The sequence below is a fragment of the Hydra vulgaris genome, chromosome 11, assembly GCF_038396675.1.
Source record: "Hydra vulgaris chromosome 11, alternate assembly HydraT2T_AEP".
In the NCBI taxonomy this organism is placed as follows: Eukaryota; Metazoa; Cnidaria; class Hydrozoa; order Anthoathecata; family Hydridae; genus Hydra; species Hydra vulgaris.
In genome coordinates, this window is record NC_088930.1 from 37,918,379 (window position 1) to 37,990,467 (window position 72,089).

Consider the following 72,089-nt stretch of genomic DNA (forward strand, 5'->3'; position numbering starts at 1 on the left):
TTGACAACAAACTTGTGTTTTTTGTAATATTGTCAACTTATTGAGAAAATCCATTTTAGCATGGCAATAATGTGCAGAAAATAAAGTGGTGCGATACGTTGCAACACTAAAATTTAGAATTACTATATCTTTAAAACCTTGCATAGGGATTTATTTATTTTAAACGTGTAGTATAAATTGATGAACAGAGTGCATGATCAAAGATATTTAAATTTGCATGCACATTAATTGAAATTTCCTATACTCTTATTATAAAAAAACTAATGTAGTTAAAGGTTTAACTTATTTTGCTAAATTCTTTGTCTTCCCCCTCTCGTTTCCTCAGTGCCAGTCCGACTCTGATCTGAGAGAGCAGGTAAGTTGATTTCCAAAATCAACTAATACCGAAAATAACTATTACAATTGAATTGGTGAATGTTAAAAGAACGGAAGTCGAACAATGTAAGCTTGCGGAAAATTAAAAAAACTGCATTTTCCTCCTTTTTTTTCCGGAAAGTTTACATGGTTTACATAGACTTCCACCCTTTTAACATTCATCAATTCAATTTCAAAAAGCGATTATTACCTAGGCAACATATCTTAAAATAGATGTAGCATTGTTAATTAGCTTATTTTATATAAAGTTTAATTAGGTTTGTTTTATATAAAGTATAAATTTTTTTGACTATGAGATTGGTTAACTTAAAAGGAACATTATTCGCTTCTCTAGGTTTATTGAAAAGAATAAAATTAAATTTCTTTAACTTTAATCAATGTCGGTTACTTAAAAAAAATCGTTTATCGTATCTAACACTTTGTTAAGTAGAAACAAAAAGTTAACATCTTTGTGAAAATAAAGTAGCTTCGAGTCATCTGCAAATAAAACTGTACTTTACAATTTAGTTGCAAGATATTATATAAAGTTATATAGGTGCTAAGGTTTTATATAAAGTTATACAAAGTTGAAATAAAAATAGTTTTTATATAGATCCTTGGGGTACCACACAAGTAACCAAAATTTTAATCAAATTTTGTGATTTTTCCACCCATGTATGTTTATTATTTTGGTTATTAACCATTGTTATTTATTGTTTTCTTCTGCTATTTATCTTTAAAAGAATGTTTTAAAAACTTTCAGTAAGGTAATAAAGCGTTATTATCTTAAAAATAACGAGGATTGCAAAAAACATTGTTTATTTTTTATCAATTTAATAACGTTCTATATGTAATCACTTCTTTTATAAACATTTTTAAAACCCAATTAAAGAATATTTATCGTACGTTTATCGTATTTATCGTCTTCGTTGTATGTTTATATTTCTCCAAACGTATTTAAGTTGATTAAAAAAATGATTAACAAATTTTTAACACTTTTAGGTACGTTTCGAAACACTGCCTTCATCCTCACTTTGTCTCGGCACCGCATTTTTTTGTTGCGAAGCGTCACTTAATTTTCTTGCGAAGCGTTTGCATTAAAAGAAGTAATCAGAATTAGTTTTCTGCTGAAATAAAATACTTAGAGTACGATTGAGAAAATTTATTATTTTTAAAAAAATATTATTAAAATATTTTATTATTTATACTTCTAAAAAGTCAATTTTTGAACTGAGAACGAACGCTTGAGCGTAATTCTTAAAGCACCATTGGGTTTACCAAATGAACTTAACCTCAAATCCCCATTTGCGTAAACAAACATAAGAATGCAAGACTATTTTTAGGGCGGATCCAGCATTTTGTTGTTGTTTGAGCTAACTTCTTGACACGGAGCCAACTCAATACATTTATATGATTATACTAATGTCAAATAATGATGCTTGACAAAAAAATTGCAATTATTTGAGCCTAGGAACGAAAAAAAAAACCCTATTTTAACCACAACTGCTCCCAACGTGAGAGCAACAAGTTGATAAAATATTTTTTTAACTTTTTGTAACCTAATTTATATTCATCAATAAATTTTAAATTTCATACAATACCTCAGTTATACAATTATAGGAGGGTACAAACTTTTTATAGTCATAATTTTGAAACGACATGATAATTAGTAATGATAATTACATGATAATAGTCTACGAAATTTAAAATTTATCAACGAATTTAAATTAAGATAAAAATCGTAAAACAAGTATTTAAAAATAAAAAAAAATAAAATAAAGAAATAAAAAAATAAAAAAAATACATACACAGACACAAATAGTATTATAACTAGAAAAAAAAAAAAAAATTTTATCACAATAGTATTTAAATATTTGTCTCAATATTTATGTGTATCTTCCGTATTACCCCAAGGTTATCGATGGTAAGACTTATTCAGTCTTCTACGAGTTCCCTATAACAATATAAACTATCTTAACAAGTCTCTCGTAGTATATTATATTAATGCTTCCTAAATTTAAAATTATTTTATACTATTTTTTTTAATTTTTCTTTTTTATTAATTGAGTGTTATTTTTACTGTTTTTTTTGTTGTTGTTGTTGTTAGATATATTTTAGCAGTATTTGGTTAAAAATAATCTTTTGAAAGTATATTTTGCTTATATTATGATGTGAAAAAAATTGTATGTATTAAAGCTAATATGTAGTTGTGAAAATATACACACACACACAAAAAAAAACTTGTCGCTTTCACGTTGAGGGCAGTTGTGGCCAAAATTTTAGGCCTTTTTTCTTCCCAGGCTCATATCATCGCAATTTTTTGCCAAGCATCTTTATCTCGAACAACAAAAATAGCCCCTCTGCCCCTGATTTTACACTTTGTTAACTATCTGCCACTGGTTTTACAAACACTTGTTAACTTGTATAAATGCAAACTAATTTTAAGTGTTAATTTTCTATTAAGTAATAAAAATTAAATACAGCCTTTAGCAATCAAAACCAAAAGTGCCTTTTTTTCTGTGTACGTTCCAAATTTTGGATTCAAATTAGGATTAAAGGTTCTATATATGTATGTAAATACTCTAATATCTGGCCTAGGTTTTCAAAGCTGGCAATATGCACTATATACTTACAGCATAAATAGTTGCACATTTTTATAAACTCAGAATGCCTAGGGTTTTACGAAAAAATACAACTCTTTACACAGTTGCTTTTTAAATTATAGTTTTTTTTCCTTATTCATGTTTTTTTATATTCAATAATGCAAATTTACCTATTTTAGTTTTAGACCTTATGAAAGAAGCAAAATATAGCGCAACATATTTTTTCTGGTTTAAAAAGCTCACTTTCTTCTGGGATTGCCTATAAATTTTTTTTTTTGTATTGTTTTGTTTTGTTGTTTTTTTTAAAAATAAAGCTTTTTTTTTCTAATTTTTTTTTTTTTAATTTTTTTTTTTTTTTTTGCATTTGCTTTTTTTTAAAAAAAAAAAGCACATGAAACTTTTTTTATGTAATTGCTCAACGCACTTAAGTATAAAATTTACAAGATTGCATTTTCGCATATATTTTTAAAATAACTTGGCGGACTTTGTGAATGCTATTTTGCGCTTTATGAGACATTCATTTTTCACATAGGCGGATTTTCGCAGTTAATTAATTAGCTTTAAAACTCTGTACCTGATCTTTAAAAAATGTCCATTTTTTTAACTTGGATTTCTTAAGAAATCTCTCACTATTCTATGCTGGACGTTTTTGTTTATTCAATTTGCATAAAAAATGAATGTGTCGTATAGAATAATAATAATAATACTTTTGACTTAAGGTTAAGAATTATCAATAAAACCAAAGGACTAAGCAACAATTAAAATTTTCACATCAACAACTTAAAAACAGATTATAATAACCTCGACAAGAATTCAAATCTTATTTTATCTCGAACGCCACAATTAAATAAAATGTTTAAAAGCCTCTTAAGATATTTTAATTTATTCGTATAAAATTAAAAGTTTATTATTTAAGTGAAATGACTTTAAATTATGCGCAAAATATGTAATTATGGTTAACAACTCTTGTCAAAAGAATATGTTAAATTAAGAACGTAGCTTTTAAATATAGAAAAATTTAATTTTTGGTTTAAAAGCGCCTTCGTCACATTAATTTTAAACCAATCGGATTACGTTTGTTTCGGAAATACCTTTGTTCCGCTAAAGTTTATTAGTTACTTAAGTATTGTACATTTAAAGTAAAATCACACAAGTTTATAGAATTTATGATGTTCTTGTAGAACAAACATTGTTGAGCAAATTTAAAATACAGTTTTTTAAAAAATGACCGAAAAAGATGAAGATGAGACAAAGAATGATACTGCATCAAGACTGAACAACATTAACAAAAGAAACATTGAGCAATTGCAAAGAAAACACATGGAGAAGTATTTTTTTTTAAGTTACTATAAATTTCTTTAGTATATTTTAAAGCTATTTTACAGATAAAATGCTTAGTATAACATAGAGTTTCAGCATTATTCACAAAGAGGTGGACCAGAACATTGTAAATTAAAAGTTGTAAAAAATTCAACTAATAAAAATAAAATGCTAAAACAAAGGGAATGCTAAGTAAAATCAATACAAACGCAAACACACATTTCAAACTTTAAAAAACAGAAGTTAAATTGTGATAAAAATATCATTTGTAACAAATCGGTGAAACGAAAAAGGTCGTATTTTGTATACATATTCTGTTGCAAATATTGCATGAGATGCTATCAGTAAAGAAAGAGTGCATGCAACTATTAACGAACAGTGCCATGAAAGGAAAGTTGAGATGCAGTTTATTAACGGGAGCAATAAATCAGAGGCATTTTCTAGAATTAAGTATATTTTCCTCTTTGATAATGTTATTTTATGAGTGCATAATGAAGCAATTACCCATTTAATGGTAACTAACTAGTGCTATCTATTGACACATGCATTACGCCTACGATAACGCAAGCGGGTCAGAAGTATTTTATCTGCACGATTCAAAACATAAACAATCATTTTTTTACAGTAATGAAGTATAGTTCTGGGTTGATCCCGTACTTAACACTGTTATGTAATGAACCACGTGCTCTATACGTTTGTAAGTCGGTTAATAATAAGTTGATTTGTTCGTTAATTTTAATCGCATAAATGTTTAAAGGTTGTCGTAAATTGGAGAGTTTTTTGAATCTTAATTTTTTTCTTAATGCTAATAATTATCTTGCATAAACGAATAATTTTTGGTCTAAATAATGCACTTATACTAGCATATATTTATATAGTCCCCGATCAAATTTAGCCCACTTAATAAATTTTCTAGAATTTAGATTATTTAATGGTTTAGGTGCCATTAAAGTTGGTTGCAATGTCTTTATTTAGTGATTTATGTTTTTTTTTTTTTATAACTTAACACTTTCAGGCTATTAGCAATATAAAATTATTTTTAGGGTACCAACATTTTCAGGGGGCCAAACAGCATCTCTTTAATTCATGACATCTATGTTTTATCATTCGTGCTGTTTTACTATGTGTTCTTTAAGTGCATTATTATTTTTTATTTTTATTTTTTTGTTAATTATTGTAATTCAATTACATTAAGTTTATATTACAATATACTTTAAACTATTTTTAAAGAATATTTACGCAATTTGTATATTTTGCTTCAATATTTTCTATACAAACCAATTTTTATTTGCTTTAAAATATTTTTTTTGTAAATAAGTTGTTTAAAAGTTCTGAATAAGAAAATGGGGAAGTAAAGGAGACATCAGTTCTAAAAAAAAGCAATTATTCAATATCTTCTGACAAATAAGCATTACATCATAAGTGAAATATCTAGAAAATGTGAGATATAAAGGCGCACTGTAAACAAAATCAAAGACAAATTTAAAAATGGTCTTACGTTAAATATTAAAAGGCAGGGTAAATGTGGCCGGAAAAAAAAAACACCAAGGAATGAGAAAGAGCTAGTGAAAATAGTAAAAGCAAATAAATTTGCTACATACTCAGCAACTACCAACTAGTTGAATGAGGTGGAACTAAATGTAGCAACAACCACCGTTCAACGAAGTTTACATGGATTGGGGAACAGAAGTAGAAGGTCAGTGCAAAAGCCAAAACTAACTAGTTCTCAGAGAAAAAAGCGCCTGGATTGGGCAAAGAAGCTCAGTAGTTTCACTGTTGATGACTGGAAGTCGGCAATTCATTGTAATACCAAAATAAAATTTTATTTTCTTAATGTTCTCGTGTTGGTATTAAGTGATTGTTTTTATTGTTTTCTCCAGGTATGCTTTAGTGATGAGTCTATTATAGAAAATATGACTCAAAAGGCTCAATATGTTAAAAGGGCTTCCAATTAAAAATTTTATAAAGATTGACTTTTAGACAATTTAACATCCTCCTAAGGTCATGTTTTGGTCGGTTATTATTTGAAAAGACCTTGATCAACTGTACATTATGGATCGAATATTGAAACAGGATCAATGCAAAAAAGTCATTAGAACCAATCTTTTACCTCAATTTCTTTTTTTCTATATAAGCAAAAAAAAATGTTTAAACTAGATAGAGTCTCATGTCACACTGCAAAATCCATTAAAAAATTATTGTCATCTCAAAGAAATACAACTTTTGGATTAGTCAGAGAACTCCCCAGATCTAAATCCAATAGAAAGTGTAAAGGAGCTATTAAAAGTAGAAATTTTGCTAGAAATAGTCACAAATAAGCCGAAATTGATTAAAAAAATTGTTTGGTATTGGAAACATAATTCACATTTGAAAGAATGGGCTTAAATTGCATTTACATTATGCCAAATTGTTTTTGAGCAGTTACAACAAATAAAGGAAGATCAAAAAAATATTAAAAACTCATATTATTAAACATATTCATATTGTTATTTTGTGTAACTTATGCTAGAAAATAGTTATACTTTATTTATATATAAATTTTTAATCTGTATTTTTATAGAAACATAGGTTTTACTTTCAAGAAGATTAAAAATAAAAAAACTAACAACGGGGCCTAATAATTTGATCGAGAACGGTATATATATATATATATATATATATATATATATATATATATATATATATATATATATATATATATATATATATATTAGGGTGCATCAAACGCCCCAAGGTTTTTAAATATCCTTGTACCCATTTTAAGAAGATTTCTTTTGGACTAAAATGGTATAATATAAAATATTTCTTACTCATATTAACATTTAGGGGGTCCTCCAGTCATTTGAAAAATTTTCATTTACCTATCATAGACTATAAACTGTTATTAATTTCTTCAACGGTTTTTCATGTTTAAGTTTAAAATAAATAATGTTAATTTAGTTTAATAATACTATATCTTTGATTATTATATCCTTGCTGTCTGCATTTGACTGAATTAAATATTTTTGGACTTCCTTATGAGAGAAAAATCCGGAACTTTTTCCTGTTATTTTGAATATACCTGTTGTTAAGCAACTATCTTTTTTAATTATATAATAAAAATTTTACATATTTACTAATTTTTATCATTTTTCATAGCATGAGTGATAATAGTGATAATACTTTTCAGTAGTATGACCTGTAATGGCATCTCCTTCCAATTCACAATCCAAAGGTACAAGGAAGTTTCTTTCAATATTTGGTTTGGGTGAAGCTATTTCACCTGAAAATGCAGTGATCACTGGTGTCCGCCTTCCAACCAGACGTCAAGTACTCCGTTGCTTAATGTACCACACAAATGTTCCAAATAAAATCACTAATGTAAACCATTCTCAATGGAAGCAGCAAGGCTAGTATTGAACCAACTAGTGGTATTTTATGGAAAACAAATATTCCAATGATTTCAGAACTCAAAGCTTGTGAACGCATCATACAATTGCTAAAGTAAAATACTAAACTCAGGGTGATACCAAAGGAACGCAGACCTAATTCATTAGTTGTAAGCAGGATCAATGCTATGGAAGCTTCACTACATGAAACTTTTCCACTCTGGCAAGCTGATGTAGAAAAGCTTATTGCGAATGCAAAGGTATGGCATTTCTCCACTCCATGTAAACTAACAGAACTTCAACTTTTGGATCAAAAGATAGCATATTAGATAAAAAGATTCAACAAAGTAATGTGCGAAAACAATTGGCATAGAGAATAGCTGTTAAAGAGAAGCGAAGAGCAGATGAAGAAGGAGAAGAAACAGCAACTCGAAGCCTATTTGATACAGATATTAGTGATGAAGGTAAATGTGACATGAATTTTGAGATTCCGAAGACATGTAAACGATCCCATCACCGTTTCTCGCACACTGGGACATCTGCATTTATTATTCATGATATATTGAAACGTCCTAAACTTGTTGCTTTAGCAACATGCTTGAATATGTCTGCAGCTCAACAAGCAATATTTACAGCAGCTTTGATTGAAGAGTCACAAGACAACAGTTCTAGTATGTCTACTTCTTATGCTACTGCAGACAGATCCCGGATAAATGTTGTTTCGCAATTGGCAAAAGACTATAAAGAACAATGGGTTGCACCAGACTTGGCAACTCTTCATTGGGACTCAAAATTGATGACTTCTTTTACTGATAAGAGCTCGTCTGAAGAACGGCCTTGTGTAGTGGTTGGAAATGCAGAAAATTTGAAGCTACTCGGTGTTCTAATATATCCATCTGGCGAAGAAAGCTCAGACAACAAAATAGCTAATCTAACACTTGATCTGTTAAATTCCTGGCATTATAAAGAGTCAATTGTCAACATGACAATTGACACTACCGCCTCAAACACAGGCCACGTTTCTGCAGCACGTGTGACAATCCAACAAAGACTTGGTAAAGCCTTGCTATGGTCTGGCTGTTGCCATCATATTGGGGAAGTTGTGCTTTCACTTCTATTAAAATCTTTCACACGATCTTAAAATTGAGACTTCCAGATCACCTGATGTAGTTCTTTTTTCAAAATTCCGAAAGAACTTTAGTCTTATAGGCAAAACGTTTAAGAAATTATCTCTGACACGCTTTGACTCGACGAAGTCTTACAATCAAGAAGCCAAAACTTTTCTTTCCTCATGCAGCTCTGAAGTCCTGAGGGCTACTCAAGCTGAGCTTAAACTGAGACGTGATGATTACAAGGAGTTTATTTATCTATGCACACTCTTCTTAGACACAGAGGATACAGAAGACAGTGTTTTCACCTTTAACAGACCGGGTGCATTACGCAAGGCAAGATGGATGGCCAAACTAATCTATTCTATCAAAATATGCAACAGCATATTAATGATCTTCATCAATCATTAATATCCTGTTGCAAAGCATATTAATGATCTTCATCGAGGGAGTATTACAACCGCCCACCAAGTGGAAAAAATATATGATTTTGTTGTATTTGTGACTCATGTCTACAGCACATGGTAGATGGCGTGCACATCAGCTGCAGATGCTCCTTAGAACAATCTTCAGCTCTTTCGCAAACTTTTGCAATAGAAGCAGTAAATGCTAATATTGAAAAGAGTGACATACCTGCATTTCAGCGCCATTTGTGATTTCTAACTGCAGAAATGGTGCCTCTGGCTCTATTCAGCCATTTTACACCATGCGCTGAGAAACGTCTGCTGGCCGACCGGTTGCTTGAAATTCATTCAACCGCACCAGTTACATCCCCAAGAGAACGATATGGGACAGGTTTTGGAAAGCCACATTTCCCTTCTAAAGAAGATATCACATCAACTAAACGGGCAAATTTTATTCTATTAGATTTATGGTTTACGTTTTACGCACTAAAACTGCAGCCATCTTTAATGATGACGTTTCTCGCTGGCCTGAATATGGAGCATATCAAGCTTCAATCACTAACATTCAAGCAATAACTGTCACTTACGACTGTGCAGAAAGAGGAATTAAGCTTAGCAGCGACGTTTTAATAACTGCCAAGACTAAAGCAGTGTACCAAAACAAATTGCATGTGATCGAAAAGGATCGTCAAAGGCAACCAGATTTAAGAAAATCAAGCTAAAGTTTATATAAGCAATTATCTATGCACTGTAAACTATTATTACTGTATTTTTAACTTTACTGACAATAAGTAAGCGCTAAACAACTTAATAAAAACTAATAATATAATGTTTTCCAGCTGTTTTTCTTGTTATAACGGTCGCGTAATACATTATTTGCTATATTAATCTATATACAAAACTTTGCATCAATGGAGGACCCCTTAAACATTGACTTTAAAACTGAAATTTCAGCTAAAAGCGTAAAACAATGTTTGGAAAAAAATTAATTTAGGTACAGTCAAAATTTTTATTGTTTACAAAAACATGAGGAAAAATGAAAAAAATGTTTTGTGTTTCAAATATGTAAGTTATTTAGGAAAATAAGCAAATATTTAGTCAACAAAAAAAAGTTAAAAACTTGCTTGACAATTTTTTAATTACGCTTTACTGAATCCTCTCTTTTTTAATTACACCATCCATTCCGTTCTGTTGAACTTGTACTTTTTAGGAATCCAAATAATTGTAGCCCCAAACCTTATACCACAAACACTATTTAAAAAATCTTCATAATTTTTTATGTTTAATTTACTCAGTTATTAACAATACATTATTTAGTTATTTACTTATAAAATATTAAAAGAAATCGCTAATCGTTGAATCTGTGCGTAACTTTTAGGAGTGGAACGGAATTGGCAAGGAATAGAGAAATGCTTAACTTGCCAATTATATTTTTTGTTTGCTTTTAGATGCCTAAGTGTTAAGGGGAAAATAGGACCTTTCAAATTTTACTTTAATCCTTTTACTACAATCGTATCCGCAGTTATAATTTGGGCGTTTGTTGCATACTGTATTTCTCAACCTCTCAGTGCAAAAAGAGACCTTATGAAAGTAAAACGTTGGGTAACTGACAAATGGACATGGTTGTATATTGGAACACAGGATGCTTGGGCGCTGTTTGTTGTGGTTTTGTATTTCTCGAAGTATTCGTCTTTGAAGCTAGGTGATTATTGTTAAGTTATGGTAAAAATTATGTTTATTATTATTATTAAATTATTACTATAAATAATAAATAATGTGAATATAATATTTTAATTTCAGGCCGCGATGATGAAAAACCTGAGTATAGCAACAGTAATTACTTTATGATGTTATTCAGCGCTGGAGTTGGTATTGGCTTGTTTTATTACGGAGTTGCTGAACCTATATATCACTACAAACCAAAAGCCTACGGAAATCGTTTTTACCAAAGGTACAGTGTTAAATAATTGAATTAATTATAAATATAATAATTAATCAACTAAATTGAATAAATCTCTCCTAAAATAAGAAAATATTTTTAGTACTTTTATGAAGAAAATATATAAAAAACAGAAGAAAGAATAATTTGGTTGGTTGCAAAAATGTTCAGTTTGTCATGATAATTATATGTTCAAATAAACTCAAAAATTCACGCATATATGCTATCATTTACATATTATTATGAGAGGTGCGTGAATATATGAATTTAAGTTTTTCAATCTTTTAAAGTCATTTCAATAAATAATTTTTTATTTTATAAATAAGTCTTTTTAGTGTAATTGTATAAAACCTGAGTTAAAATGTAGAGCACACTGTAGAATCTTGAAAGTGGTTCTATAAACTTATGATTTTATAAATATAAAATACTATATTTATCAACGTTGATTATTAACAATAACATAATGCAATAACATAACGCAGCTTGTCCGATATGAGCTATAAAAATTACAAGAGGTCATAAATTCGGACCGTTATAAATTCTGTAAACATAAATGACTAATATATTATTAATAAAAAGTTATAAGTCCTTCCATCCCGCCATACATTTTAATGCGGAGATAAGACGTCCTACGGACGGCGCATGTCCACTGGGATTAAGATTATGTCACCAGCATTTCTTTTACACAATCAAAATTATGTTTAGATTCGTGGAATTCTCTTATCTCAGTTAAGTATTCATTCTTCCATTATTTTATAAAATGTTCAAGAACAATTTTGTAGAGTTCAAATCGTTTATTTAAATTGATCTCAATATTAATATCACAGTTTAACTTACTTACAAACACGAGATGTTTTGGTGTTAAAGTTTCAAAACAAGTTTCGTTATATACGAGAGTCAACGGTAAATTGTTATTAACTGTTTCTATTTCTTGTAACAATTTTAATAATGCCAAAACTCATTCGGAAATAAACTACGAATTTTAATTTATTTTTTAATGAATATTTTATAAATTTGATTAAAATTCTTAAATCAATGTAGACAGGAGTAGAATCCAACAAAAAATTTCATTTGTATTTAAATTTTTAAATTCATTTTTAACTTTTGATAACAGAGAAGACAATAAAATCATTGCTCGTAATTCTAGTCGCGGAACAGTGAGCTACAGAGCCACTCTAGACTTACACTAGAATCTACACAGTAAGAGAGACAAAATAGTGTGAATCATTTATAATACAACTAAGATAGGTGCAAGTACCATAAGCATATTATTTATATTTTATTTTTAAAGTTTTAAAACTGTATTTACTGTATTTACTACAACTACTACTACTACTACTACTACTACTACTACTACTACTACTACTACTACTACTACTACTACTACTACTACTACTACTACTACTACTACTACTACTACTACTACTACTACTACTACTACTACTACTACTACTACTACTACTACTACTACTACTACTACTACTACTACTACTACTACTACTACTACTACTACTACTACTACTACTACTACTACTACTACTACTACTACTACTACTACTACTACTACTACTACTACTACTACTACTACTACTACTACTACTACTACTACTACTACTACTACTACTACTACTAGGTTCATCATTAATATAAAGAGATATAAAACCTTATCACATGGTATCTAAGATGGCATTGTTTGCTGATGATACTATCATTTATTCTTGTCTTGATAAGAAGCCAACACTCACTGATTGCTTGGAGGAAGACATTTGAGCTTGAAAAGGATCTCACTTTTGCTGAGTTTTGTTGTTCTTATTTTTAAAATAAGAACAACAAAACTTTTCTTTTGCATTAAATGAAATCATATAATTGCAACAGATTTTTTATTTATTTGCTGGACTTAAAAATTTTCCCAATAAGTGGACAATAACAACTGACATAAACTAAAACTTGAAAATGATTTTTAATGAAAAATCATTACCATTAAATTTAGTGGTGGTTTTTATGAGATAACCGCAGGATAAAGATGTGACATGAAAATGCGAGCATATATCAATTAAGATGTTATTGCACCTATTGCTTCCCTTCTGTCATGGTAATATAGAGAGTACGTTCAATAAGAAAATATGTCATGAAATTTTTTTTGAACGGAAAACATTTGCAACAGAAGCAATAAAGTTCAATGTACAATGATTGTGAAGTCAATTGCAAAAATTGAAGCAAGGACAGTTAAAACCATGCGAGTGATTAATTGAATCTTTGTCATGTTGAAAATAGTGCTATACTTAAACTTTACTTAAACAAGATTAAGTAAAAAGGTTTCTTTCTTGTTCTTCTTCTTGTTCTTGTTCTTCTTGTTCTTGTTCTTCTTGTTCTTGTTCTTCTTCTTCATCTTCTTGTTCTTCTTCTTCTTGTTCTTCTTCTTCTTGTTCTTCTTCTTCTTGTTCTTCTTCTTCATCTTCTTGTTCTTCTTCTTCATCTTCTTGTTCTTCTTCTTCTTGTTCTTCTTCTTCATCTACTTGTTCTTCTTCTTCATCTACTTGTTCTTCTTCTTCTTCTTCTTCTTCTTCTTCTTCTTCTTCTTCTTCTTCTTCTTCTTCTTCTTCTTCTTCTTCTTCTTCTTATTCTTCTTCTTCATCTTCTTGTTCTTCTTCTTCTTCTTCTTCTTCTTCTTCTTCTTCTTCTTCTTCTTCTTCTTCTTCTTCTTCTTCTTGTTCTTCTTCTTGTTCTTCTTCTTCTTCTTGTTCTTCTTCTTGTTCTTCTTCTTGTTCTTCTTCTTGTTCTTCTTCTTCTTCTTCTTCTTCTTCTTCTTCTTCTTGTTCTTCTTCTTGTTCTTCTTCTTGTTCTTCTTCTTGTTCTTCTTCTTCTTCTTCTTCTTGTTCTTCTTCTTCTTCTTCTTCTTCTTCTTCTTCTTCTTCTTCTTCTTCTTCTTGTTCTTCTTCTTGTTCTTCTTCTTGTTCTTCTTCTTGTTCTTCTTCTTGTTCTTCTTCTTGTTCTTCTTCTTGTTCTTCTTCTTGTTCTTCTTTTTCTTTTTCATTTTCTCTTTCTTCTTCATTTTCTTTTTCTTTTTCATTTTCTCTTTCTTCTTCATTTTCTTTTTCTTCTTCGTTTTCTTTTTCTTCTTCGTTTTATTTTTCTTTTTCATTTTCTTTTTCTTCTTCATGCTCTTCTTCTTCTTTTTGTCTTTAGAAAAATCAGGAAAAAAAAAAAAATAAAATAATAAATAATAATAAATAAGAATAAAAAAAATTGATCTGGAAAAGTATTTAAAAAAGAAAACCATAATAACTAATTTAAGGTTTAAGTTATTTTTTGTTTAAACCTCATTATTGTTGGATTTTTTATCGATATTGAAATTTTTGTTTCTTAAGACCCTTAAACCAGTCAAAGATGGTTTGATTAACACTACTTTTTTTTTTTAAGTTTTTTTTTTACCCATACGTTTCAAATTTGCCTAATCTAATTAGCCAATACGCTTTTCCCGTTGAAAATATGAGCCAATTGGCTTTTCTCGTTGGAAATAAGAGGGTTTTTATTAAAGTCTCAAATAAAATTTAACTCAAGAACTCTACTCTATAAGTCAGCTACATGCTGTTGACAATAACTCCTTCTCTATATGCTGAAATATATATCTACTCTAATAATAATGATAAAGAAAATACTTGAACTCATTTTACAAGTTTATTGAAGTATAACAAGACATTTTTAAAATTTTTAAAATTAGCGATGGATTCGAATTAAAATAAAAAATAATGCGTAAGCGGCATTGCTAATTAGGAAATGAGGAAATACTATACATTAGCGTTTTTTATAGCTTTGTTGGTAACTATAATTTTTTTTATAGATACAGTGACAACCAGCAAGCACAAGATGCCATCAATTTAACATATTTTCATTGGGGTTTTCATGGTTGGATTGTTTATGTCATTATTGGTTTGTTATTAGGTTTTCTTTCTTATCGACGTGGTCTACCTCTAACTATGCGTACTTGTTTTTACCCAATCCTTGGAGAAAAGATATTTGGCGTTATTGGAGATTTAATTGATACTTTATGTATAATTTGTACAATGTTTGGTGTTTGTACAAGTCTTGGATTGGGAGTTGTTCAGTTAAATAATGGAATTCATCGTATTGATTCGCGCATTAAGGAAGGAGTAAATGTTCAAATAGTAATTATTTGGTGTGTCACTGCTTGTGCCACTGCTTCAGTTGTCAGTGGATTAAAGTTTGGCATCAAGTTACTTTCACAAGTGTGTTTTGGAATGGGTTTGTTTATTTTCGTTTATCATATAACTTTGCACCACTTTTAAAGATTAGTATACTAATTTTAAAACACTTTTTTACGTAGGAGAGCGCAGACTAAGCCTAAATAACATTAAGATTTAAATCTTTATTGATTATGACTACCCCTACAAAAATAAAGATTTTAATACGTTTTTCTTTGTAAATTGGGTATAACCATATTTCCTAAAGCTTATATATATATATATATATATATATATATATATATATATATATATACAGGGGCGTTGCGTGTGATATTTTCAGGGGGTGGGGGGGAGGGGAAGAGACCTTGTTTTTCCCAATTGCTTAACATTGTTTTCACAATTGTTTTTTATAAGTCAAGAATTCAAGAAATCAATTTCTGTCCTATTTACAAAATCTACTGATTGCTATACAACACTGCACTCACTCTCATGAATTGCCAAATATCAGTATTTATTAACTTCTATTAACAAAACATAGCTTCCTTTACATATATACAAAATATTCAGTTTTAAAAAGCGTCTGCAAGTTTTACACATTCAAGGTGAAATTGTATCAGTCCAAAATGAAATCATATAATTGCAACAGATTTTTTATTTATTTGCTGGACTTAGAAAATTTCCAAATAAGTGGACAATAACAACTGACATAAGCAATTCAGTAGCATGAGACTATCCAATCTCTCATCAATCATTATTGTTCTCGGATGTGATTTTACAATCTTGAGTTGACTGAAAGAACGCTCATTTTATGCTACACCATAAGCAGCTGTGATTACAAAAATGCATAATTTATGGGCTCGTTTCAGTATATTCTTTAACTTCACAACATGTTACAAAACGTCTTGCAGCATCTTGACTTGTGTTCTTGATGTCTTAAAATCTTCATCACCTTCTTCTAAACAGATATCTATCAAAATTTCTATCTGACCTTTCAGCACATGAACGTCTGGAATATGATCCTTGTATCCAGGTGTAAAAAGTTTGTTTGCTTTTGTTAAGTTTTTAATACTCAAATTAGCTTTATTTAACGGAAAACTAAAAATTTTGGTGATAGGGGCAAATATTTCCTTTAATGCTGCCGAGTTTTCGGTTAAACCCATGGCTAGAGAGTCTATGACCTCTTTGAATTCTTTCCGGTAAAAAGCTTTCATCTCCTTTGCTATTAATCTATGGTGTCATTCGTAATCGTTTTCTGCATCAATGTGTAATTTCCTAGAAAATATTACTGCACTTTCAATCAAATTATTCATAGCATCTGTATCGTTACTGATATTTTATATGTTCTTGGCAGTACTTTCAATTACATTAATACTATCAATTACATTGAAGTTTGGACTTTCTAAGATTTCTGTTAATATTTTTATCTTCTTAATGATATTCTTCATGAAGAAAAGAGGAATGAAAATCAAAAGTTGTTACTTATTTCAGAAGTCCCATTGCCTTAGTTCTCGTGACAGTATCAAAAATCTTATTATTTGAGATGCTCTGAAGAAGATCAATAACCTACTCTAAACACTGATTTAAAGCCTTAATAAATTTTGCTCGTGCGGTCCATCTTGTTCTAGACAGGTTTACAAGCTGTATTGCGCTGTCAATGTCTTCAAGTTTTTCTTTAAATGACTAAATCTTTTTGTGCTTGATGTGAAGAAAACATGCAACTGTTCGAGGACATTAAACAATTCTCGTATTAAAGTATTAACATTGCAGGCATGTTCAAGCCCTGTGTTTGTTCTGTGGTCTTGACAAGGTATGTAGGGTACATTTTGGCCAACTTTTTCTGTTATATACTTTTGTACTCCTTTAAATTGTCCAGACATTGAACTCACGTAGTTATACGACTGAAAAGCCATCTTTGATGTGTCAATGCCTTCTTTATGTAAAGAAGATAAAATTAGCTCAGCCATCCCTTTTCCAGTCTTATCAGTGCATTCGATGGATTTCAAAAGCCTTTCCCGAATCTCACCGTTTTCACTGGCTGTTCTCACAACTATACTCATTATGTCCTTGTGTGACATATCGGGAGTAGTGTCGGCCATTACGGAAAAAAATTGGAGCTGTTAACTTCATTAACGATCTTCTCTTTAATTCAGTTGCAACTAAACTAATCATTTCATTTTGAGACGATGGGCTCGTGTATGTAACTCTATATGGACAAAGGGCTCTATCTTTATTCCAGGCTTTTAGTGTGGGATTGTGGCGGGAGATGAGATTCACTATTGCAACAAAGTTACCTTGATTAACACTGTCCGATTCCCTAAACGCTAGACCTTGGCTTCCCAAAGTCTTGCATGTATCGATAAGAATTTCGACAGTTTTTCTATTCTGCACCTCTATTTTTTGCTCTTCTATTAGAGCAAGTCTATTAGATTTATCAATAAGGTTATCTATATGTCCTTTTTTCATTAAAAAGTGACAATATTCACTTAATGCAACTTTATATGCTTGAGAGGTAAAGTACTCCTGAACCTTACCAGGTTTGTCTTTCCGATAGCTTTTCATCTTGGACCAAGATCTCACCCAAACATTTATCCAAGCATCTTCAGTTTTTCCCTTCTTTCCAACACCCTTGGGGAAAAGGTGGCAGACAAAACAAAATGTAGCATCCTTCTGTGTGCTGTATTATAAATGTTCAAAATCTTTGCACCACTGGGGATTAAATCTATTTTTACCGTTACTTGGGAAACTAGCAAGTTTTAGTTGGTGTGGCCCTAACTGGATTAAATACAATTTTTGATTATCCGTAATTGTATGTGGACGTAAACCTGGGTCAAGGCTTATCAATGCTGATGAATCTGATTTGTCAATTATAATATTTTGAGCTTTGATATCGAGTTTTTTTATAAAAGCGTTTCCTATTTTCAAAACATTTTTTGACATTTCAAACACAGAACTTGTTGCATTCAGAATTTCAATTGCAGCGAATTTTTCGTTTACTAATTCTTCTTTACAATATTTTTATAAATGTCATTACAATCTTTAAGATTATCTATTAAAACACCCAAATTCCTCATAAGCGAAGTCCAATTTGTTGTTTCACTGCTTACTTCAGTAGTATCCAAGTTAATAACATTCGTGTCATCATTTTCATCTTGGTCAGGATACTGGGTTAAATGATCTAATATAGAATATAATTCTGCTTAAAACTTTGTTTGTTCACTACTTTGTATTTCATCATCCACTACAACATCGTTACCAGCATTCTGAGGTTCCGTTTTTCGTTTTTTTGAAGCTAAGGAGGCTATAAAAGGATTTTCTGGGGCTCCCACTGTTTGTATATGAACCTTTCTACCACCATGAACGGATCTTTCATGACTGGTTTTCATAGTCGTTATTAAATACTGCTTTGCATACGCAACATTGTAACTTTTGTTTTTTATAGTTAGTGCTGGAAAACAAACGCAGATGCTATAATTTATCGTAATTTTTAAATGATTTAATGTTTATAAAAGTTATCACTCTTAATAAATGTGATAAGATATAAGAGTCTTATAATAATAGAATAAGACTAATAATCCTACTATATATTCTTATTAGGCCTATTACTCCTACAAACCTAATTCTGATCCTACTTTAGTATACTGATAATTGGAAGTAATAACAGGCGCAAAACGTTCATATCAGAGTTTAGCATTTATTTTCTTATACTTTCTGATAAAAAGCTTTATGTAAAATTATTATACTAAAAAATGAATCATATCATTTTAAATGCTATCATATCTTTTATACAAAGGCAGAAATGTTAAAACCAATTCATGTAAATATGAATTGCTTCGTTGTGACTTCGCAATTTATTTCGTCTTGTGGAAAACAGCCTTAAGCCGTTTAATAAACGTAAAGCTTCTTTGTCCAAGTCAAATAAGAATTAGATCTTTTATAGATTTTCGCAAATATTTTAATTTTATTTAACTAGAAAATATTTTCTGATTTTATCACCGTTTTCCCAACTGTCCCAACTCGTGGCAAGGAAATTCCCAACTTTTCTCTTTTCTAGATTCTGGGAGGGGAGATATATATGTATATATATATATATATATATATACATATATATATATATATATATATATATATATATATATATATATATATATATATATATATATATATATATATACATATATATATATATATATATATATATATATATATATATATATATATATATATATATATATATATATATATATATATATATATATCGGCTTCGGCCTACCGATGCATTGACCATTTAGCCGATGCATCGGCATTGGCATCGGTAATTGGTAATCATCGGCTGATGTCGATTGTTTTGAAAAATCAGTTTTTTTGCTTTTGTATTGTATGCAAAAGCATAATTACTCCATAAACAAAAATGTATGTATAAGCCTAAATTATTATATAGGCAAATATGCAACCACTAAACTTTATGCTTTTTATCAGGATCGCTTTGCATTTAGTTTGTATTTATAATTTAGGAAAGCAATTTTATGATTTATGAATCCAAACTATACAAACAGAGATAAGTTTAAAATCAAGAAATGTAAAATGTAAAAAAAAGTTATGTGCTAGACGCTTTTCTGCTTCTTTTTTTGCAAAAATTACAAATTGCTTTGAACGTTTATTTTCATCTATATCAAAATAGTCGAATAGACTTTTAGTTGCTTTGCTCATTGTTGATTTATTTTTCATTTAGTTTTACTTCTAAGTTAAATTCCAAGAATGTAGTTAAATAAATGATAATTTTCACTCGACTAAATTATTAATTTACTCGTCGAGAAGGAAACATCCTATTTATAACAAATATATAACAAAGCTTATTGTGACGAGTTCCCTTTGTACTTTTACAGCGCTCTAACCAACGGAGCTATCCCGGTTAGAAATTTATACATGCATATATGTATATGTATATATATATATGTATATATATATATATATATATATATATATATATATATATATATATATATATATATGTATATATATATATATATATATATATATATATATATATATATATATATATATATATATATATATATATATATATATATAGGGTATATTATTAATTTGTTTCTAGTTTCATTTAAACCTAATATGCTGTTTTTATTTGTTTCTTATAGTTTTATTTATTGAAAGTTTTAACCTGCAAAATATTTATATTTAAAATTATTTCTTTGTTTTATATTTTTACATTTAGGTTAAAATTGAAATATTTACTGTATTAGGCATCCTAAACTTTTTAACTATTTAGCGATACGAATAATGGCTGCGTCTTCTCTGGGGGTTGTCTTTCGTTCGCGAGGTTTGCGTTTTTTGTTGTTTAATGAACCAGTATTGTTAAATAAATTAATAGCATTCATAACTTTTTTACGAGAAAAATTTTCGAGCTGTTTTAGAGTTGTTTAATTTTTGTCTCAAAATGTCTGTATTTGTCCTCGAAAGACATCTGTACTTGTCCTCGAAAGACACCTGTACTTGTCCTCGAAAGACATCTGTACTTGTCCTCGAAAGACATCTGTGCTTGTCCTCGAAAGACATCTGTTCCATGTTTACATCATCCCATAGTTGAAATGAATGTGGTTCTTTCAAAATGAATTACAAGTTTATCCTTAAAATACTAAATATAATAATTTCCTTTTGATATAATGCAAGAACTTTGGTTGTTTTTTTTTAAAAAAAAGAGTAAATGTATGTTATTTAAAATGACCTCAAAAAGTTAAATGCGACCGTCATCTAAAATTTAAAATGCTCAAAACAAGCAATTTTGATTGAATTTCTAACTTCTAGGAATTAAACTTAGAAACAAGTTAAATAAAAAATAAATCAACGATGAGCAAAGTAACTAAGCATTAAACAAATTTTAGCAAATAAGCAAGCATCAAAATTAAGCAAACTTTAGCAAATTAGATAGCATTAAAACCGACTGTTAACATTATATTTGTAAAAAATGATAGTTTCCTAATTTATCTATTAGTAAAAACGAATTTAGTAAAAATTCGAACTTAGAGCCGATACCGATGCATCGATATCGGCCTGTACCAATCAGCATTGGCCAAAAGTAGGAATTCGGGCAATAATATTAATAATGATAGCAATTATAAAAATGATGATAAAATTAGTAACTGTAATATTGTACAACAATAGTTCTTATAAACACAATAGTTATATACACAAAGTTAGAAAATTACGAACAGTTAAACACTGATAAATAGTAGACAATAAAAATGAAAAAAAGATACAATCAACAAAAATAAACACTTCAATATCACATGATAGAATTATATAATATTATATATATATATATATATATATATATATATATATATATATATATATATATATATTATATATATATATGTATATATATATATATATGTATATATATATATATATATATATATATATATATATATATATATATATATATATATATATATATATATATATATATATATATATATATATATATATATATATATATATATATATATATATATATATATGGGAAGAATTCAATAAATACGGCTGCGTATAAACTTTTTTTTTTAAATATATATATATTTTTTAATAATATATAATTATTTCGATATTTCGCTGATATATCGTGGTCAGCGTCATCAGGTATAATAAATAAAATAGTTACAAAGAAATCGTTATAGTAAATACAAACCGTTAAAAAGATAACACTAAAAAGCCAAAATATAATACAAAAAACTTTCTCAAATAACTGACGTCAGCAGATTTTATTAAAAATGACCCCCAGGTTTTAGTTGTCACGTTATCACCGTCATCCCGATTGAGAACCACATCACCATTTCTCAACTTCTGTCGAACCCTAGCTTTGCTTATTTCGAGTGACTCTCTGATTTTCCGAGTTCGATATTCTGGGGCTACACACTTTGAAAGATTATATTACTACTTTTTACGGCAAGAAGATTTACGATGATACCAAAAAGTTACAAGATTTGAAGATACGAAATGTGAACTCAAAAAATCAACTCGTTTTTCTACAAAAATGCTTATCCAATAACATAACACCAAAATCGTTTAAAATAAAAACTCCAATCCATACTAAAAAAGCAAAAAACATAATGAAGGAATACAGTAAAAAACTACTAATCCATGCTCGTAACGAAGCCAAACACAGATTATATTCAAGTAAGAAATTACTTAATGAATTAAATATATTTCTTCAGGCAAAAGTAAGATTACACGATTATGAGTTAATTAATAGTATAACCAACAAATCAAAAAATTACCGTTACATTAAGAAAAAAACGGAAATGAAAGAAAAATATTTTAAATTACAAATTACACCGATTATAAAAAATACTTTTGATCCTCCCAATCAAGTTATTAAACCTGCTATACTCAATTTAACTAATGTTACTCTGGATAAATCAACAACTGAGCTACTCAATTTAGGTCCAAACTTTGTACCACTGCAAAAAAAAAATCCTTATATGGATATTATAACTAATATCGAAACTTGCGCTTTACAACTTGAAAAACTTAAAAAACCAACACAGGCAGAAACTCTACGACAAAACTGGATAATAGATCCTAACGAAGTTCAAGTTTCATTTGATATAGTCAATTTATATCCATCCATACCCATTGACGAAGCAATTCCGGTTATTATTGATATATTGAACATGATACTGACATTGATGACTTAAAAACTCGAACTAAACTTACTCTTGCAGACATTCACCAATTAATTGAATTTTCATTAAGTATATGCTATTTTTTATATGAAAACAATATCCGAGTAATACCTAACTCAGGTCCTATAGGTTTATCTTTAATGGTTGTTATGGCGGAAGCGTTTTTACAAAATATAGAAAGAAAGGCCCTTAACATAGCAATTGTTTATACATCCGAACCAAAAACTTACAAGAGATATGTAGATGATTGTCACGCTCGCTTAGCTTCAATTAAACAACAACAAATGTTCCTCAACATCCTTAATGAACAACATCCTGCCATAAAATACACAGTGGAACTTGAAAACGACCTAAAACAACTCAATTTCCTAGATATTAATATTACAAACACAGGCTCTGGAGTTTATGAATTTCAAATACATCGAAAAGAAGCTATTACAAATGTTCAACTTAAACCTAACTCGAACATTAATCCTAACATTATTAAGGATTTTTATGTCGTGCAAATAGAATTTGCTCTCAAAAACACCTTCAAAAAGAAATTGATTTTCTAATAGACATATTTGTTGAAAATGGCCACAACAAGAACATTCTAAATAATATTACTATAGACTATTTAAAAAACGGTTCAAAAAACACCACAAGTCAACCATTGGATACCCAACCCTTTATAAAACTACTTTGGATACCAATTGTTGGTCCAAAACTTCGCAAAGAATTTCGAAAACAAAACATAAAGGTTATTTTCACATCAACTCCCAATTTAAAAAATATTTTTTGCAACAATAAAACTAAACTACCACTAAACACAAACCCTGGCGTATACCAGCTAAAATGCTCATGCGGTTCAATATACATTGGTGAAACTAAAAAGAAGGTGATATCGAGATGTATTGAACACCAGAAAAACAGCTTAAAAGAAAAATGGTCCATTTCGGGTGCAACTGAACATTCCAAAACATGCCATGGTAAGTTTGATTGGTTGCACCCCAAAACATTATGTGTTGCCCCAGAATATCGAACTCGGAAAATCAGAGAGTCACTCGATATAAGCAAAGCTAGTCTTCGACAGGAGTTGAGAAATGGTGATGTGGTTCTCAATCGGGATGACGGTGATAACGTGGCAACTAAAACCTGGGGCCATTTTTTAATAAAATCTGCTGACGTCAGTTATTTGAGAAAATTTTTTGTATTATATTTTGGCTTTTTAGTGTTATCTTTTTAACGGTTTGTTTTTACTATAACGATTTCTTTGTAACTATTTTATTTATTATACCTGATGACGCTGATCACGATATATCAGCGAAATATCGAAATAATTATATATTATTAAAAAATATATATATATTTAAAAAAAAGTTTATACGCAGCCGTATTTATTGAATTCTACCCATATTTTAACGTATAACAAGAAAATGACTTTCAAAGAATATATATATATATATATATATATATATATATATATATATATATATATATATATATATATATATATCGTCATAATTATAATATCTATTTACTATCTATTTACAATTTTTATTCATATAATTGATAACTAGGTAATAAGACTAATGCCTTGTAGCTATTAAGTAACTTTATTTTTAAATTTAAACGATATTATTTTTCAGATTAATTAAATTAGTAACGCAGGTTATTTTACAAAAATACTATTTGTGATGATATTTTTTGTAGATATTTATATAATTGTGCTTATTTTTATAGGTTCATTACTTCTGCTGATTATATTTTTTTCTGATAAAACCATATTCATTTTGAACTTGTTTGTTCAATCATTTGGATATTATCTTCAATGGTTTATACAAATTGGTTTTCATACGGAAGCATTTGCTCAGTTGGGAAATGCTCCAGACAAAAAAGAAAACCCAAACTGGATAGATGAGTGGACTATTTTTTACTGTAAGTAATTTGAATCATGTACAACTGTTTAGATTTATATTTTAAAGATGTATTTCTTAAATTGTTTTAAGTCTTTTTTTAAATAATCATTAAGTCCGCTTTTCAGATTCGGTTTTTAACTTCAAATTGAGTAAATTTTTCATTTCTACTTTGTTATATCTATTTCAAGGTAAGTTTGTTGTTTTATTTTTTCATTTTTAGGGGGATGGTGGATAAGTTGGTCTCCATTTGTTGGCATGTTTATCGCCAAAATTAGCAGAGGAAGAACAATAAAAGACTTTATTTTTTATACTCTTACAGTTCCTTCAATCTATTCATTTTTTTGGTTTACTGTGTTCGGTGGTGTAGCAATACAGTTTGAAAATACAGCAGTAAATAGAGGAATGAACTGTTCTATGTACGAACAGCCAATACAAAACATATCAAAGTAAATAATTTTAGTTAAATTTTCTTTCCTTTATTATATTTATATATCATATTTTATTTTATGATGGCATGAATATATGGTATGAGAGTATATATATCACATTTTGTGATACAATTTTGAGATTCTGTGCGCGTCAAAAAAGTTCAAGGATAATAATAAAACTCAAAAAATAGTGTCAGATAATATTTAATTGAGCGTGTCAAACATGCGTTAAAAGGTTAATCTTTCAAAGGAGTTATAAATTTAATAAAAAATAACATATTTGATTAATATCACTTTTTGTAACATACTTATTGTCGATTGCAACACAGTTAGTAAATATGTTAAGAATAATGTAATAATTTGATGTAAATATTTAATAAGAATAATTTATAATAGTTGCGTTATAGTCAGAAACTTGGTACTGCAGGAGATGCTGTATTGTTTTTGTAACTGAATTTCGAAAGGATTATTTCAAAAAGAGTTTACAAAGTTGTCATGCTTTGCATGGAAAGAGAGAGCCTTGTAAGAAATCAGCTTTATTAAAAAAAAATCAACATTACTTTTAAGAAATATTTTAACACTAGGCAAGAAAATCTTTTTGAATTAGGTATAGTAGCGTATTGACACATTAACACATCTTTAGAGAATATATTTTTTCTCTTAATGTGACAAAGTTATTTTGATATGGAATATTTTTACGTGCTCACCAATGATATTGCTGCCATAACTAATAAAAAATTTTAATTCATCTTGTAATATCTTTGATTGATAATTGGTTTTGTTGTTCATGGGTTAACATTGACATTAGAAAATTTTTAGCAAATAAAACAGAGAAATAATTTTTATACGCTACGACTTACTCACATTTTTGTTTTTAAAATTAGCAACATTAAAAAGTTGTAAAATACCAATCAAAATGTAATGAAACATTGTTTTAAAAGATATCAATTAGCTTCAGTTCTGATAGTGTCTATTTGAAGATATAAAAAAGTATGTAAGTTTATGAATAAAACTTTTTTTTTCGAAGAATTTTTTAGCTATAAAGCCTGCAACTCACGACTCAATATCCGACTCCGACAAAATCTGGGTGACTATAATATTTCTATCAATGTTATCCCAAAACGGAAATATTTAATAAAATAATAAAAATATTAAAAAAAAACAAGATTTATGCCCGACGATATTGTTTTGTTATATACAGACTTGGGCAGGAAATGCGTGCGATCGCACTCTATTTCTGACCACGCTCGCTATTATTTTTTTCGAAAGCTTGACCACGGGTTTTTATGGTTATAGTTTAAAAACGTGCTGAAAAAAACCGCCACAAGAAAGAAAATTATAAACAAGCTAAACTATAAAAACGAAACAAATCTTAAAAAGAAATTTAAAAAAATAAAGATACTCAAATAATCAAACGCTAAGAAAACTAAAACTCTATAAGAAAGTTATATTTAATTATGTTTATATTTACGTTAAGGTTGAATAACTTTAAAACTTTATTCTTTTCTAATTTTTACATCTGTTAATAGACCATTTCGCTATTAATTTTGCGCGAACTTCTGCGTAAAGCATTATAGGATAATCAAGGCGCAAACAATAACAACAAACATTATTAACAAGAAAGTCACTTAAAATTATGTCTGATTCTTCCTCTGATATCGAAAAAAATAAGGCCTTTATGGATGAAATAAAAAGTTGGAAAGTAGAAAAATTAAAAGAATTTCTTTAAACAAGGAGTATTCCTCTTGGTCAAAATCCTGCAAGAGCAAAGTTGCTAAAAAACGTGTATTATGCCAGTAAACTTAAATTACCAGTTCAAGAAAACCATGCAAGAAGAGACTGAAGAAATCAAATCTAGATCTTTTCGAAAATTGAAATTAAAATCAAATGTCTAGCTTCCCCATCTTAATGAAATCGGAAATTGGGTAATAAATAAAGAAATAGTAATAAAGTTATTACCAACTACAACTTATTCGGAAATTGAAACTTATGCTTTTGATACTCATAGCTCTAAAGCTTTGAAAGAAGGACATTCTCTTTATTCTTCAGATCACGTAACTTCAGTATCTTTTAATAATTTATTAGATGCTGTAAAATTTTGTTATTTAAAAGGAACTATAGTACCTCAAACAAGAATAAGCGATGAAGAATATGAATCATGGGTATGTTTAAGTAAAAATGGAAGTAAATTATCTGCAGAATGCAAATGCATAGCCGGTTATGAAGAAAGCAAAGCAAACATATATTTGCTTTGTTATTGTTTGTTGAAGAGCATGTGCGATTAGGAGAAAATGTAACTTGTACGCCAGTAAAACAAAAGTGGGGGACTAGAACTCAAAAAAGAAAATTACATGAGTCAGATACATTACAAAATATTTCTATTAAAAAAGTCAAACCTAGTATTGAAAATAAATGTCTTAAACTCAGTCGATCTTTATACGATCCTCGTCCTTATCACTTAAGGCAGTCAGATTTTACATTGGAAGATTGGGAAGCAGTTGCAGAAGCCACCGATGGAAAAAGTGCTGTAATTTGCCTAAAGCCAAATATACAGTCAGAATATTTAAAAAAAAAACTACCTTCTGCAAGCACAACTAAAAATGAAACACTACCACTCACCATAGACCAATTAGTAGCTCAAATAGAATGTTGTTATGGAAATGAATGTTTAGCATTTAAATGTGAACAATTTTTAAGGACATTTTTAATAACACAATCTCAAGAAGAACTTATAAAAGAATCGACAATACCTCAATCAAAAAGTTTACTTAAGAAAAAATATAGAGTTGGAAGAATATCGTCATCGATCGCTCATGATGTTTTAAAAAATTTGATGTTGACTTGATAGTGAAAAACAAAAAAGCAGCATTTTCTTTATGTGCTCAACTTTTAGGCTATAAAAAAAAAGCAGAGAGTAAGTCAATTCAATGGGGTAACATGTTTGAGTCCTATGCCAGAAAAAGATATATTAAGGAAATGAAAAAAAATCATAAAAACTTTAAATGTTATCAAACCAGCCTAATAATATCAATTGAAACACCTTATCTTGTAGCAAGCCCAGATGGTATTACAAGTTGTACATGCTGTGGGTTTGGTTTGCTTGAAATTAAATGCCCATGGACATTTGGGCAAAAAAAAATCTCTGAATATGCTCTAAGTGCGCAAAGTTTCCTAGAAAACAAATCTTGTGCAAACACATACACACTAAAAACTAGTCATAGATACAGTACGCAAATACAACATCAGTTATTTATTTGTGGCTATCCACATGCTGATTTCTATGTATGTTTAGTCAAAACCGTGAAAGAATTTATTCTGATCCTAGCTATATTAAAAATGTACAAAAGTTTCAAATATTTTTTACAGAATTTATTTTGCCTGAATTATTTATAAAGAAACTCGAAAAAGAGGAAATGGTTAAATTAATTTTATATGATCTCATAAAGAAGTGTGTTAGTGATTTAGAAAGTAAACAACTTAATGAAACATTCAATAATGACATCATAAATATTAAGCAACAGAAAATATGTGATAACGATCTGAACACATTTTGAAAACATTATTCTTAATATTTTTCATGGTTTATAATGTAACTTTTTTTTTATAAAAAAAAAAAAGAGTATAAAAAAATTGAAATATCTTTTATTATATATATATATTTATTAAGATTTAATTTATGTCAAATAAATTCTTTTACAAATGGTGGTTGTAAATTACTTAAAGCCCCATAAATAACATAAATGTGATCAATGAGGTCTAGCATTGTTAATGATAACTCGTTCTTACAAATCCTAAACTCTTTAAGTCGACGAATTGAGCGTTTTACATGGACACGTGATTGAGCAATTTCTTTGGCTGATAGAATTTTCGCTTGTGTAAAATGTTGTCCTTTTTTTTAAAAAGAGGTACAAACTAATACCACTTTTTTTTCCAAAAGCAAATCTTGGATATTAAAACCTCTGTCCGCCAAACACATAGAACCTTCAGAAAACATGTCAATAACATTGCAGTCTTCTGTAATATGTCTATCTGAAGCTTGGCCACCGTAAGCTTTAGAGATAAAACTGAAAGAACCAGTTTTTGTTGAACAATTTTGTTGAACAACTAACTTTTTCAATGTGTTACTACTTTTATAAGTACTAAATGTTTGATACTGTGCTTTTGCATTTGATGGTCTCTGAAACTTTTGCTCAGCGCAGTCTATTATACCTTCTACATTGTGTAACTTTCCAGAAAAATGTCTTGCTTTATACAATAAATTTGCTTCTCGTGTGGGCCATAAAAGAAGAGGCTTTAACTCATTTTCAAAATAAGCAATCCATGTTGTTAAGATACTTGAACAATGAGACTGGGAAATCAAAAATCTAAATGCTAGATCTTGAATAGCCAAATCTAATCGCAGTTTTATGCACATTAGCAGAATTTCATCCTGGATTGTTATTGCGCTTTTTCTTCCAGGCTTTTCTAGTTTTTTTTGTTTTAATTTGAAAGTTTATGAAAGTTTCCCCTTGAAGTAGCATAGCTTGTCATACTTTTTTTCCCCTTTACTAATTAAAAACATAAATACTTTTTTTGTGCACTTAGTATAAAACTTTATTAACCTATCGGAATGGCGTACTCTGTCCCAGCTAAACTCTGCTTGTGACTTCAATGAAAACTTACTCAATAAACGTTTTCGATGTTTTAATAACAAAGGTCTTTTAAGTAATCTTTTAGGAGTGTTAATAAATATTTATAAGTCTTCCACGTCACTTGTTTCAGATACAAGAAAATCTTTTCCAACAGGTAAAGCATAATCATGATCATAATGAATATTATTAGGCTCAGTAAATTCTATTTGATCATGATTATCTTCGTTTTGATCATGACTACTCTGGTAATCAGCAACATTTTTTTCTTAATTATGAATATCCGTTTTAATGGAGATTTTCTTTTTTTTAACTTAATAATATTAACTAATTAATTAATTTTTTATATATTAAATATAAATAATATTATATAATAGTTTTATATAATAATTTTATTATAAATAATATTATATAATAATTTTATATAATAATTATAAATAATTTTTATATATTAAATATAAATAAATTAATTAATTTTTAACTTAATAATAGTAACTTTAGAATTTCTCTTCGTTCTCCAGTCTGCTCAAATCATTTTAAAATGGGACGACCTACTGATGTTTATACTTACCCTACTGAGTATTTAAATGGTTACGATATTATCGTAACCATTTAATAACGTATTTAAATGGTTACGATATTATCGTAACCATTTAAATACTCAGTAGGGTAAGGATAAACATCAGTAGGTCGTCCCATTTTAAAATGATTTGAGCAGACTGGAGAACGAAGAGAAATTCTAAAGTTACTCCTGAAAAGTCCAATTTTTGAGTTCCATTTAGGTAACATTTTAACATCTTTGCATCTCCAAAATTTAATTAGCAAACTACCATTAAAAAGTTTTTATTGATCTTTGTTATTAATGTATTCAAGAACCAGTAAACAAAGCAAATTTTTTTTTGAGCAATAAAAAAACCACTATCTTCTTAAAGAAAAAATGTCTTTCTTTTGAGGCTGGAGCAAGATAGCATGTAAGCTTTCTCCTCGATACTATGTTTGGTTTCTTCGAGATATAACAACAAGTGTCCAATCAATAAATTATTTTCAAATAAAAAAATATGTTTGCATTTATTTACATGTTTACAAAAATAATGTCCAAACGTTTTCTCACTGTTCTTAAATTTTATGCATGTCAGTAGAACTAATAAAGCTGACCTGCTCTTCCATCACTATATTAGACCTTTAACCCATGTTTTCTCTCTTCCGGCCATGTTTTAGTCTTTCTATCTTTATTATGTGAATTTGGATAACAAAGTTTTAAGAAAAATCAGCTAAGTCTTAATAATTTTCTTCTCTTTTTAGTAATAAAAGTATTTTTAGTTTGTTTTGAAATCCGACAGTCTTGTCATGAAAAAATGTAAATCAAATCAAATATAATCTGAAATAGATTTTACATTTCACAGAAAATTTAAAAGTACTATTTTTAAATAAACACCTTTGTCAATAAAAAAAATTAACAACGAGTGCAAAAAGTGCAATACTTAAGTAGGAAATTATAAGTAATAACAAGAGATATCTAAAACGATAAACAACAAGAAAAAAATACAACAATTTATACTTCAAAGGAGTAGTGCTTCGGTAGGATGCTCCAAAATTAACATAAGTTTTGAATTAAATAGAAAATACAGCTTTCATTCTTTTTTAGTGAATCATAAAGTACATAGGACATAGTGAATAATCGATAAAGACATCAGGCAAATTGCCCCCACGGCTTCTCCAGCACATGCGCAAACTTATTTCAATATTTTTCTTGATTATTTTGCATTACCATCCATTTGTGATACTTAATCATGCAATCAATAAATTTCACGTGCTATCAGTGTCTCATCAATATTGATATTTGAACGGCTTGTTTTTAAGAAACCAATATATCTAACGTCTCTAACTAATTTTTCAGTTTATCTTTTTACAGCTGATTTTAAAAAACTATTCAAACTATATTTAGTATAAAATTTTTGCCATACTTTTTTATTAATGTGGTATTGTTTAGTTATGAAAACACATTATTGTAATCTGTTACACTGCATTTTTATTAATCCTAAACTTTCAGCAGACGAATTTTTTTTTTTTGAGTTGCCAACAATTTATTTTACAAATAGCGGCAAATTCAAATCTTGCGTTGCTTTTGGGAGACTCTTTATATATTTTCCTATGCGGTGCACAGTGGGATTTCACAAGGCCGAAAATCAAATAAGTGACTTACTTTGAACATTACGTCTGGTAGTGGGAGTTGTTACTAACACCCTCACTAAGAGTTTTCCAATTTATGAAATTCTAAATGTGACAGGCTCAATGGTAGTGCTTATTTGAAGTTAGGTTTTTAATATATTTTTGATAAAAATTCTTAAGATGCCGGATTTTAGTAATTATTATTTTTTTAATATATAAATTATTGAAAAATTGACGATACATACGTCATTGGAAAGTTTAAACTAAATAGTTTATAATAAATATATAAATAGTAGAAAATACAGGCTGTTAAAAATAAAAAAAATTTCCTAAAATGTTTGGTACTACAATTTTTAAGCATTTAATGTTAAAAATTCATCACCAAAGTTTATTAAATTTCAAATTTGATGAAGAATTAAAAAATTGTTCCAACTTAAACCTTTTCCATGTTTTGATATTGTTTAGTCTATAACGTCTATAACTACCCTGAAAAGTGTGGCTGCGATCATCCACAATCTTGAGCGCTAAATAGTTTTGAAAAACTGATGCTTTTTTAAACAAATAAACAATTTCTTCAAATAAAAACAACTTCTTTTTTTTAAATACATAATCATTTAAGAATAAAAAAAGTGCATTTTTGATGTCACACTGATCGACCAAAAACCACATGATTTCTAAATTCTTGTTGTTAAAAAGTTTATTTTTACTTTATTGGTATATTGCTATGAACTATGGTAATGGAGGAAATTAATTTAAGAGAAATTGTGCAATGCTTCTAGGTTTCGTAAAATACTCTTGATAATGTAGATAGTGAATACTGGGTTTAAATACATTATTACTAGGATTTAAGTAAGAGAAAACAAAAGAAATTTGTTAAGAAAGAGATTAAAACTAACTCTTGCATAGTATGTTGCACAATGGCATGCATTTAATTAAAAAATATATATATTTGATAGTAGAAATCATGTTTGGCTTAATTCAGTTTTAAAAACAAATAGTTTAGTTGAACCCGCTGCTAACCAAGAGGGTTTAATAAATGAATCAGCGAAAAGAGGTAGATCAATAAAAGAGTTTTATAAATTGAGCTCTCGCACCAAAAGACTATTGATAGAAAATATATCTTTTGATTAAAAAGCGGAATTCGTCTAGAAAATATTGGTAGTGACACAAAGAATAGTATTTAATAACGCAAATTTAATTTATTCACATTACTTAGAGTCAGAGAAACGACAAGAATCGTTATTTCTTTATACTCAGCTAACCACTTCTTGGATAACAAACTTTTAGAAAGTGTTTATAAAAATACTCATAAAGAAGCATCATTCAGATTTCAATCTTGTCGAGTAATTTTCGAAATAAAAAACGGGTGCTCACTTTTAGTTACTGAAACAAAGGCAAAAGTTAAACTACAAAACCTTCTAGATCCAAGTGGCTTACAGACTACAGAAAAAGGAAATTTTAAAACATTTAGGTGATAAAAAAAGACTTTGATGAACTAATACTAATTAGTAGTTGGAGTATGGACGATCCAAGTCACTTTAAATACCATAAACTTTTTAATAATTCCAATCAAAATAACCTTCAAAATTCGGATCTATTTACGTTAGCAACATCACCTCTTCGACTACATGTACATTCAGATTCAAAAAACATTTTAAGAAATAACATAATGTGTCAGAATATTAGATTCTGTAGAAAAATTATGCTGAAGTATATAAAGGAAAATAAAGATGTGGTATTAAAAATAAGGGAGGAAATTGAAAGAGAAATCTCCTATTAAAGTTCATCTTCCAGGACATAAGTATATTTCGATCAACTATAGTTTTGCTCTTTCAACGATTGATTAGAAAATCTTAGTTTACATCACGAACACTTCTTCGACACAATGTAGTCCGATTTTTCATGCCATACCCAACATAATGGCTAATTTAAAAATCTTTAAGAAAGAAATGCCATAGTACAATGCCTTCCCATCTGTTACAGATGGGAAGGCATTGTACTATGACATTTCACCGCTACATGCTTAAATTAGATTTTTTGAGTTTGTTTTACATGTTTCATATGGAATTGAAATAAAAACTTGGAAAGTAAAAAAGATTTTAAAAAGTTAATATTTATCGAGAAAAAAAAATTATTCAGGATTGAATGTTTGAAGAATTTAGAATGAGAGCTGATGAACCAAGAGCTGGCGGATCAAAAACTAGTAATACCGAAAATTTATGCAAGCGAGCTTTTTCTGATACGCTATTACTCAACAAAATTTTTTAAATTGATGAAGAAATTACTATAAGATTACATAACATTCTAATTGCAGTCAATTGCAAAGAAAAAATTGCAATTGCTCCGGAAAAAATTAGTAATTGCTATCTAATTTATGCAAACGTTGCCTGGTGCAATCAAAAGCATGCTTTTGATTGCTAAGCAGAATAATCAGATATGTAGATCTAAACACTAAATAGCGTACGCTCTAGTGACGTCAAATTGTTTGTTTGTCCGAATATCAATCCCACAACCACAAGCTTTTTAAGAAATTCTTTTATTTCTGAGCAATGTTTGTCCGAATATCAATCCCAAAATGCTTTATGTTTTTGAAAAATATTGTATTTTTAGACCCAGAGCGGTACACTATTGCAATTTGTTAGATTTAATATTCACTGCGTATTTCAACTAAACCTTTATCGTATTCTTATTCTTAAGTTCGTAGTGGCTGGATAGCTCAGTTAGTTAGAGATTCAAACGAAAAGTTAAAACCCGGACTGTTGTACAGTACGAGTTCAAATCCCGGTACCGCCATCTCAGCGCAAAAAACGCATCTCATACTTCAGTATGAGATGCGTTCAGTACAAATGTTGGTCAATATCGGACGCTACTTTGGATTAGTCTTAATGACTATCTGTGGCTGTTCCTATGCTACACCAACAATATCTTCGGATATAACATTGTATAGAAAAATATAGCATGAAAATTCAAATAAATAAAAAAAAATATGTTCAAAGTTGATTAAAAAACCGTCACCCATCATATTTAACTTAATTTTTGGAAAAATAAATCGTCTGTGCTCAACACGTTTGTCAGTAAACAATTACATTCAACCTAAAATCTACTATTCTGCCATTAAGTTGAATTTAATTGCAAGTAGAGATCCTAAATTATGGAACACGCTTTTGAATAATGAGCTAAAAACCATTTCTCCTTGTAGCAATTTAAAAATAGACTTAAGCAAAAACTTTTAATAAATGACAATCCAATTTTCTAAAGTTTTTAATTAGGAGTAATCACGTTTGCTTTATTCAATTTATTTTGCTATTTATTTTCTATTCAATTTTTTGAAAAATTAAAATAAATCTTTTATGTATTTTTATAAAATTAAAAAAGATTAATATATATATATATATATATATATATATATATATATATATATATATATATATATATATATATATATATATATATATATATTAAAATTCTTTTATATTTGTATTTGTATATACTTTTGGATATATTACACTGTTATATAGAGTAATATATGTCTTATTTATCGATGTTACTTTGCTTTTGTATTTTTATTATCGAAATTTTTATTTTAAGGGGCATGGCAATAATATCAAATTTGTCTTCTTTTTCTTGCCCCAGCCATTTATTTATATATTTGTATTGCTTAATTTTTGCAACTTTTTTCCTTTTATTGGCAAAATACATAATTAAAAAAATAATAATAATAAAATAAGGTCCTAGCCTCCATTCACAAAGTATTGTCACATGCTGGGGAAATTATCATTAGTTCACAAGCTCTATTTAGCTTAATGGGAGAAGAAGCAGCTGAATCTCAACACAGAATTTTTAAATTTGATCGTGAACACCATAAAAGGAATAAAGGCAGAGAAACAAACTTATTTGACATTTTCATTCGAGCTATACGTACATCTGATTCCCTAATTAGTTCACACTCATTAACTAAAAGATTGAAAAATTCTTTTTTTTCAATCTTTTAGTTAAATTATTGTATTGTGTCTACTGGAAAAAGTTAAAAGTTTGTTAGCAGTTTATAGCGGTTATAGAGAAAATTTATCTGGTATGGAATCATATGAAACTAATAACTTAGATTAATTTTATTTAAATGTTGAAAACGTTGACAAAAATCTAGAATTAGATATAGATGTAAAATAATTAAGTTCTAAACTGTATAATCTGTACAAGTTGTAACTTTATATTTGTTTGCCTACTATATGAGTTTCTTAAATATATATATATAAAAAATAAAATATTCAAAAAATTGCAGTGATTCGGCACAAATTATTAGAGTTTGGAAACAAGAATATCCCAAAGGTTTATTTATTAGTTGTTTTTTTTGTTATTGGTTTTATTTTTGTTATTTATTATAAGTTGAGAATCGAAACGATAGATTTTATTTTTAACTAATTATCTGTTTAAAGTTTTAAAGATACAACTGTATAAAGTTTTCACCCTCCCCAAAATAAGGGGGTTGTAAACTTTATACTTTCAAAAAATAAAAGTTAATGAGATGAAAGTTAAAAACTGTCAATGAATTTAAATTTAGTATAAGATAACAAGAAACAATTTTTTGAACTCGATGTCCTCATATTTGGGATGGGGCTAACTTTTTGGGGTATTTTTGATCCCGGGCTTCAGTCACCGCAATTTTTTTTTGGAAAACATATTTAACTGAAGCATAAACATAATAATTTTGAATCATTTAGGAAATTGTTCATTGTTTGAACAATGCTCGAAAGTATCATATATAAAAAATCCAACTGGTGCCCCAAGCGCTCATCTGCATCTTCCCATCCCCCTACCCTTGTAGCGTCTATGATTTGGTTAAACATAAAAATAAAAAATATTATCTTAAGTCTCTATTTTACTTAATTATCCGCATAAATTAAGGCTTATTATCCGCATAAATTAAGGCTTATTATCCGCATAAATACAATAATTGTATTTTTGGCCTCCTATTTCAATTGAATGTCCCCACTGCAAGGTGTCTGTAAGTTAATATGAGTGGCGGCTCAATACCGTAAACTTTTTGCATACAATTTTTTATTAAATAAAAACTTAATGCTTCTAAAAATTTAAAACAAATTAAACAATTTTAAAATCAATTTTTATCAATTTTCATTTTACAAACTTTGGTTGTTTCATAATTTTATTTGCGTTTGGGTAAATAGCCATTAAGATTTTAAAAAGATTGATGTTCTTGTCCATGTCTCTCTCTTTCACTGATCTCAACTTTTTGCTTTAGTGAGTAAAAATAAAATAAAATGTAAGAAAACTTCAAAACAACGTTTTTGAGTTTTGTTTTAATAAACTTTAAAACTGCTAATCTATTTTTAGATTCAAAACAAAACAAGAAGAACTTTATGCATTGTTTGGTTCTACAATGCTATCGTGTCGAGGTACAAGTGATATGTGGTTTGACGTAATGAACATGTATGGAGATTTAGGAACATTTTTAGCCGTTTTATCGTTGATTGCAATCATTCTTTATTTTGTAACAAGTTCCGACAGCGGCTCTTTAGTCATAGATTGTTTATCAGCGAACGGAAATCCAGAACCACCAGTAATGCAAAGAGTATTTTGGTCGTTAACAGAAGGAGCAACAGCAACGGCATTGCTAGTGGCTGGAGGTGTGGACTCTTTGAAAGCTCTACAGACAGTTTCAGTGGCTTGTGGACTACCTTTCACATTTTGTTTAAATTGGACATGCGTTGCAATGTGGAGAGTAGTTCGTGAAGAAGCAGGAGAAATAGGAGAAAAAGATGGAAGATGGCAGTTTTCAATGTGGTCGTGGAAATGCAGAAGAAGAATTATTAAATCAATAGTATCAATATTTTTTCCATGGTTTTATTTGGCTCAAGCGAAAATGAAATTAGAGAAAAAGACTTCGATTAAGTATTTTATTATATTTAGTCTTCCGTTTGCAATACCATTTTACCTTTGGATGACATTAATGATTGGTGAAGTGCAGGTTGAAGGTTTATCATATGTTGGTTGGGCTGTACTTGTTTTTTTCTTTGTATTTGGCGGTTCCTTCCGTAACAAGGTCCGTGAAAAATATGAAATTGAAGGTGATATGATTGAAGATATTTTTTGTTTTGTTTTAGTTTATCCAATAGCAGTTATGCAAATTCATGAGCAAGTTGAGTTTGGGCATCTTTCAAGTAATGAATTAGAATTAGCCATAGTAAATGAAAAAGATGACGAAAGTAAACTTTGCTTAAATTCAAATTGAAACTTTTGTATAATTTTATAATAAAATCTCATCTATATTAAAAATTAGTAATTAGATTTTTTAATTTTATTTATAAATAAAATATTTTTTAATGAAAGTAATTATCCTTAGATTATTTATCAAAAGTAAATATTCTGCAACAAACTACTCTAAAAACATTTTTTAAAAGTTTATTCTGAATCCACTTTCTAAAATAAAAAAGGTCTACAATCGTTTACGGTCATAAACTGTTTTTCTATTAATTATTGTTATTAAGTTTTGCCCTCATCGGCCATATCTGCATTTTTCGATTTCGAAAACGCTTTTACTTAGTGAGGTTGTTGTTGTTATTGCTTTTGATAGTTTAAATCAATAAAATCGATAAAACCAATAAAAAAAAATATCTTGCTAAATATAAGGGTAAAAAACAGTTTGCAAAAATGAAAAACGTATTTTTTAGCTAATGATGGAATTTATTCGTTGTCTTGGTTTCGCGATAATAAAAGTACACTTAACTTCACCATAGCAAGTATTTCAAAAGTTTCCTTGCGCCCAATCTTAGGATACACGGTTCCAAAGTTATCAATTTAAAAAATAACAATGATATAATAAACCATTGTTATTTTTTAAATTGTTATCTTTGGAACTATGTATCCTAAGGTTGGGTGCAAGGAAACTTTATTATGATAGTATTTATATTATTTATACTATAAAAACTTTGCAATGCTTCTAAATCTTATTTGTTCAAGTTTTTTCAAGCAGATGAGCAAAATTTACTCAGAAATTTCAAAATATGCCAACCTGAAATTAAATTTAGTTAAAGAAAAATTAGTTGGATCTTTTTTAGATAAATGAAAAAATTTCCAGACCGACCAACTCGACAATTAAAGATAAAAATTCTACAAACTTTTTTTACTCTTTTTGGTAAAAGATCTCTTAAAAGGCAAAACAATTATAAAGTAAAATAAAAGACGGTTACTTATTTTTATCTATTCAGTTTTACTATAAGTTTTGATTCAATATTTTCCATAGGGACCATCCGTTAAGAGCATTACCTTTTTTTTTTGGCAATTTTAGAACCCCTTTTCCCCTTTGTCAACGGTTTTTTTTTTCCAATACTAACCTTAAAAAGGATGACGTAAAACCGGGATCCCTCTTTTTTTTTATTAATTTAGCATGATTATTGAAATTTTTCACATGTGAATTACAGTTTAATTGTGTTTGAAAATCAACCTGGTGTTAATTGGAACTTTGACGTTTGACTCACGTAGTTTGTTCTTGTCGGACTTCCTGAAATAAAAATTGTATTATTATAGTCTTATTCCATATATTAAATTTAATCAAAGTGTTTCATGGGAATATGCCTTACTTTTCGTCCATCCAAGAATTTTTTTTAACTATGCGTCAGTTGATATGATTGGAATAGGGCAGTCTAAAACGTCTGAAATGGTCGCATCATTTAAAATATTGAGACCCTCCGTTTTGATTTCTTCCTCATCAAGCCTCTTTGATTGCTCTGAATGATTTTAATGGTGCTCTATAAACTACTCTTGATGGCGAAATCTGAAACGGCTACAGCTTTTAAGCCATCTTTTGACTGGCAGATTGAAAATAGTCTTTGTCAAAGAGCAACATCCGGAATCCACATTTCACAATTTGCACAAAATATCAACTGGTGCGTACAAGTGAGTCAAACCAGTTCTGATCCTTTGATAAGAGATGATGAGGATGGAGCTCCGTTTTATTTTATCAGAATCAATATACTCGGTCATTGTTGGAAACTGATCAGTCATCAGACCTCAGAAGACCGAGGCACAGCTCTCTCCAGAAATTTCAAAACTCACTTTTTTCAACAGAAAATTCATTGTCCTGTCCTAAATATAGTCGCAATGAAGATAATTAATTTTTTAGGCTTCGCTGTATACATATTATAGTTTGGTAATGTGTTGATATTAAAAATGAACCTGAATACCTTGAAAGTCTAGATGAGTTCCATGATGATTATGAGGGAGAATATTAATTAGGAGAATCAATCCCGCCTCCAAATCTTGCTTTATTTTTAATCTCATTTCATATTTTATAATCTTTTTTTTGACAATTGGCTTTTTTCTTAGTCTGATGAGCGTAGTTATAAGATTTTATAAGCAAATTTAAAAGACCGTAACAGTACAACCAATTCCCTTTTGACAATTATTTATAATATTTGCTTTAGACAATTATAAATGGTTGCTACACAAACAATTCCCTTTTGAAAAACATTTATTATACTCTCATTAGACGATCATTATTGATAGCAAAATTATTTCAATCATTAATGAAGTAGTGGTAAATGGGGAGTTTGACGACACCTGTATATATAGTTAAAACCTTTATATAGTTTTCGGAAGCCGGCTGAAATTATTCCATTAATTGAAAGATGTGATGTGGATTTGTAACACTTAAAACTTAAAAGAAATTATTTGGCATGGCAGAATGGCGCACAATGGGCATCAAAAACCATCAAAACTTACACTAGAAGATTTTAAAGCTTTAGATATAACTTTTCTTGGAAAAGAAAAAACCGATTATAACAACAAAAGCAATGAACGCTTTTTAAGCGTTAAAAGAGTTATTTAATACTATTTTTAGAAATGTGGATAGTCGAAAAGTTATACCAAAGGATTTAACTGATGTTGCTGAAAATTTGCAGACTATTAGTAAATAGACAGGCATTAAAGTTGAAAAATAAGCAAAGAAAATATTAAATCTTAAGGAAAAGTCGGCTGATGCTGAAGCAAAAAGAAATTTAGCATTAGATAAGGTTAAAAATTTTGAAAAAACTGTGATATACCTTGGTGAACAGCATTCTTCAAAGTTGGGAGGCTTAATAAGCGCAAATTGGCATATGTGCGAACTGGCATAAGTGCAAATGGTTGCAAAAACTGGTATAATTGCGAACTTGCATATGTGCGAGTTGGCATAAGTGCACCAAAAGAATTAGCAAATTCATAAAAGCGAATTGGCATAAGTGCGAATTGGCATAAGTGCGAACTGGCATAAGTGCAAAGCAGTTACAAAAACTGGCATAAGTGCGAATAGGCATAAGTGCGCCGAATAAAATTGCAGGTATTAGCATAAGTGTAAATTAGTATTTTCGCACTTATGCCAGTTCGCACTTATGCCAGTTTTTACATATGGTTCGCACTTATGCCAGTTTTTGTAACTGCTTCGCATTTATGCCAGTTCGCACTTCTACCAATTCGCACTTATGTTAATGTTTGTAAATTTATTCGGCGCACTTATACCAATTTGCACTTATGCCAGTTCGCACTTATGCCAGTTTCTGTAATTGCTTCGCACTTATGCCAGTTCGCACTCATGAAATTCGTGCTTATTTAGTCGTCCTTTCAAGGTTAATGAGTTTTTTAATAATTATACGAAAGAAAGGTTATATCGGGAAAAAATATTTAGAACACACCAAGAAGAAAAAAATGCTGGTGCTATGAGTAATGAAGCGGCAAGAGATTAAGAAATAAGGTTAAACAATTCACAAAATAAACTACTTAAAGCAACTAAAAGATTTGAAGACGCAAAAAAGAAATTCCGAGACTTAAAAGGGAAAAATAAAGCTAGAGCATCAGAAGTTAAAACTTAAAAATGCAAGAGCAGCATTATTGAAAATTCAAGAAGACTGTCAAAATATGCAAAATAGTTCTTAAAGTGTGTTTCTAGATATTTGTAGCACATTTTTTAAAAAAAAAGGTGCTTTTATGGACAAAATTCAATATAAACAGAACAGAACCATTACCTGTCGCTATTTTACTTTTACTACCTATTTCAATTGGGGGTATATTAGGTCATATTATAAATTTTTTACTAAAAAACTAAAAAGAAAACCATAATCAGATAAAGGAGATATAGGAGTTTTGGATAAAGGAGGTAAAAAGCTAGATAAAGAAGGTCCAGATAAAGGGAGTCCGGATAAAGGAGGTGAAAAGCCAGATAAAGGAAGTCCGGATAAAAAAATTGTAGGTCCATATAAAGGTGGTGGAGGTCCAGATAAAGGTGGTGGAGATCCAGACAAAGGAGGTTTAGATAAAGTCGATAAAAAATCAAAAAAGAAAAATTTTATTGAACATCTTGCAAATGCGTTGTTAAGGATTCGTGATAAAACGTTTAAATTAGTTCCATATATTGGAAGTCTTACATGGTGGTTATTTGATAAAGTTGCGGCAGCTGTTATGTGGCTTGCTGATAAAGCATGGGCATTAATTATCACATATGCAGGTATTATATATTTTATAGTTAAACATTATTTACAGCGCAATTTTAGATATAGAAGAAAATAAATAATATTATAACGGCTTATTCAGGAATTGCTAATGCAGGAGATTTTGCAAAACAACTTGAGACATTAAGCAATAAAAATAATAGGAAATTCAGTTTTTTTAGATATTTTAAAATTAGGTATAAAAGCAGCTTTTCAAATTCATTACAAGCATCCAGGATTAACAAATGAACCTCTATCAAGCAGCGATGGGTCTTACCTTGGAATAGGGAAACACTTATACCCCTTAAGCTCTTATGATCCTAATTGTATTAATAAGCAAGAAACACCAAAACCACAACGTAACTTTAAGTATTGACGATGTAAAGCATTCAAGCTCACCTGACCCAAAACAGACAAACGGAATTTCAGCATGTCCTTTATCAATTTTAGATTATTGAGTTCGAACTACAGAGTCTTTTCTTAGAAGTTATGAACCCAATAATTGGGTTGATGGAGATGGACCTAACGCATACATTAACGCACTTAGTTTTTCAATTTGCATGGCTTCTGCTAGATGTGGGGTAAGCACCCTTATGCTTTACTATACTGACAGCTTTACAAGAGCTCTTTATAGATTAATTAATCCGTAGAATTCTTCAGTTGATAATACAGTGTTTGAAGCAATAAAAAAATAATTTAATATTTCTAAAGAAATGGGTTTAGAGAGTTAGAAATATCGCTACGATGCGTGTCGAATTGTACAAGTTTCAAAACACTTGACTTACATGTAATTAACCTTGTTATGGGTCAGGCTCCTGAAATTATTTATGGTGTTTAAAATGCTGGACTTGTAAGCATTTCAGAATCAATCTGGTGTTATGCTGTTTCACTGCTTTCTGCTCAGCTGGCTGCTCAGTCTTCGATTATCAGCTCATCAGCTTCTGCTCTTGACGCTCAACGCGAATTTGTTGCTGCATTAGAAAGAAATATTAGACGTCCTGTAGATTTTGCGGGAAAAAGAAACAGAAACGACAAAATTAACAAACCGACAGACACAACTAATCCAACGGAAACAACAAAACAAACAGAAACAACAAAACCAACAGAAACAATAAAACCGAGTGAAAAAAAGTATATATATACGTTGATACAAACAACCATAAAGCGGAATTAAGTGCTGTGGTTTTATTTGAAGACGTACTAGTTGTTTTATATTACGGGATACGATATATTATGTATTAAACAACTTAAAAATGTTAGACATAAATTGTTACTGATAATTAAGTAAAATGAAGCAGACTCATACAGTTACCCAAACAAATGTTACAAGTGGTATTGTACAACAGTTACTTAACAGTGCCGATAACAACAACTGCACATACTAAAATAGCTTTACGAAAAGTTATATATTATATAGCTGGTATTACAACTTCCTCTGCTTTATATTTTATAGAGTTTGATAAAAATAGCTTCAAACGCAACAACGTTTAGAGAAAGCCCTAGAAGAATATTAGATACTTCATTTACAATATCTGGAACAATAGGTTTATATAGTTATGAGCCTCAAGTTTTAAATTAGATTTCTTTACAGCCTTTTCAAGAAATTGGCCCACTTAATTTTAAATTTACTGGTTATGACAAATCAGCTGCTACTTTCCTCAACTTAATTTAGTTTTTGATATTTAAGATAGATGTTGGTGCGAATTAAACATTTAAAACAAGTAATATAATATTAATAATGAAAAAAAGTGAATAAAGGCTATACCCAATCCTTACCAACGGAGGAGCTTCAGCTCCTGAATTAGAAAATGTTCCACTTCAGCCTATACCTTCGACTTAGTGATTTTAAATAGCTTTGTCATACGTTCAGAGAGCTAATGAGCTCGGTGACGAATATCAAAAAAAAATAAAGTATTTGCCGTAAAAAATTTTCAAAACGTCTATCTATCGCTGAAGCATAGTTTTGATAAAACTGGCTTATTAATAGGAATTGATGGTGGAAGTATCGTAGGGACAGACGTTGGAGCTCCTGTAGGGATAGGGCTTGGTGGAGCTGATGCAGGATGTGAAATTATTTCAGCTTTAATCAGTTTGATTCAAAAAAATATAACAGCACTAGCAAACGCTACCACATGCAATACTATAACGGGCAATATTTTAACGAGGAAGCCATTTATAGTAGTAAATCTAAGAGCACAATCAAAAAAAAATCCTGGCTGATTGGAAACTAGCAAAAGTATGTAGGAATCTTCTTGACACCATATCTGAAAGGTTCTTTATGGTGGGTAAAGCAAGGCGAGTACCACAATATATTAGTTATATAAAATATACTGTTTAAACTAAATTATTCTAACTAATAAAAATATTTAGATTGACTATTTTTTAATTTTGTTTTAAATTACCAGTATTTTAATTTTAACAAATTGTTTATGCCCTTAATTACCAAGGATAAGGGTAACTTCATCAGTTTATGCTATGTCTAATAATATCTGTCCAACAACATCTCTAAATACACTGAGATATATCAACATCTGTTTAAAAACATTTGAAATTTCATTGATGTCTAATAATATCTGTGTAAAAAGTATATGATTACTGCTGATTTAGTTATATCTTTTCAATTATCTAAGTATAGCAACATTTGTGCAACTACATCTATAAAATTTTACAGATGTAGTTACATCTTTTCAATTGTGTTTAGAATAACTACATCTGTACAACTACATTTGTAAAGTCTACAGATGTAGTTACATCTTTTCAGTTATATTAAATACAGTATTTTATGAAACTATTTATTTATAATGCACTATATTAACCGAATGTAGTTACATATATGGTTTTTTCAAATGTTGTTACATCTGGAAAAAAAATTATTAAATATAAATACATTTTTTTAACCAGATGTAGTTACAGGTAAGAATTTTTTCAGATGTAATTACATTTGGAGGAAATTTTTCCAGATGTTATTGGACTTAGAGAAAAGTTAACAGATGTAGTTACATTTTCCTAGTAGTAGTAGTAGTAGTAGTAGTAGTAGTAGTAGTAGTAGTAGTAGTAGTAGTAGTAGTAGTAGTAGTAGTAGTAGTAGTAGTAGTAGTAGTAGTAGTAGTAGTAGTAGTAGTAGTAGTAGTAGTAGTAGTATTAGTAGTAGTAGTAGTAGTAGATGCTGTAGCTGCCTGAAGACGACGAGTGTGTGTATTATAACACACTTAGACAGCCGTGTCAGTATTAATTTTATTTAAAAAGAGCCAATTGTCAAATTGTGCTTTAAAACTGTTTACTGATTTTGCATTAACTACATCTTTAGGTAGTTTATTCCATGGTTTTGTTATTCTGTTAGTAAAGAATGAGTGTCTTAAGTTGCACTTTGTTTTTTCGCGTTCAAACCTGACACCGTTTCTTCTAGATATTTGAAAATCATTAGGCTTGAAACCGTTTAAAAAGTCCACATTTTCAATCTTATTTAATAACTTATAAGTCAAGATCAAATCTCCACGAAGTCTGCGTTCACATAATGGGCTGAGGCCAAGAATCTCCAGTCTTTCCTCGTATTTCATTTTTGCCAGAGTCGGATTGAGTCTCGTAGCCCTGTGTTGAACTTTCTCGAGCAGTTCTATTTCTCCTTTAAGCTGAGGGGACCACACTGGAACCGCGAATTCAATTATTGGGCGAACAAACGTCACGTATAAGACTTTAAGAGTCTGCACATCCAGTTTCACAAATGTGTTTTTAATCATTCCCAGCATTTTATTTGCCTTCGACCTGCAAGATATAATTTGCTGTCTCCATTTCATGTTTGCTGAGAATAATACGCCTAGATCTTTTTGAATAGTAGTTTGTCCTAGGACAACATTATCCATAGAATAATCGTGTTTTGGATTGTTACTTCCATAATGTATTATTTCGCATTTTTCTTTATTGAATTTCACTAACCATTCTTCAGACCAGTCCCAAGCACTGTTTATATCTCGTTGAAGACTGTTTATTTTCTCTATTGAGTTCACATCGATCATTATTTTGGTGTCATCTGCATAGAGCTTGGCTACATTTTGTATTCTATCCAGCAGGTCATTTATGAACAAAACAAACAATATCGGGCCAATTACCGATCCCTGCGGAACTCCGCTGTAGATATCGCGCCAGCTCGAAACAGTATCACCGTTGACTACGCGTTGCTTTCTATCTTTTAAAAATTCCTTTAACCACTTTAGCAGCTTTCCTGTAATTCCATACGCTTTTAATTTTAAAACGAGTCTTTTGTGTGGCACTGTGTCGAAAGCTTTCGCAAAGTCTAAATAAACCACATCTACCGGACAATTCAGTGCGATATTTTCTGTTAAATAATCCACAGTTTCCATGAGATTTGTCGTGCATGATCTAGATTTAACAAATCCATGTTGACACTTCGATAAAAATTTATTGTTTGTAAAATGTGCCAAAAGTGAGTCTTTTATTATGCTTTCCAGAATTTTACACGGCACAGAAGTCAGTGATACTGGTCGATAATTATTCGCTTCTAGCTTACTGCCTTTGTTCTTAAAGATTGGGGTAATGTTCGAAAATTTCCATTGCTTAGGTAGTTCGCTCTTATCAATCGAAGACATAAATATCAATGTGATTGGCATTGCTAGTCCTTCAGCGCAATTTTTTAAAATGATAGTACTCAATTGATCAACTCCACATGATTTCTCAATGGATAATCAACTCCACATGATTTCTCAATGGATAAATCTTGTTTCTACGTCACTGTAATTAATTGCACTCTCGTCAAAATCTAAATATTTACCCCCACATCTCGATCCGAATTCTGATAATACTTGGTCGCCCTCTCTAGTGAAAGAGTTTTGAAAATTTTCGTTTAAAATGTCAACAATCTCACTAGTCGTATTTGTAACATTTCCTTCGACGTTTTTTATCGCTTTAATTGAGCTCTTTACATTTTGTTGATCGTTCACATATTTAAATAGTATCTTCTTGTTTCTAATCAATTTGTAGACCAGTTCGCGTTCGTATTTTTTTCTGGCTTTTCTCGTTTCAATTTTAACTGTTTTACACAATGCTTTGTATTCGTTTACCATATTTTTGTTTTTCCAATTTGTGCAACAGTTTAAATGTCTCATTCGTCTTTTGTTCTTCACAAGTTCTTTTAGTTCATTGTCAATCCAAAAAATTCTTTTAAGAGTCCTGTTTTTCGAGCTGTGACACGGTATATATTTTTGACAAGCTTCGTTAACATAAAAAATGAGCGTGTCGTACATCTCCTGGACATTAATTGCATCAAAAATGTTTACCCAGTCTGTATTTGTAAAAAATTTGTTCATTCCTACGAAGTCAGCTTTTTTTAAAATATATTTCCGATTGCTAGCTACAGTTTTTGTCTAATGGTGATTGAGTGCATATTTAAAGCAAATTACAAGATGTCCTTTGCTTATATTCCCTAATATCGCATTTGTCTCAACTTGAAATAATCTTTGTTCGTTTACTGTGAACAGTAAGTCAAATGTATTCTCGTACGTTGATTCGTTTAGTTGAAAAGTAGGTATCGCGACGTGCTGAATTAGAAATTCGTCGTTTATTATTTCCGAGAAATGATGTTCTATCGAGTGTTCACTGGAATTTATTGCATGAACTGCTCCATCTGACCATTCAATTTTCGGAAAATTAAAGTCACCCATTATTAAAAGATCTTTAAAACCCCGTTTGTCAACATATTCTCTTGCAGTTCTGAAAACATTTCTGAACAGTTCTATATCTACCACATCGTTTGGTCGGTATATGCATCCTACCAAATATTTGTCGTTCCCGAAAACTAGTACAGTCCAGATTTGTTCTACGTCAGTCGTCAATAGCCATTTTTCATTTACTTCATAAGACATTATTTCGCTATTCACGTAAATACAAACTCCTCCGTCCACGCGGCCATCTTTTCTGTCGCTACGATATAAACAAAAATTTTCCACACACGTAATTGAAGTTTCACTAAACCATGTTTCCGTTACTCCGATTATGTTTGGTTCATTCAGGTGACACAATACTTTAAATTCCTCAAACTTGTTGTTTAGTGAAGTGGCGTTCAAATATATACAGGATAAATACGATAAATTTTCGCTTTTTTTCGCTTTCATTTTTTTTTCTCTATAGTTGTTTTTTAAATCGCACAATCTCGTTTCCACGAATCGCATATCGAAAGGGCGAGTTGGCGTCAAGCTTCGAATTTAAGTCGTTTCGTTTCTTCCTCAACTCAAAGTCCTGTAGTCTCTCGGCCTCTGTCAAGTCTGGGCATATATAGACTTCTTTAAAATCTTGCTTTTCTCTTAGCTTTTTTGACGCGAGTAAGAGAGGATTTCTTTCGCCTTCGGATAACTCGAGTAGAATCGGGCCTGGTTTGGCAGCGTTTTTTGATTTGAATCTCCTTAAATGTATCGGTTTAACATTTTCTTTTCGTATTGTTTTTAGTAAGTCCTTAATTGCTTTCTTGTCTTCTTCAATTTTATCTTTGCTCTCAGTTTTGCTCGACTCTTTAATTCCATATATAATGACGTTCTTTTCGCGTTTCTTTCGCTCCTCCTGCTCATTAATTGCTGCGTTAACCACAACTAGTTGTTCTTTCGGTTTTTTTGCGTTTCGCGACACCACATTAACCCATTCATTTCCAATGTTCACTGTTTTTGTTGTCACAGCATTTGTTGTTTTGTCCTCCAGCGTTTTAACTCTTTTCTCTAATTCCACAATTTGATTATCTTTCACAACAATCGCTGTTTCAAGAACAGATATTCTCTTGATTAGCGCTTCTATTTCCGTCTTGGTTACCATTTTTTGTGGTGACGGTATCCAAGCAGCCAATTTTATTTTTATTTTTTACGATATTTGTTGTTAATTGAGATAAGATTTAAATTGTCCCTCGGGAGTATATACTTCAGAGTTGATACGGTTGGTTGAATATATTAATATGTGATATTAGATTAAATAAAGCTAAGTTGAAACTAAATTTATAACTTGAGTTTACCAGTTCTGTTAAAAATCACAGCGTGAAAGCAGAAAAGTATACCAAAACCAGTAGACCAGTATTAGTAACCGATAAATCTGCTCCAAACGGTGAAAACAATATACAAAGTATTTTGTATACATATACCAAAAAACTGAATAACTTTATTAAGCTTCAATAACACGTCCGATCTCTTTAATTACTTTTTTTAATATAATCCGTAAAATGATAATAATTCGAATGATGTTATTAGTGATGTTAGTAGTGATGTTATTAAGAGTCATTGAATTTCCAGATGATAATGGACAGATGTTGTATTAATAAAAAAAAAGTACAAATAATCTTGGACAGAAAAGTACAGATGATCTTGAACTACTCTACAGATGTTGTTGGAAAGATGTAGTAATTTCTACCATTATCAATAAACAGATTTAATTACGGACGTATATGAAATCACTCATACATTTGTTTCTTTCTATTTTCTTGGTACTTTCTTATTTTCGAATAGCGGCAGTAATTTTTCTTTTTTTTAAAGCTATAATAGCAATATTTATTTTGGTTGAAAAAAAAACACTTATTTATAAGTTTTTATACGCAAAAAAAAAAGTTTATCTTTTTTCAAAAATTTCATTTTCAGATACTGTTTGGTTTAATTCAATTCAATTAAAATTAATCATAATTTCATCCGTAATTAAGGTGTCGCCCACGTACGTACGTACCCTTATATACCCCGCCCACCACGTACGTACGCTTATAAGGTGGTGGATTTTTCTTCAAATAGCGTACAAAACAGTATGGAGGGGGGGGGGGTGGAAGTTCAATTTAAAAGTATGTACTTTTTTTTTATAATTTATCTCAATTAACAAGTACTTGTTAATGACTAAATATTTTTGAATAAATAACAATTTAAAATCATCATTGTCTATAATTCGCCCGCTAATTAATGAAAAAGTTAGCTTTGTGACTAAAGATCCTAGTTTGTCAACAAAGAAGGATGTAGGGTATATGTGAGTCAAAGGTATAGTGTCCCTCTAAGCACACACATGCCACACCTTATACACTAGCCTGGAGTAAAACAGACTAGTATTTAAGGCAACCCCTTTTTTGAGTCCGTAAAAAACAGGGTTTTAATTGTGTCGTAGTTATTGGGTCGGATGCCCCTCAAAAAATCTGTCATTAGGACGCCTATATCTTCAAATTTTTACCGTTAGGTATAGCTAATAAATTTCCTAAATTTAAAAAAGGGCCCCTAAACTGGCTGGGCCCCACCATTTTTGATGGTTGTGGGGTAGTCTTGCAATGGCTTAGGCTTTTTTTCAATATTACTGATCTCCTGTAAGACTTTTTTTTACAGACTTGAGAAGAGTGGTGCCTGAGAAAAACGTCCGCTCTAAGTAAGATTTATTTTCATTTAATTTGTCATTTACAATAACTTTTTTTAAATAAAAATTAAATTATGACTAAACTACGATAGGATCTTGGGTCTCCGTTGCGAATTTTGCTCGTATTGACCTCTCGGCCAAACGAACTTCCATGTATACATTACATGTAACTTACATGTATATTAACTATTTTGAAATAAATATTTGTAATATATATATATATATATATATATATATATATATATATATATATATATATATATATATATATATATATATATATATATATATACAGGCGCAATTTTAGAAAGAGATGTGTGTGTGTGGGGGGGGGGGGGTAGGGGTGTCTTACTCCCTATCCCAAAGAACTTTATTTATTAAGTTATAGTCAGGTTTTTTAGGAATAAAGTTGGCTATTTGTATATTTGACAATATTCAGTCAGTTTTGAAGTCCTTTTTTTTTAGGAAACAGACGGTATCTTAAGAGTTTACCCCCTCTCTTCATTTAATTCGTAGAATCGCCTCTGTATATAAATATACTGAGGCGATTCTACGAATATATATATATATATATATATATATATATATATATATATATATATATATATATATATATATATATATATATATATATATTAGGGTGATGATGATTTTATACAACCTCGTTTCCTTGTATCATAATTTGATGAAGTTTCATAATTTTAAGAATTTTTTTTATTAGCTTTTTGGCCAAATTTTTGAAGCCACTGTAAGCAGATACAAAATTGAACACAAGCTGTAGAGTCACATGCATACAACATTATATAAGATCATTAAATGCACAAAGAAGTCAAATATTCACGATAATGTCATTAGAGAGGATGAATCTCAGTGGGAAGTTGTCCTTGTTGCGGCAGGAGTCGTGCAATTCTTGCATAACTTTGATGGCACGCTCGCAGCCCTGGTTGCTTCGGGCAATGTTGATTGGAGAGTCATCTGTTTTCCAGTGGGTTTTCAAGCAATAGAGAGCTTTTGGGTAGTCATTCAGAGCTTCAGATAGTTAATCAAAATCTTCAATGCGGAACAATTGACTGCTGAATCAATGGTCAGCCCATTAGTAAGAAATGAATGAACAGTTTTTACGCAACCTGTTATGGGTTTCTGGCATCAGAATAAACGCAAGAAGAGCTAGAATGGCACGAGAGCTCCAGCGTGCATTGCTGATGTTTGTGATCTGTTTGAAATTCACAAAGGGGATCTCATTACTTTCAGTTAAGTGACGGAAGACGCGAGTCAGGTGGTAGAGAATCTTCATGTCATCTCTCCAGCCGCCTGTTTCCTTAATCTCAGTTTTACCGTTGCTGAAGGCTGCTTTCAATTTATCGTAATTGCTCATCAAATCCTGCACAAAGAAATACTAGATGTTTGGTGATTTACTCAACCCATGGAGCTCATTGTCCATGGCAACGCAAAGAACGCGGTCTAGGACATGGTGCTGGCAACTGATGAACTTAGGTTTGGGGTGACCTTTCTCTTTGAACATTTGCTGCAGCCGAAGAACAACGCCTGACTTCTTGCCGGTTTTCACGTTTATAGTGTCAGCAACAATCATCCCAAATGATCCCTACAAGTTGAACTCCTCTAACATATCCTTGAGTCCTTCTGCAATTGTTTGAGCTTTCCCATCTTTCAATTTTAGCGTAGTCAATTTAATTTCTTTAGATTTAATTTTGATAACCACGGCCTGGTATTCAAGCCCTCAATGTGTTTGCCGTCGAAGTGTATGCTCCACTTCTCAAGATGAAGCGTGCTCACCAAGTGTTACTTCACCTGAGAAGCTCTTGTGTAAATAGCCTTGTGGATTGTTGATTAACATTGGGTTAGGATTTCAATGCCCTCACCTGAAAGCTGGCGGCATACCACTGCTGCTCCGTGGGACAATAGCTTTGAGCATGTAACAAGACGTCTTGCAATGCCTGTTGGATTATGCTTTTGCTTATTGATGCTGCATTGTCATCCTCCCAAGGACTGTCTGTACTGTTCTCGGATGAGTCAGTGCTTTTTTCAGAACAATCAGGTAGCGCTAAGCTGGTAAGTGTGGACACAGTCACTTCGATTACCCACTTCCGCTTGGATAGGTAGATGGCATTGGCACTAGCAGGTTTGCCGGTCGAATAACCAGCGTGATCTTTGCTCTCAATTTGCTATTTGTAGTGGTTCTCATTCTCTTTGCACAACCATTCGCCTTTCATTTTGGTCATGTCAAACAATTCATTCAATGAATCAAAGTTTTGTTTTTTCTGCAACGCTCGAAGTCTTTCAGAAGTTTTGCTAGTTTTTCACAAATGGCTTGATCAGATACATGCGGGAAGTTCAAGGTTTTGCTTTATATGTCTTTAAGCTCTACAGCAATTAAACCGATCCTTTCTCTCCGTTCTTTGGCAGTGGATTCAAGAAATTTAAAGCGTCCAACGACGTGGTTTTTCAGGGGCATGTGACTCCGTTTGCTCTAGAGTGCTTCATAAATTCCCACCTCGCCTCTTCTTGATGGGGCTTGAAACTGGATTAAGTGCAGACTGCAAAACAAACTGAAGAAAATTTTAGGACTCTACAGAAGCTTCCCGAACAATTACGTTACAGTGACGTCACTGTCCTGGCTGACGGCGCACAGTGTTATACGATGTTCTTGAAAATTCTATTTATTTATTTGCTACATAAATTATTGCACTAGTCGGTTTTATGACTTTTGTTATGTTCAGTATATATATATATATATATATATATATATATATATATATATATATATATATATATATATATATATATATATATATATATATATATATATATATATATATATATATATATATATATATATATATATATATATATATATATATATATATATAAACTAATTTAAAACATCAGATAATACGAATTCTCTCAATACTAAATAATTTATTTGAAATGTTCGCCGGATTATAGACACCGGCATCATCAGCATATAATATAATATATTACAAAAATTGTGAATAACAACAACAACAAAATTTTAATTTTGACGTCACCTTTATAATGGCTTCTTTTACTTAAGTATGAAAAAATTGAAGTCCAAAAATTTGTTTTAACATATTGTCCATTGTCCAAATTAATACCACCGTGCATTGGAGAACATTGATGTTTTTGTATCTCCAAGGCTTCACGGACTTTTCTTTCAAATTTTTCATCCTCAACTTTAAGTGTTTCTGCCCTATCCCATTCAATATCCTCATCGCAGTTTACTTTATGCAAACCTAATGCAGACTGGTTTAACTTGGCTTCAGTCAAAAAATTTTGGTGTTGTTGAACACTTGTTCTTATTTGAAGTTTTGATTCACCGACATACACTTTAGAGTATTTGCACTTAATGAAATAGGTTTTAGGTTGGCTGTTGCGTGGTAATTTTGATTTATTTCTAGACGTTAAGAGCGCTTTTAGGTTAGCATTTGACTTGAAAACAGTTCTGTAACCAGCTTTTCTGAATATTCTTTTAAGTCTGGGAGATATTATTGGTATCCATGGTAAAGAAATTGTAGGAAGGTTATTAGAATTTGATAGAGTCTCATTTTTATTTGCTAAACATTTTTCCGAACGTGATAAGAAATATCTTTAGGCATTTTTTCATCGTACCCATTTTCAGTAAACACTTGAATTAAAAAATTTATCTCACCTTTTAAATGGTTTTTGCTACATATTGAGTATGCTCAGTGTATATATCCATTTAATAATGCTTTTAAAATTTTGGGATCGTGATTAGAATGAGGTTTGATTTGGATATTGGTTATAGCATCTTTCCTGTAAACCTTGAACTCATATTTTCCATATGTATTATTAATAACAGTTATATCCAAAAAGTTAAGTATCTTATTTTTGTTTTCAACTTCAATAGTATATTTTAAAGAAGGATGTTGTCTATTAAGGATTGTTTGGAACTGTTCCGCTTGCTTAAAGCTAGAAAACCTAGCGTGGCTATCATCTACATATCTATAAAAGGATTTAATATCAATTGAAGAAATCATTGTCATTGCCATTTTTATTGCCTTTTCCTCATGGTATTGTAAAAAAGATTCAGCCAAAATAACCATAAAAGACAATCCAATGGGGCCTGAATTCTCTAACTCATGAATCTCACCGTTCCATAAGAAATAACAACGAAACAAACAAAGTTCAATTAGTTGTTTTGCTTCAGTTAAAGTAAGCTTAGAATCCGATTCCTTTATCAAATGGATAAATATCAATTTTCTTGTCTTGATGAATTTCTTTAAATGCTTTTCTTTGATCTCTCGTTAGATTTCCTTAAGGCTTGCGCTTTTTCAACTTTATTATATTCGAGTTTTAAGGCAGACGATTCAGTTGTTGTAATAATGTCCATGTAAGGTATAGATTTCAAGGAAGGTAAAAAGTGTGGACCAAGATTCAGAAGATCAATTAGATTTTCAAGTATCTTGGTATCACAAAGATTTAAAAACGTTGATTTTTTATTACTTTCGTTGTAATTGAATTCACTCCGAAGTATTTTAAACTTTTTAATTAGCCGTTCTTTAGATTTTATAAACATATTTTCACGAGCTTTTTCAGTGATAAATATCACTTGATAGTCTTTGTCTTCAATTTTATTTTTAAGATCTCTCTCAAGGTTTTTAGTAATATTAATAAAATTAAAGTATCGTCATTTAGATCCATTTTTATACAAACTAAAAGTTCAAATCTAAAACGAAAATTAATACTTCTTGCTTTCCTTGAATTTACAGGACAATTGATTCGTAAAGATTTCGGAATTAACTTATGTTTTTCGCATTTTCGTAAAAATATAAATTGATTTTTTGATTTAGCTATCCACTTCTTCAAATCTTGTAGTTCTTTGGTTATTGTTTAAATTTCAGCTCCGTATTTAGCTGTTATGAATGATTTAAATGTTGACATCATGTACGAGAGTATATATATATACACTCTCGTATATATTTATATATATATATATATATATATATATATATATATATATATATATATATATATATATTTGATAAAGGAATAGGATTCGTGAGAATAGAACATGATAAAGCAATTGAAAAAATTAAAGAACAGATTTGCCCAACAGAAATTATTAGTATTGATCCCACTGTAAGTTATCCAATTAAAATAAAGTCTTTCCTTTCGAAGCTTAACAAAAAGCAACGTTTTTCTAAACATGAATATGAAAGCATATATCCGAGTGATCCTGTTCTACCACGTTTGTATGGGCTAATTAAAGCTCATAAACAAGACAAATCTTATCCGATGAGAGTCATTGTATCAACTATTGGCACACCTTGTTATGGAATTTCGAACTACTTGGTTAAAAGAATACAACCGGTCTTAAATGAAAATTCTATTAGGTTAAAAATTCAAAAGACTTGATTTACAAAACTAAGTCGTGGTTAATTGAAAAAGATGAAATACAGGTATCTTTTGATATTGTGAACTTATACCCATCAATACCATTAAAAGAAGCAACTTTAGTACTTTTGGATCAATTAAATAAAAGCTTTTTTTACAAAAACTCAACCTACACAGTCTACCACTGGTAAATTTGTATAGGATAATTTTTAATATTGATTATAAAATTACAAATATAATCAGCAACGAGTGGTAAGTTTAACAATTGTTACTTTTTAATATGTATGCATTTCTCGACAATTGCAAATTTGTTTTTTATTACAACTTTGTTAACCTTGAGATACATCTTCAGCTGCTACATTTGGTAAGTTTAAAAAAACTATTATTTTCTAATCTGTTTATGCATGATGTATGCGTAAAACAATTGTTTTTAATATGTGTATGCCTTTCTTATCAATAGCAAATAAAATTTTATTTTATTACAACTTATTTTTTCATTCAGTTTCACAACCTTCTCTATAATCACCACAACCTTCTGCTAGTAAAATTTTGATTTAATTATTTTTCTGAATGATTATTGAATTCATAATATTTCTATTTACATACACTGCTTAATACATTTTTATTGTGTAATCCATCAAAGTGCAGTAGAAGTAAAATCAAGAGCAGTATTTAAATTTTTACTTTGATTAACATTTTTAAAGCTATAACTGATTTATCAGTCTTTCATTTTATTTGTTCAGCCAATGACTTTCACAAATAGTTGGTTTATATTAAATGTTACATAATACCATTCAGCACTAATCTATTAAAAATTCAATGTCATTAGATCTTACATATGGTGTCTATCAGAGATATATGTATCAGCACCCTGTACCGACTAGCAGTTGCTCATTTTTGTGATGGGTCCAGTTAGGAGGGAATGACGGGGAATCATTTAGCTGGACCTATCATCCCCTAACAGGGGTGTTAAGAACTACAGCAGAAGAAAACTGTTGTGGAGAAGTTTGCAGGCGAAGACAGCATGGTAGCAGCTTTGTGGTTAATGGTGGCATACACAATCGTTAGGCACCACCATTCTTGTTTTTTTATTAAAAATTTATATGTAATATCATCAAGCTTGTTTTCCATTTTGTCTCAATTTTTTTTAAACATTTGAATTATTTATTTAAAATTTTTTTACCCAAAATAATTTAAAAATGAAGCATTGACAAGTGTAATAGTTTTAATGAAATATTTTGTATATTTTCAATGTGATTAAAAGTTGTAGTATCAAAAGTAGTCAAGTTGTACCTATAAATAGTTATAAACTTTTAAATACTATCAGGAGTTTTTGAGGATTTCATAGCCATATTAAATACAGTGTTAAATTTATGTGTAATATTTTATTGAGTTGATAAATATGAAAAGTCTTTTTTTTAGGGTGGATACTCCAACCTGCATTTTGTAATCTGATAAGATTTGTAAAGTTATGTCTCTATTTTATATAAAAGCAATTTAAAAACGTTTTTAAATTTCTGTTGACATTTTTTTCAAGTTTGAATATGAAAGAAAGGATGGGGGGCGTTAGTTGTGGCACACGCCCCTTTCCTAACTAATGTAGTAAAATAAATTTGTATACTAATTTCTTATTTTCAATAAACTCAATTTAAAATCTTTTTTCAAATCTCTTTAACAATTTTTTTTTTAGGTTGGAAGACTAAAGAAGACGGGGGGAGGGGGAAGGGGAGGAGGAGTTAGGCGTGGCACATATCCCGCCCCTAATGCCAATTTATACACCACTTGTAAACGCTGTAGAGTAAGAAAGTATAATTTATACTTTTGAATATAAAATATAATCAGTGTTTTTAAGATTAAAGTATTTATAAGAATGTAACATTTCACTATGAGGATGTTAAAACGTAACGAAAACATCCACCCTTTAATATAAGATAGACCACTAATATTTGAAAATGGAATGGAAGCAAATTAGAACAATTTTTTTTGTATAAAAATAAAAAATTTTATCAGAAAAAACAATCTTTCAGATAAAAAAAAGTTTTTTAATAATTAAAGGAAGTATCCAGAAGTTTCCAGAAGCATGCAGAAGCTTCCAGAAGTTTCCAGAAGAAACATCTGGAAGCATCCTGTAGCATCCAGAAGTATCCAGAAATATTCAGAAGCATCCAGACGCATCCAGAAGCTTCCAGAAGCATCGAAAAGAGGCATCTAGAATCTTCCAGAACAGGTTCACAAAGGTTCATTTTACTATATAAGAGACATGTAAATCGACATGTAATTCAGTCAGTATATGTAAATCGACATGTAATCAGTCAGTATTATCAAGACAGTTTATCGAAGTGAGTTTTATCAAAGTGTTTTATCAAAGAGCATCAATACAAGAAGTGAAATACAACAAGTGTTTCATTACGTCAATACAGTCCACATCCAACCAAGACGTTGTGTTTCACAGAGCATTATTGTATCATCACAAGGTAAATGTAACACGTTAAGCCTTGAGAAGCGTGATTATTTTTATCATTTTTATGACTTCAATTGCAAAATTGGCTCCCGACAGTCTTGGATTGGAACTAAGAAAAAATGTTATTGGCGATTACGTAAGTGGAGTGTCACAAAAAAGTATTTGTGATAAATATTGCGTGAAAAAATGGACCGTATCAAGACCGTTCCAAATATCGTTCTACGGGAAAGTTGGCAGCAGATAACAAAGGTGGAAGACCTCGTTCCACCACTTCTAGAGAGGATTCTATGATCGTAAGATCCGTCAAGAACGATCCCTGGATATTATCAGTCGAGATACAAAAGCAATTAGAGCTGCCTGTATTGGACCGAACAATCAGACGACGTGCTGTTGAAGTCGGATTGTTTTCTTGACACCCTGCAAAGAAACCGCTGATTTCACTAAAAAACCAGAAGAAAAGACTTCTGTTTGCTACATCTCATATTGACTGGAATGTGCAGAAATGGAGAACTGTGCTGTTCAGTGATGAATTGAAGTTCAACATCATTGGGAGCGATGGCATTTCCCGTGTACGTCGACCGGCCGGAAAACGCCTCGATTTACGTTACTGCCATAAGACCGTGAATCATTGTGGAGGCAATGTAATGGTCTGGGGGTGTTTTTCTGCTAACGATCGAGGTCCAATACATCGAAACATTGAAATAATGGACCGTTTCATGTATAAAAATATCCTGAAAGATGTTATGTTACCTCATGCTGAATGGAATATGCCAATAAAATGGGTTTTTCAGCTTGACAACGATCCGAAACACACTGCATAAATAGTCAAGCAGTGGTTTCAAGACAACCACCTATTGGTGATGGATTGGCCGCCTCAATCTCCAGATCTCAACCCTATCGAGAACCTGTGGGAGATCGTCAACCGCAGAATTAATCATGAAGGTGTTCGTAATAAGGATCAACTGTTTAAACAAATTCAAAAGGCCTGGGCAGCGATTCCACAAAGTTTCATTGATCACTTGATCGAATCTATGCCTCGAAGATGCAAGGCTGTGATCGATAACAAAGGGTTCTCCACAAAATGTTGATAGCGAAATCCAGCTTGGTCAACATTTCGTCGAGTTGCACTTGTTTTGTCCAGAAGGAAATTAACTTTTTTTAATACTTTTGATTAGTTTATTAATTTTCGTGTACAAATAATGAACTTTGTGATGAATAAAACTTGAAAAACTTTGTCTCTAAACAGTTACTTAGTTATTTCTCTAAATTGAAATAATGCAGCACTTTTATATAAAGAAACTAAATTAGCATTATTTGGTTGCACTCGTTTTGTCCGATACTGTATATATATATGTGTATATATTATTGATATTTAAACTTGTTTAGTACTAGTTATGTTGTATATAATATACAAATATATGTTATATACACTTGTTATTATTTCTAATGTTATTATATATAATATAAAACTATATATTTTTTATATAGTTTTATATAAAGCACACTGTGTGTAGATTAGTGTATTTTATACTAATCTACGCACAGTGTAGTCAAAATGTGTTCGGTTTTTGTAGCACTTTTTTCTTACTCACAAAGAGTGTACATGTTCCTAATGTACTGAGCAGTAATAAATTAGTAAAAAACACCCAACTTATATCTTTTGTAATTGCATGTAAGTATTTATGTAACATAAAATGACAACATTTAAAACATCAATATTTAATTTAAAAAAGTTATTTCAGGAGATGCTCACACATCTTATGGTAAAAAGCTGAAGCCATCAAGGAAGTCTGCCATAATTGAATGTCGTTGTAGATGTCTAACTAAGTTCACAGATATTGAACAAGAACAGATTTTTTCTGCATTTTCTGCTCTTAAAGATCATGATGAACAAAATATATATCTGCAGGGTTGCATAAATATAACCCCTGTCAATAATATTCGTTGAAAACCTAGAAAAGAAAATGGCAAAGAATGAAGTAGCTTTTTCTATTCAGTCACTCCAATGGATCAAACTGTTACCGTTTGCAAAGCAGCGTTTCTTGCAACACATGGGGTAAAAGAATCTAGGCTTAAGAGAAAAGTTCTTAAATTTACTGTTCCCATTGAAGATGGCCGAGGTAAACACGAAAATCACAAAACAATTGTTAAAGAAATTAGAGATCGTGTTTGTGATCACATTAAACTGTTTCCTGCATGTGAAAGCCACTACAGCCGATCATACAACAAACACTAAAAATACCCGGATTCATCTCTGACTGTGGCAGAAATGCATCACCTATTTTTAAAGGCAAACCCAGATCTTATACCTAATGATTGTAAATACTGGCTTTACCTTGACATATTTAACTTTGAATTTAATATTAAATTTGGATTTCCAAGGAGTGACATATGCGATAAATATGAAAAATTCCAGGCACAAATAAAAGCAGCTGAGTCTATTAATGATGTCATTCTTGTAAATAAACTGAAATTTCAACATGAGCTTAAAGAAAGCTGATGTGTTTAATGTGCAAATCAACGAAGCCACAGAAGCTGCAGAAGACACTGCAGTGATCTGTTTGGACTTTGAAAAAATTTACCGCTTCCTCTAACTGGCATTGGACAAGAATATTTTAGGCGTCAACAATGGATTCACAACCTGTGCATTCATGACAATGTAAATGAATCTGCTCGCATGTATCTGTATGCTGAGCATTTTGCAGCTAAGGGCCCAAATGAAGTCATTTCATGTTTGGATCATTACATTTCTGGTCTTACATCTACAACTAAAAAGATTGTGATTTTCATGGATCGTAATTTTGGGCGCATTGAAAGAAGGACAGGGTAATTCTACCTTCACAGTTGGTATCGCTTGTAAAGAATACAGATACCAAAAAACCATTTAATGTTGTTTACGTGGAACATCCTCTTACAACAACATGATCCAAGATGGAACCCCAGTTGTTAAAGTACTGGACTTTAAAAGGGCTTATGATCCTTTAATAAAACCAGTTACTGGAATTAGCGAGTTTAGAGGAGCAAAATTTGAACGAGGCAATGTACCACTAAGTAGAATTTCAATGACCGGAGAATGTTGGGATGTCATTAAAACTTTTAAATGTGGTAAAAAAAATTTTAACTCTCCTTTCAATCAAACCTAATAGAGCATAAGTAAATTTTTTTCCTGTTAAAACTGCAAAATTTTATGATATTTGTGATCTTTTAACCCATGTCAATCTTCCCGAAGGAGTTACTTTTTATTGCAATATTCATGGCATAGATGGAGACACGAGTGACATTGAAGATATAGAATAGACTTATTTCTTTATTGTAATAATATGTTGAAAAATTACATTATTTCTGTGTGTTTTTTTTGGTGAAAAAAGTACCTAACTCTCCTAATAGGACAAAAAGTACTTAAGTCCAAAAAATAAATTAAACATATCTTTTAAAAGATTAGGGCGTAAGGCTTTAAAATAAGCAGGTTTATTCATTATAATAATAGTAGGAGAGAATTAGCGGAAAATAGGGTCGAACCCGGACAAAAATGGTATAAAGCTGAAACTTTGCACAGAGGAAGTAGACAAAATCTGGATGAGCGTAAAAAAAAGCCCCGTTGATTGCGCTACGGGAACATCCCTTTTAGGGCAATTTGGTGTACAAAAAAGGGCCAATTTTGACAGCACCAAAATATCATAAACTTTATATCGTTGGATCGATAATTTTATGCTGATCAATATTTATATAAGAACTATTACTTAAAAAAAATTATTTTTTAAGTTATTTACGCTTGAAAAGTGTAAAATCGTTAAAATTGTTATATTTTTTGTTTTCAAAACATAATAATATAACTTTGGTCTGTGCGCAATTTTAAATGGGAAAAAATTAGAAAATAATATATTCTTTTAAAATAACTTTAAGACTTGAATGCAAATTTCTTTAAAATTAGATGTACGATATCTTACTTTTCTCGAAACAAATCATCAAATAAATTTCTCTCGTTTTTAATTTCATCACTTGAATCTTCTTCAATTTCAAAATCTTAAAAATGCAAAATATTTGTATTCTAAAAAAAACAAAAATATTAGAAAAGATTATGTGTATATTTAAAAAATAAAATTTACCGTTTTATTACTACAGTCTTGCCCATGACAGCCACCGCATGCAGACATGCATTTTAATCCGTTTTTCCTGCAAGATCACATATTAGTTCCGCACATATTTCTTGACGAAGTTTTACAATCGCAGCGAATCACTTTTAATATATTGGGTGGTGCCACATCTTTGTCTGTTGGTATTGGAAGAAGACCATTATCTAACTTGGAATTGGAAGAAAACCATTATCTAACTTCCATCCCCATTCTTTAGGATCCAAGTTGAAAGATTCATCTAGCATTTTCCATTCAACAACTTGTAGGTGAACTCTAAGACCATGAAAATAAGCAGCACGGTCTGTGGGTGGTAACTTTTCTGGCTTAATAATTCCTTTACAAACCATTTGTTCATATTTTAAATACCTAAGAAAAATACTATAAAAATATGACATATTCTAAATCTAAATGAGTGACTTAAATCCACAAAATTATAATTAAACTTTCAAATACCAACCGCATTTTCCTTAACGAAGATTCTGCATTTCCACCAAAAAGTTTAATGAAAGCCCTTACTGCAGATTCTCCAACTTCTTTTTTGGTTGCCCAGTAATTCGAAATAATTTCAGATACTGATTGTATGTTATTGGGTTTTTGCAGTAATTTTAAAAAACTAGGTTTTCCTTTTCCTAGTATTGAAGATGTCGAGTCACATCCTGACCATGCGTGAACAAATAACAGATGTTCTTTAAAATCCATTACTCGAGATTGAGCGTCTTTAATACTCCAGAGTTTTTTCTTTCTTTCTTGATAAAAAAAAATCTCATTTAGTTCATCTTTCCAATGATACATTAGCATAACTGCTGTATCAGTATCATCAGCTACAACAATGCATGGTGAAATTTCCTTTGCAACTTCCAACGATTTAGAGAAAATTTTCGTGTCAGCATCCCCTTTGCAAATATATACTTCATATCCATCTCGTTTAAGGTAATCTGAAAAAAGTAAAATTAATTGTGCCTAGTTGTGGGAATTCGATAGAAAACGCTCTTGTGAGTGCGGAACCTGATTATTTTCTCTAATAACAAGATTTTGGAAAGAACCATTGCATTTTCTTTTGATGTGTTCATAAGATTTAATTGAAGATTTCTTATCATAACCATCAAATATAATATAAGACCCAATGTAGGAAGTTCGGCTCTTGTTCTTGCGCGGCATTTACTCTACTAAGTGCAGCAGATAATTTAAACAACTTAACTTCATCGGAGGAAATTGAAAATCTAAATTTGTAAAGGTGATCCGCAAGCCATTTTGTTCCAAAAGATTTATCGATATCTACTCCAATTCCAAATGGAATTGGTGCTATCATAGATCTTGGTCGCGAAGTTTGAGCAATGCATTGTCCTAAACTAATTTGTCGAAGCTGAACTGAAATTAAATGGCTTAGAAATAGCTGTAAACTCTTTGGAACCCATTTGAGTCCATATTCAATATCACCCATATTTTCTAAGGACGGATATACAGGTTTATCGAAATTTATTTCTCTGATTTCGCTTTTAATTATACTTGCAGCGGCAGAAATAATATCATTTTTAGTGTGATTTTCCTTTTTTCGAAATTTCGATATAACAAAAGAAGCCATATCTCTGAAAACAAACTAAATTAGATTGACCAGAGAGTTCTCCAAAAAAAATACGATCACGATAATGTTCAAGTAATTTTCGTTTTAAAGATTTCGTCTAGTAACACGGATAACCATTACTAAGTTCTTTCATTTAAATGTGCACATCTGAAAGAGTATAAAGTTCGCAGTCAGTTTCTTTTTCTAACCAGAAACAGAGTTTCTTAAAATTTTCAAACATTATGAGATCTAATGGGCGTCCACGTTGGTTGTCGCTTTTAATTTTAAGCCTGAAGTTGTTCATACATGAAATATGATAAATAGCTTCTTCCGCTACAAGATCATAACAAGACATCAAACAAGAATGTACTGCATTTCCCCAATCATCCTCTCGATTCAATGAACGTTCAATCATTTTTTTAATTAATGGTATGGTCTCAACTTTAGAAATCAGGGAATGTTTGTGATCTACCTTTTTAGTACAAAAAAAACATTTTAATTCCAATTATATAGATGTGGAGAGGTTTTCTGAGCGCATATTTTAGCATTATTTTTGATTTGCAACTAAATAACAAGCAATTTTTAATTGATATTTAATAATAGTTTTTTTTATTTAGTTTGATGTAGATGCAACTTATCAACTGGCTTGTCCATATTGAGAAACCTGGATGCGATCTTAATCAGCTGAAATGTTGTTTGTGATTGCTTAGTTGCCTCTCTTCTTAAAGCCAAGTTTTTTTGGTTTAATATCTTAATATGTTTGTAACATTAATGCATTTTTAAATGATATATCATACCTGTGATTTTTTTGGTTATTAATGAGCAATTGAGTTTTTCAACAAGGATAGTGGCGCTGGTCTTTATCTGGGGGGAGGATATCTGGGGCAAACAAAAGTTTTAAGTTTATTTCTATATTTAATCATTATTTTAAAGCTAAATTAATAAATTAAAGCTAGACTTAAAACTTTGCAAAATTATTAAGGGACTTGATCCTCTATAAGCTGCACTCCCCCCCCCCCCCCTCACTGTATAATGATACATTTAATCGATTTTACTCTAAAGCAGCCTAATAATTAATATTGATTTGCGTGAAGAAATTAAAATATTAATCAACTCTATCATATTTCAAGAATATTGAATATATTTATTTACATAAGATGGATTTTCTTAAATAAAGGAGATAATTACATATAAATTCCTTTTTTTTAAAAGAATATATTTTTACAAGAATATATATTTACAGGAAAGAAAAGCATAGTTTTGAAAAGCATAAGTTAAGAAAATAATACTAAGAAATTATATAAAGCTTAAAAAACTCAACAGTTAACAAAAACATGCCTGTAGAATTGTCTTTGGAGAAAGTAAAAAGGTTTCTTGTGAACCTCTCTTATGCAAACTTGGAGCGTTGAATGTATACAAAATACATACATTCATCTTGTTTTACAGTTTATGTACAAAATAAAGTATGGACTATCTCCGTCGATATTTCAACCCTATTTTAGCGAAATAGGTCATAAATACCCTACTAGGTTCTCATATAACAACTTTGTCATCCCAAAATTTACATCAAAGTCAAATTCATAATCAACCCAACACCGCGGACCTTATTTGCGGAAATTTTTTCCCCAGATTATGACTATCAAAAGAAATACACTTGAACAGTTTAAATCTGAATCAAAGCGTTTTTTATTATCTACGGACTTAAATCTTCTTTTTCTTTTTTAGTAAAAAAAAAATATAAACAATCCCAATTTATTTCTTTTATTTGCTTTTACTTTTATTTGTTTTAAATTTATTTTACAAAACGAATTTATATATAAACAGTTATATCAATTGTGAAACGTAGTTTTTACACATTCTATATATATTTTATCACAAGCATTTATCACGATTTTATATATTTTATCTTAAAAAACAACCTGTAATGAAGCCACAATGGGGCTTGGTGATAAGACAAACTGATGCCTTCTTCTTGCTCCAGCCATTTGTTTTATTATTTATGTTATTTTATAAATTGTAACTTTTTACGGCAAAACTAAAAATATAAATGAATATAAATAAATAAAATAAAAGCATAGTTAAGAAAAGCATTAAATAAAAAACAATTTTTCAAAAATAAAGGTTCGTTTTCTTATTTTCATCATCGAAGACAAGTTTCATTGTTTAAGGCAATTTTTGCATGGGTTAAAATATGAAGAAACCACTTTTTGTGAAAAATGAAAGTTTATAGCATGAGACTTAAAATAACATAAAACTTAGGGTTTACGGTAGGGTTGACATATTATGAAAAATGATATTGTCTTGTGGAATTATTGAATTGTAAGCAATTTTCAAAGTAATTAAGCTGTCTTCCACAAAGTACGTATGCAGTACAACCACTAATTTTAGACCCTCTTCTCCAACCAGCAGTTGTATGCCATCAAAAACCCCCCTCCACTCTCGCGTACGTATGCATTATTTTGTGTTTAAAAAAAAAAAATCTAAGCTATTTGCTAATTTAGGTTATTCTGTATTTAAATTAAAAAGTTGAAAATAGAGGAATCAAGTTATGGGTTAAATAAGAAAAATAGTCTAACCGCGTACGCACGAGAAAGATAGTCGAACAGCGTACGTAAAAACTATCTTAAACACACACACCCTTGTACAAAACTGTACGCTTTCGCGTCACCCCCTCATATTTCCTGCATACTAACTTTATAGATGCCTCTAGGTGAAAATACTATGTTGCATCAGTAAAAACTGATAAAATAACTTATTTTTTCATTCCATCCAACCATTTGTAGACTCTTTTTCAGAAGGATAGTGCTAAGAGGCCTCTAAGATAGACAAACAGTAAAGATCCCAAGAATAGTGCTAAGAGGCTTAGATTCGCAATCAGAAAGTTATAATTAACACTTAAGCAAATAATCGTTGCCTGCATACAACACAAATAAAAACAAAAACCTTATCTAAAAACATATTTCCTTATGTTCTTTTATTCAAGTTCTTGTACTAAATTTGGTGTGGCCTTTGTTGATTTCATGTGGAAATTCGTGAACAACAAGTGTTGCCGCCCTTTTTTGAGTTAAAATAAAATAAAACATTGGTCCCAAAAAGTTTGAAATTTACATTAGATATCTTGCTTTCAATAACTTTAACATTGTTTAATGTTTTTTAACGTGAAATATTGTCCTGCATTGGTAATCTATCCAATTTTCCTAAAAGATAATTGTCTATTTTTATAAACTAAAATATTTTCATCAAACAAATAACCTTACTACCTTTTATATAAAAAGTTTATACAATTTAGTAATTTTTCTTTAAAAAAATATTAAAATGAAAAAAAAATTCGCCATAACTTTGAATAAGTTTCCCTGAACTTTTCGGATATAAAAAAACACAGCTTTTTTAGTAGTAGCAGACAAAATAGTTAATGAAAACTGATGGAAATTTATTATATATGAGGGGAATCGGTTCCTTTTCGAGAAAAAAAACTTTTTATTCAATAGTATATGAAAATTCATAGATAATCCGAAAAGCCCTCATGCTAAGAAAACGCTGCTACAATTGCGAGTTTTAGAGATGATTCTCTCAGTTTTTACTTTAGCGAGTTTTAGAGATGATTTTATCAGTTTTCACTGATGCAACATAGTATTTTCACCAAGAGGCATCTCAAAAAAAGAAAAAATTTAATAATTTTATTTTCATTTCAAAAAGTTCATAAGTTAATCAAAAGTTTAACTTTATAAAAAAGTACAAAAAAATTTTAACTTTGAAAGTTTGTCTCATTCACTTTAGCGCTAGATGTTTGGGTTACACGAGGGCTCTGAATCGGATTTATAATAGTAGTTTCATTTATTTTGCCGTTTAGAATATATAAATTGTACAGATAAAGTAAAAGAAAAATTGTTGGAGCAAGAAGAAGGCATCGATTAGCCTTATCACCAAGCCCCATTACAAAAGGATTTTACTCGTGCATAAAATATAAAAAATATAAAAACGTACAAAAATATCAATTATAAGAGTTTAGGAAGCAAAAAAGTATATATATATACACATTTTCTCGTATTGTCGTTTTTATAATAAAATGAATAAATATTATATATATATTTATATATATATATATATATATTATAAGATATAGTATATTGTACATATCCCGCACTATACGCACTATAGAACATATAGTATATATAGTATATAATATATAACATATTGAATATATATAAGCTGACCAACGTCCTCTTTATGTAAGAGAAAATACATATATAAATGCTGAAATAAATATATATTTTTTAAAGTCTAGCTTCTTTTTAAAATACTTTTATATAAATTAGCCTATCCGCCACGTTAGTAAAAAATCTTGCATTAACCTTTGTCAATGCTAATTTAAACTATAGATTTTTACCGAAAGTTTAACAAAACAACCATATACAACATTGTAATCAGCACACAAAAGAAAAATATGTAGTTATGCGGAGTTCAAAAGAAACGAATAGTTGCGGTTATGATCAAAGGTTTGGTTTTAAGAAGTGGCAGATAATAAACGTTCACAGTTCTTACAAAAGTGACTGTAAATTTTGGTTCTGTCTGCCTCAGCCCCCATTTATATCTGAAATTACCGCGTACAACATATTTTTCAGCAGGGTGATTTCGCAGTTAAGGGTTGAGAGAGATTTGTCATTTAAAAAAAATAATTCATGACAGTAGTCATGTCAAGAATGCCCTCGGACTTAGGTATGTGAACCAAATTAAATTGAAAAAAAACTACATCAAGAAAAAGGTATAAAGTTATAAAGTAATCAGTTTTAGATGAATTACATTTATTTTCTGGTTTGCTTTGGTTTTTAAAATTATGTCTCTTTACCAGACCATAAACTGTCGTTGATGCCTCTGATACAAGCTTCGCGGACCTTTTCACTGACTGTGAATTGTTGGGTAAATCCGTAAGAATAGGTTTTTTAGAAGTTTTCAAAGCATTCTCTAATTCAAATGATGAAATTACGATAGAAGTTGGAGGTTCAACCTCAATTAAGGAAACATCAACTAAACAACTCCATGTATCAGCGTTAAAGTTAATAGGCATAACTAATTTTTCTTTAACTTTTGGTTTGACTTATGTGCAAAACTTACTTAATAGCTTGAGCCCTTATACCTTTTTCATTATCTTGCAACATAAAATATAAAGGTTTTCTTGAAGACGATAAGAGTTTCCTTGAAGAATTTGAAAAATAATTTGTTGTATATTGTCTGCCTGATTTTTAAAGATCAGACCTTTTATGGGCAAACCACACGAGGCAATATACTTTCTTTTTTTTTTTTTTTTAGGTGCCCTAAGAGGTCCTTACGGTCTTATCACAGAGCACCGCGAATGAGCATTTAATTGGAAGTTCACGCCTCCTTCCTCACCGATGTCGCCAGATTAAGGGTTTGAACCACGGATCCTTTGTTTCTGAGGCAAGTGTGCTACCACTGCGCCACGGCTGCTTCTAAAAACTTGGATTATATACTTTGTAATTGTACACAATTCATCAGTAGGATTCTTCACTCTCGCATAAACCATCATTATTCCTAAAGTTAGAGTAACCATCTGGCATGGTAGACAGGTCCTGGTTTTTTTATTGAATACTTTGGAGATATAAAGCCTTTAGGTATTCCAATATTTGTAAAGTTACGTTGATCTGTACTAAGATCAGATAAAGTATTAGTGTTTATGTAGGAATCAATCTCTGAATGAATTGGAACAAAATCAACTATTGGTAAATCATGCAAATCATCTGCAGAAGCTTTTTGATAAATTATATTTCTTTGAACCGTTTTTTTTTTACCATTTACTTCAGCTATTACATGGTAAATTGGTAACTCGTTTTGTTGAAGTACACATTCTATTAAATGGATTCGTCGTTTAAAAGCCTTTCTAATGTCACAACTAAGCCATTATCTGCACCAAAATTAGCAGAAGTATTATCAAGAACAATGGCTTCCAAACTACTAGTGCTGTTGTACTTTCGATTATTTTTAGTGTCTCAGTTGCCATTGTAATTCCTGTTCCATTTTTATTTCAATATGAGTTATATATTTTTTAGAAAAAGGTCCACTTTCTTTAGTAAAAGTTAAGTGATGTTCATCCTTCACTGTTCTAATAATAATAGGTTTTGCATAATGATATGGGCTTATGTATTTTTGTCTTTTTTACTACCTACTCAATGACTTTCAAATTAAAAGCTTCTGAACTGTATTTTCCACTAATCATGGTTGAAATACGCTTTTTAGTGTCAAATATCTTTTTTCAGTGATAATTTGTGATCTGTCATTCTGAGTTACAATTTAATAGTCTATTAAGGTAGCAGTTGCAATGGCAGATGTTGCAGCGTCACTAACTTTCATTCTAATAGCTGCTTTGGCAATATTAGTTCAATCTGTGCAATTTTTTTTACACAGTGGTTTTGCAAAAAACTCATGATTCTGATTTTTATAATCATCATTGTTACCTATTTCCACATCATAAGTTTCACTGATCAATAATTATCTGAATGAAGTGCCAATTAATTTTCTTCTTACTTTATTTACTATAAATTAATTTTCTTCTTACTTTATTTTCTTGCAATCTAGGCTTACAATCAATCTCTTTCTTATCAATTTCGCCTATCTGCCAGATTCCAAAGGCCCTTACTTAACTTTCTAATTCTTTAAATGCTCTTGTTCTAGAACTGGAACCGTAAATTAAAAAAATTCATTTTATAGCTTATAGAAAGTATTTAAAATAATAAAGAGCATAAAAAATTATTTTACAAAAAAAATAATAATAAATGAAACCTGTTTGCATTCTTCACAGAGACATACATAGTGCTTGTTAGAGCAACCCTAGCATCAAACATTTCTAAAGGGTAATATGTATAATAAAGTATAATGCCATAATTTGAGAAGAAATAAAAAAACTGTGCAGCTCTAAAATTTGTTGGAATTCTAGTCACAAATTTGTTTGAACAAAAAAATTAGTTAATAATATGGTTTTTTAAAAATAAAACTTCAAACCTGTCATCATAATTTAAAAGAGGAAGTTCTCATCTATATGTTGATATATCAAATAACTTTAAAAGGTTATTTTCCAACGAACAAACACTGTTTTTATGTTTTAAAGCTTTAGATCGTTCAGCTGCAATTACTTTTTGAAATGTTCTTTGTAACTTATTTTTTAGAGGTTTCTCCTTCATTAGTGGAAATTTTGGATTTTTTTCAAATTTTTGAAATTTCTTTACTTACTTTTAAAACTATGGCAGGAGAATCAATTTTTTAAGTTGTAATCATTTCTTTTTCGACCTTGTAAGCATATTGAATAATCTGTTTATTTGTTGGAAGGTCACTAACAGGTAATTCGTTTGGTTGCCCAGCATATCTTTCACTTTCACGTCTAGTTATAATATTATGCGTTCTTTTTCTTGTTGGTTTCCCAGATCCACATTTTGCATTCATTTTTAATGATTAAATTCAGCCTGAAAAATGACGCAAAAATAACATTTCAAGCGACGTTTTGTTCTATTTCGCAATACATAAATCAGAGCCGTAACCACAGTTTTGATATTGGGAGGAA

The 72,089-nt window shown here is 30.1% G+C and overlaps 1 protein-coding gene across 1 annotated transcript; it reads left to right on the plus strand.

The window, feature by feature from the left end:
- Window positions 1-3,798: 3,798 nt before the first annotated feature.
- On the plus strand, window positions 3,799-38,419 carry LOC100200627 (glycine betaine transporter BetL). Its single transcript, XM_065810989.1, has 7 exons — window positions 3,799-4,285; window positions 10,607-10,860; window positions 10,959-11,109; window positions 14,939-15,360; window positions 24,728-24,922; window positions 25,124-25,349; window positions 37,478-38,419. Exons 1-7 carry the CDS (start codon window positions 4,182-4,184, stop codon window positions 38,373-38,375), a joined length of 2,250 nt encoding a protein of 749 aa, XP_065667061.1. The 5' UTR covers window positions 3,799-4,181; the 3' UTR covers window positions 38,376-38,419.
- Window positions 38,420-72,089: the final 33,670 nt, after the last annotated feature.

Coding starts and splice junctions, on each gene's coding strand:
- LOC100200627 (XM_065810989.1), top strand. CDS start 4,182: ATGACCGAAAAAGATGAAGATGAGACAAAGAATGATACTGCATCAAGA. Junction 10,861..10,958: donor GTATTCGTCTTTGAAGCTAG/GTGATTATTGTT, acceptor TTTTAATTTCAG/GCCGCGATGATGAAAAACCT. Junction 15,361..24,727: donor ACAAGTGTGTTTTGGAATGG/GTTTGTTTATTT, acceptor TTATTTTTATAG/GTTCATTACTTCTGCTGATT.